Consider the following 72,089-nt stretch of genomic DNA (forward strand, 5'->3'; position numbering starts at 1 on the left):
TGTCCAGTGGCGCCATCCCAGGTTATGGCGGTAGGTGTCCTGTGGCACCATCCCAGGTTATGGCGCAAGGTGTCCTGTGGCGCCATCCCAGGTTATGGCACTAGGTGTCCTGTGGCGCCATTCCAGGTCATGGCGCTAGGTGTCCTGTGGCGCCATCCTAGGTTATGGCGGTAGGTGTCGTGTGGCGCCATCCCAGGTTTTACTGTCAAACCCTTTACAGATGGAAACGTACCTGTCGGTCATCCTGTAGTTGTTATGGTGCTTAGAGTATGCCTTTAATATTCAATCCCTCCTGCAACAAACAGAAGCAATCTCTGGCAGGTTTGTCATATTTCTGCAATATTTTGGTTTTACCAGAAAATGAATCAGTCCAACCAGTAAGTATTGTATCTCCACGTTATCCTATAAATGATCACATTATCATACTCGTGCCTGGTCATTGGGTTATTTGCTAAACCGTAAATTCTCCATGGAATTGACCATTTTAGGCCAATATTACCAAACTGCGCACAGACCTAAAAAGTGGCCTGAAATGTGGAATAAATCGCTTTGCAGGTGGCTGGAGTACATTTACTAGTGACCAAGAGATGGCAGTGTGGTTCTTCCCTGGGACATTCTATCTCACAGGTCCATCCAGTCTCTGATATTCACCAGCTTCTTACTGTTTGCCCTAAACAAAGATGGCGGCGCTCTGAATAAAGGCGCTCCAGTGTCCTCTCAATCCCTATGATAAACCATGGCTGCTTCCTCTGAGCAAGGACACCGCGCTGTCTTTGTGACCAAGTAAGGTTTGTAATGAGTTGCCCATAACAAAGATGTCCGCCGCGCCTCTTCCTATTACCTTCTATGCCTGCATCCTGGTATCTCTATCATCCTACCGCTCTCTGTTCCCGCCCTTTCCGTTGTCACCCTATTGGCTTGTTAATGTCCCGCCTACTCCCCTCCTGTCTCGCTTTTGGCTCCCTGGGCAGCACATGCTAGCCTCCTATTGGCTGCTGCAGATGTCCCTCCCATAATAGCGGGATCGGATTGGCCAGCGGGTCCCAGCTCCCTTTCCTGCGCGGTTGCTGGGCTGCCGGAGCCGGACACGCTGTGCTGGGACTGTCCTGGGAGCTGACAGCCAGAGCAGCCGGTAACTGGCCTGTCCTTCACTCACAGCGAACACGGGGAGCGCCTCGGCTGTGGCAGAACTACAACTCCCGGCAGGCCGTACCAGCCCCAGCACCGAGAGAGCATCAAGGGAGTTGTAGTTCTAACCCAGAGTGGATGGAGGAGGGGGGTATGCAGCCTCACAGAGGGACTCCCACACCCAGCACTCCCTGCTGAGCATGCTGAGAGTTGGAGTCCAGGGTGGCAGCATGCCTGTGTACATGGTCTCTGTGGGGGCACACAGGCTGTGCCATTGGACAATGCAGGGAGAGAAATAATAATAATTATAGTTACATTATCCACCTAATGTCAGTCTCTGCAGGAAAGTTTCTGCCCAGGAGAATCCACTTCCAGTCAGTTTGCTAAAAGCAATGTTTGATGACCCCTGGTTAGATCTACACCTGGTTACAGTCACGCAGAAATCACGTTCAAATTCTCATATACATAGATAGGTGTGTGTGTGTGTATATATATATATATATATAAAGTGTGTTTGTAGGTACATTGTTTCCTGTTCTCCCTAGCACATTTCATCAACTGCCCACCATCATAAAGATGTAATTCATGGCCCAGAAAACACGGCGAAGGTGGCAGTGTTGCGTGCGCAAAGTCGCCTTGTCCTAGCGCTACCTGAAATTAAACTGGAAATTTAAATTTGTCTGAAATGACTTTAAATCTTTAATTATGTATTACAAAATATTCTTATTAGTTAATTGGCCTTTTGAGTCTTTTAAAGTACCCTGTTCATCCCCCAGATCCTGCTGCCATTTTTTTCCCCTTCACATGTTGAATTTGAATAGTGCGTTTTACAGGCCTTGTCCGCATACAGCAGCAGTGAATGTTTACCTTTGGGAAAACTTCAAATTGGAGGCACGCCCTCATATTGCCATCCCTCGTTGCTTGCTCCCAGAGACCATATTTGGTGTCACAATGCTGATGAGTATCAAACTTTGACGCTAATTAGTTTTTAGTTAACTCTAATAACTCGCCCCCAGGGCTGAGCAACAACTGACAGCTAAAGCATATAGATCCTGTAATTGTTTCCAGCCAGTATGGAAGCTGTATTGCTGAACTGCAACCTAGTGAAGCATTATCCCAGCACGTGACGGCCACGGTGTGTACTGGGCACAGATTACCTGTAGCATGGGATGAAAACAATCAGAACACTGAGACCGTGCGCTGCCACCAATTCCATCAGTGACAGCGACGTATAGGGTCTGCCACTCGTCACCAAGGGTTCACTGCCTGTCTGCCTCCTCGGTTAAATTCATTGAACATGTCCGCTAGTCTTTAGGCCAGTAACACCAAATAGTTTATTCATTGAACTGGAAGAGGAAAGATGCACATTTCATGGCAAAATAACTAAACTGGAAAATAATCTTAATTTCTGCAATTTGGGCTAAAAATGAGCTATCACCTTATTTGTTCCCCATTGTTCGCAGATTAGTACATAAACACATCAGATACTTACATATATAATATGTAGTACACATCCTCATTGGTGTTTGAATGTTAATTAATTTGTAATATCATTTTTTTTTGTTTTACAGGTGACGTAGCTTGGTCCTACGGACTTTTAGGGTATGCTGGCATTATAAACAAAGGACAATACAGGATGGAAGGATCTGAAGACGTTTGTATGGATGCAGGGGAAATGAAGGATATGGAAAGGGTAGACGATGATCTGATGGAGCAGAGCAGATCTAATGAATCCGATGACAGATGCAGTGGTCACATTGAGGATTTGAATGTAGTCGGGAATACAGGAAACCAAAATACGGCTCCTGGGGATGTACATGTTGATATGGGAGCAGAGGTCCACGATCCCATGAAAGACCGTGACAAAGAACTGTTGGAAGCGGAACATTTAATCTCATCTGCTAATGAAGTTGAGAGTTGTGTGCAGGGGATGGAAAGCAGTGTTTATAGAACAGAGGATGAAATAGTGTTTCATGAAGGACAATCAGTTAATGTGGATGCGGACAGTAATGGAATGGAAACCGTAGCTGGACAGGAGAGTAAAGTCTGCACAACTAGTAATGAAGTCTTGAATGATGATTTGTTGTCCTTGAAGGAACAGGTTCAAGAAGTGAGGGAAGAGGAAGGTGAAGAGAAAGAACTCAGTCTTCAGGACCCATCAATAAATATATTGTCTCCTGACAAGCAGGTCCCTGTGTGTGATATCTGTACAGAAGAGACCACTGGAAACGCCACCAGTGCTGCGGATGAGGACGTGGAGGTGACACCTTTGGAATCTGTAGATTCACAGATGGCAGAGGAACAATATGTGTATGAACAATATCATTTATAAATGTTTCATTATTGGATGGGGAAATCAGCCAGATCTGAGTATTCTGGGCTATTATTCTTCAATGGTAGATGTTATGATGCCTGAAATTACCTGTTCCATCGATGAAGTGTTGTTTAAGTCTCAACTAATTCACTAAAGTATCAACTCTTTAAAACCATGTTGATATCTAATTTAGTATGATGGTATCAGCGGTTTGGTCAAATTATTAGTTTAATTATTTTTTCCCCCCTTGACTGACCTATATTTTGTGTCCCTCTGTCAATTCGACACCACCCTCTGGTAATCCCCCAGTGATTATTTTGGTTCTATTTCACCTAAAATCTATTTAGAATTAGAATCAACTCACAAATTGAATTCTAAAAGTCAATGTGCCAACTTGGGCATCTGGTGAAGCAACTTTTAGAAACTTTAAAATTCCTGGAGCTGATTATATTTTTAGGGAAAGATGCAGGTCCAGTCCCCTAAGATTAAATACTTTTCTAATTGTTCTCTCTCTCTCTCTCAGTTCGGCTTCCTATGACTTCTCTCACCAGCCATGGCAACTAACTGGCGCCTGGAAGGAATATTCGGCTCTGCCTGAGAATTTTCTTAAAGGGTGTAAATGGTGAGTAAACCCAATAGCTTTGACAATCGTGATTTACCTTTCTCGGTATTCTCTGTATAATTGTGCATACACTAAAGGAGGCTTTTGAAAGTAATTTTTTTAATGAACTTTGTAGTGGACCCCCTGGTAACCCGACTGGTTACCTCCGCTTAACCATTCCTTCAGCCATTCAGGAACCCTTACAACAAGCAGGCATCCATCTCCCCCCCCCCCCCCCCCCCCCCAGTAACGGAACGCCACACAGTTTTGGAGGTAAAGAAACTGACAATCCTTTATTGGTACACACAGCTATTGAGCACAGAACCCCGCAGGGGATCTCTATTCAGTTCAACACAATCCTTTATCCCAGGCAGGAGAAGGGGGATGGGTGGCAGATAACCATCTCCCGCTCTGGGAGATACCAACAGGACACAGTTCCATACATTAAAATATGGGTCCTCAAACTCCGGCCCCCCAGATGTTGCTGAACTACAACTCCCTTGATTATTTGAGTTACATAGATATCCAGAGAATCATGGGAGTTGTAGTTCAGCAACATCTGGGGGGCCGGAGTTTGAGGACCCATGCGTTAAAACATATTGCAAACAGTAAAACACATTACATATATGAGGGAACACTTAGGGGCTCCGCGCCCTTGGAAGGGAATGGGGTACATACATACATCCCTGGATAGCCCTGGTCGCCTCTAGGATGCCTGCAAATAGCGAGGCTATCGGATGTACAGAGCCCGAGAAATCATCGTATAAAGTCTGGGGCTTGAGGTTCTGTACATCCCCAAAATCAGTTCCACAGCGTTGCTTGGTTTAGGCCGGTGAATTCATACTTCACGCCTAAACCATGCAACGGCCAATTAGCTGAAAGGCTCAAAATCAATCAGCGCTCAGGGAAGAAAGGGGTTTTCTCCAATCAGGAGAAAAGGCGCGAAACCCCATTTGAATGGGCGCTCCTTCTCTGGTTGTTCGCCTGCGCCCCTCGGCGACCAATCGGCGCTTGCTCGTGCCGACCCATGAGGAGAATGGCGCAAACCCAGATTAAATGTGGGCTCCTGACTGGTCGGCACGGACTTTCAGGTGGCTAGCGGGACTCTGCGACTGTGAAGCCGGCTCACAGCCCCTTGGGCTTGTGCCTCTCTCCGGTGGCTGCCTCCACTCAGGGGGGGGAAGCAGTGATTATAGCTCCGTTAGGAGCAGGGGGGGCGATCCGAACCACCAGTACCCCAACATTGTCCCCACCAACCTCAGGGAACAGTTCGTGGAGTCCCAGGGTGAAGACCCCGCAAGGGAAGCGTCTCCTTTCGGTATACAAATGCTCCACCTGGCTGGCGTTCACCCATATGAAATGGCGGCCACACAGGGGAGCACTCATTAATTACGTCCCTTGCGATTTCACACTTATGTTGCCGGTGCGAACATTCTCATTGATTGGTGCGAACATTCTAATGGTTTGCATTCGGGAGACGAACAGGTGTAGTTCGCATGGGTGCTCCCGATTGGTCGACAGGGCATATTACACGAAATACATAGGAATAGATGGGGAAATGTACACCACACAGGGGAAAACACCCGAATGAGCAGTGGGCATCTTACTTAGCGACGGTGGTCAGCCACAAACTTTGTATCTGGTTAATAGATTTATATTTACTTTTTAGTGTAGGTAATCCTTTTTTTTTTTTTGGCACCACTCCACTGATCAGTGTTCCTGTTTTTGAAATGTTTAAACATAAAAAATAGTCTCTCGGCACCTGCAGTCTGGCCCCTCTCTGCTGCTCGTTGAAGTGATTATGGTGCCTAGAGTTTCCCTTTATTTCCTTACTTGTGGGAATGTTAAAATGAATGCATTACTATGTCAAAGTTAAACATTTAACCAGCTTAGTATGCTGTAAATCTAATGTTGTTCATACTATCCACAACCACTCTGCAAATGTAGACATCATAGAGCAACCTAGATCATTAATATGTGGGGTATTTTGATTCTTTTCATGTGTCCATTTATCTCCCCATTTGCTGCCAGAAATGGTTATTTTTAATGATAATACATATTTTCCCTTCGTATAGTGGCAGTACTTACAAGTGGGATGTTCCTTATGGTTCTGGACAAGAAGCTCCCCCTTCTTAGGATTTAATTGCTGTGCGCCGCCTGCTGCCTCCATATAATCTGTAAGCCAGAGTCACATACCAGTTCTTCTTGTCCCGGCAACGGGGCGGACAGGTTCCCCCACAGTGCAGGTGGAGAATTGGTGCGGTCAGCACAGGTTGCTGACCGGGAGGTGAGTGCCCGATCGCTTCCCGGGCGGGAACTGAGCGGCAATAGTACTTCCAGGTCCGCGTTACGGAACGCAACCGGGTACTGGCTTTTGTGGCACGCCCGGGAGGCGTTGCGTTCCACCTAACACAGAATCGCGCTACTGAGCATGCGCGAAACGGTGTTTGGCGACAAATTAAAAATTTGGACTTATGAAGCTGTGCAGGACCTTCCTGACCCCAAGGGTGGGTGTACAGTCCTGGTTCTCCGTGTCACCAGCCCTCCTACACGGATATTAGGTGATTTGAGGTGAGATTTAACTATTTAAACTCTCCTTTTTTCACCTTTCATTATGCATGCTCCTAGAATTATTTTATTCTGGTGTTTTTCCCACAGATATGTCCAGTCCTATATCTCCAGATAAGACAGATAAAGACAAGATGTCAGCATCTGTTCCGAAAAAAGCCACAAGCAAATCTAAGCACTTATGTTGTCTGGAATGTGCGGTACCTCTACCTGACGGATGTCGCAAAAAGACATGCAATCAGTGCTCAACGGAATTTCTAGAAAAAGCCAAGCAGACTGATATGGCATCCTTCCTGGGCTGGTTTCAGGAAAATTTGTCCCAGACATTTGAATCTTTTAAAGATGCTGTGAAAAAAGAACCGGCTATTCAAGAGAAACTGCCTACAAAACGTAGGAGGAATAGATCTCTTTCTGTGTCTGACGTCTCTTCAGGAGAATGCTCTTTTTCGTCACCTTCGGATATTTCCAGCCTGGCTTCAAGTGTGGAGGAGGGTTTTCCACCAGAAGAGCTGAAGAAATGTATTAAAGAAGTGACGACGGCTGTACAAGAAACTGAACCTACCTAGGGTAAGGTTAAAGGTTTCCCAATGTCTCCTAAAATCTTGGATCTCCTTCATAGAGAATGGAAGAATCCTGAAAGACGTGCGTTTATTTCAAAGCATTTTAAACTGCTGTTCAAGCTACAGTCTGAAGAAAAATGGGAAGATCTTCCTAAAGTGGATGTTCAGATTGCCCAGCTGTCAAAGAAAACCACTATACCCATTTGCGAAGTCTCAGGACTTAAAGACCCAATGGACAAACGAGCCGAAACTTCATGTAGAAGAATATTCCAGGCCGCAGGATATCAGTGCAGAGCTGAAATTGCAGGTTCAGCGGTTCTCAGAGCTCAGAGCGTTTGGCTACAAGCCCTGGAAGATTCCCTTATGGGAAAATCAGATACAGATCCTTCCCATCTCATGTTCCTACTTAAACTATCCAATGAATTCCTTTCGGATGCCTCTGATGAGTTTCTTCGTTTATCAGCAAGAGTTATGGGTTTGTCGTCAGTAGCCAGAAGAGCGCTTTGGCTACGAACATGGACAGCTGATTCTGCGTCTAAAGCAGCCTTATGTGTATTACTCTTTGAGAGGAACAAACTTTTTGGTACTCCTTTGGAAGACATTATTAGACAGATGTCGGAAACAAAGAAAGCCCCAGCTCTGGAATCAAGAACCCAGGGATATAAAAGATTTCAGTACAAGGGTCAGAGGTCCTTTCGTTACCAAGGGCGGTTCGCAGGTTTCAGAAACATGGTGGAAACAACAGCCAGTGGTCTAGACAGGAATCCAACAGGCAAGACAAAAAGAGGAAGTTTTGACGCCAAAAGAGTGGGAGGACGCCTTCGGTTCTTCGCCCACAAATGGAAAAAGAGTACTTCAAATGGGCGGATTACAAGAACCGTTTCAGAAGGTTACAGAATAAAGTTTTCGTTAAGACCACGTCCATCCTTCCTACTGACCAGCTATCCTTCAAGGGTAAAAACTGAGGCACTCCTAACAGAAGCCCTTCTTTTAAGAAAAGATGTGGTAGATGGATCCTTTCAGCCGATCCGAGACCTGAAACAAGTAAACACCTGCATACCGTACCAGAAGTTCCGTATGGAAAGTGTTCTGTCTGTGACACACATTTTACAAAAGGGAGATTACATGGCAAAGTTAGATTTAAAAGATGCTTATCTCCATGTACCGGTTTCAGAATCTTCCCGGAAGTTTCTCAGGTTTGCAGTTCTAACAAGAAAGCGAAGGATTTTCCATTTACAATTCAAGGCTCTTCCCTTTGGCCTGTCCTCAGTTCCTCAAGTTTTTACAAAGATCCTGGCACCCATAGCAGCAGTTTTACTATGGGTATCTCGATTGTTCCATACCTGGACGATTGGTTCCTGAAAGCCCAATCAAGACAACTGCTAAAACTTCATCTCAAGATTGCAATGAAGGTTTTGAAAGATCACGGTTGGATCCTGAACCTGGAAAAATCCAAGTTGACTCCGTCACGGAGTCTAGAATTCTTGGGTCTTCGGGTAGAATCACAGTCCCTCACTCTTTTTCTACCAATAGAGAAACAAATGAGGTTTTTAAAAGCCGTATCAAAGCTGCAAAAAAAACTAAGCTCAATCAGGGATGCTATGAGGTTACTAGTCCTCCTCACTTCTGCAATCCCGGCTGTAGCCTGGGCAAAGGCAGAATCAAAACCATTACAATGGGACATTCTTTCCCAATGGACACGAAAACAGGAACACCTAGACTTTCCCTTCCACCTATCCGAAGGGGTGAAAAGACAACTGAACTGGTGGAAAGACAGAAGCAACATCTCAAAGGGCCTATCGTTTGCACAGAAACAGTGGATTACGATAACCACAGATGCCTCCCAGACGGGTTGGGGCGCCCATCTAGGTTCTCAGTTCCATCAAGGTCTTTGGAACAGAGTGGCGGCAGGCACTTCCTCAAATTTCAGGGAATTAAAAGCGGTTTGGAAGGCACTGGTTTCCTTCAGTCCAGCCAGAGTAGGCGATAAGGAATTCTAAATAAAAAAAATAAAAAAAACTGTGTAATAAAGGAACTTTAAATATTAGACCTTTCTGTACAGGAAGTGTTTAGGGAGACTTGTGTAAGTCACATGCAGGGAGGAGTGACTAGAGTTGTATAAACAAATCAATTTAAATTCTAGATGGCAGTGAATTGAGTGGTTATGATCTATATACCAAATCCACTACATTAAAGTTGTTTTGGTGCTTCTAGTGTCCTTTTAATTCAGCTATGTATAAAAGTTCAGCAGTACATGCAGTGTATGGCTACTCCAGGCTTTTTGCAAGTTACATGGTCAAATCATGCACCTGTCCGTTTCAGCTTTCATATTGTTGACAGTTTGATTCATTATCTAGATCTATAGAAATATGTTCAGCTCCTACATCAGGATAACCATTATAGTGAACACTCGCTGCAGCTCTTGCCCAGGCAGGTAGCCACTGAATAAATGTGTAATAAGAAGGCAAGTTGCGCTGATATAAACTAAAATCTTGCAAGTCAAGAAATACACCCATTGGAATACTATGATTAAATACCCCAAACCAAGACTTTACTATTGCACAATATCCGAATACACAAATGCATACAGCTCTAAAAATAGGGAATACTGTGTATATCACTGAAATAAAGAAATGTCTATGATTCAGTCCTGCGTCTCAGTAGAGAAGACAGCCCCACAATGTGGATAGTGAGCTCCGAGCTCGAATGTCTGATAAAAGCCTGCAATAATATATCCTCTAGTGGAATAACTGTTACAGGCATGTAGCAAAAATAAGAGCAGCGTAAACTTGCCTGTCCTATCATTAGGTCTCCCTCCATAATACTCCCCTGCTGAGGATGTGCTGCCCGTCTGTTCTCGCAGTGCCGGATCTTGTACGTCCACTGTTGGTTGTAAACTGCTTTCTCTATGCCGAGGTTTATATTTCCAGCAGTGATTGATTGCACATTGCCGATCACATTTACTGATTTATTGTCTCCTTTTGTAGGTTAGCTGCCCTCACATCAGATTACCAGCACCATGACATACCGTTTGCAAAATTATAGACTCATAGCTCTTTTACATGGGTTACTTCTTTCATTTTTCTTTTTCTCACCAATTTCTGGAAAATCTAGGGGTAATATTTAACGGTTATATAATGTGTTATTACATTTGTTTTTGCAGCCTGATCTGTCATTATACTGTAAAACTACCCCCATTACTATTCTGCTTCCTCCTTTGAGTACAGCGAGACATTTTAGGCTAAGGTTAGACGCACCGTAAGTTTGGCATTTTTCTTTGCTTCCCAATGACCTGTTGATGTGATACTTTGTGTCACTGAACTGACCACCCTCAAGCTTCGATTAAGAAAACAAAATACAAGTTCTGCCAATAGTATGCAAGCTGTCGGCTTATTTTGGATAAACATTCCACCTACATCTTTTATCAGAGAAGCCATATACCGTTTGATGGAGATGTGCTTCATTCAGGAGCTTTTTGACCCCTGTCTTTTGGCCTCTTTATTGATCCTTGCTGGTGACAATGTAGACAGCTATAAATTCTCAGGTGTAATGCTCTTACCTGTCACTGCTACATCGGTGATACTGCCATAGCTTAATACATACCCTTTACAACAGGCTGGGTGAGGTTAATGGTAAAATATGGACAAATCCCCTGTGCGCCTTTTATTCCCTTTTCTAGTACTTTTTCTCGTTTTGTCTGCTATATTTTCTAAAACCTGTTATTAATGTTTTTTTTTAGAATGTGCCAGTCCATTTGGAGACTTTTTATATGTTCTCTGTTATTATTTATAGTGCTGTATTAGTCTGACATTGTGCATTGTACCTTTACAGTCACTGAACTGAAAGAAAAGTAATTTTCTAAACTTTCCCCCAAGTTACTAAAGATTAATGTGACACTGTCCCTCCCCCCCCCCCCACCACCAAAAAATAATTTCTTAAAAACAGAATCTTCATGAAATAGTCAATTTGACTGTGTTGGAATATTCCGACCCAGTCAAGAGATACACTGAGACAGAGTAGGGACTATTTTGTCTATGTATATTTCCTCTGCATGACAAATTTTGACAATGGGCAGAGCTACCACCATCTAGCATTGTCAATCCCCCAGCTGTCATCAGTGACGGTTGTAGTGAATTGGCTCAGTCTACGGAGGGTCTCACAGGATCGTCCATAGACATCAGTGCTGTAATCTCATGCATGTTGAAGACCACCCACCTGGAAGAAGTAGAACTCCCCTTTATCGGCTCCTCCCAGGCACCAGACCCCCAGCGGGGAGGCCACCATCTGGGCTTTGCGGATTCTGCTTTAAACCGACCTCCCCATTTTCCCTGATTACAACAAACACTATTTTATATCTTCAAAAAGATATGGAACTCATCTGTGAGGACAGGGGGGCATTGTTTGTAAGTTTTGTCATCATTTCTGCCTGTTAGCTGAGTATTCTTGGGTTGCCTCGGTCACAGCAGCCCAGGTACCCTGACCCTGCTACATGCTGTTTTATGTTTGCTCCATCTACCTAACTTTACTAGACGGTGAAAGGATAAAAAGAAGGGGTGTTTTCAACGCTCCACAAGACCGCCAACCTGGGGGGTAACCATCCTTAAAAGTGAGCAGGCACAGCAACAAACCTGAACTCTAGATAAGGAAGATATCTCTTCTATAACTGATATGGATAATAGACAGTAACTGGGAGTTTGAGAATAATTCTATTCTGATATCCGTCGTAAAGGAAGCACAGGGGGAAGCTGGTCTGTTTTCTGATAATGATGGGTGTTGTGTTCTATGGAGGTCATGTGACAAGGTCTTAAAAGTCCGACCTAACTGCTGGACCAGTAACAGAAAGGGTTTTAAGTTCTATTGAATTCCTTTGTTTCCTAAATTGATATACGGAGAGGGACCTGTTTGGGAGTTGAAATGCTGATGGAGTCCCGGTTGTTTTTTGGTGGAATAGCAATAAGAAAAATGTGTAAATAATGTGGTAGCTCCATGTAAATAAAACTCGAATGTAAAGATGTTTGTATGTTACAGCAGATAACACCAAATATCTACAATATACCGAGGGGCCCTTATTTTCATATCAGACTGAAACAAATTGCCTGCCGCCCTCTCTCTTCACCAGGGAGAACTCAGCTTGGTGGAGCCAATTCCCCTCCAGGCACAGTGAGGGGCCAATAAGTGCTTATTGTTATTTACACAGCATGTCACGGCTAATTTAGAGACATTCGTCTTTCACATGAGGATGGCCTGTTACACACGTACTGTGCAATGTCCTATTCATCTCTACCGAGAACATATTTAGTAAACTCACACTAACCAAGTGTTTTACATGGAAATACGAGACTCTAAGATGAAAACTGTGACGATCTTTGTTTTAACAAAATAGACTGTTAGCTGGCAGAAGAAAATTGCAGTTTTATTCGTTTTGTGTGATTTAGTTGTTTTTTTTATTTTTTACTAGTCTTCTGCGTATTCCTGTAGGCCGCATTAAGCCTTTATATATATGAATAAAAGATCGCCTAAAGAATACGCAGGATTCCTGTGGATAACTTATCAAATCTCTGTATGAATCAGAGTATCTTACAGGAATCCCACAGAGACTTGCAGAATGCAGTGTTAACCCTCCCACTGCCAGGATCTGAGTAAATTAAACAGCATTAACCCTTCCACTGCCAGGATCAGTGTAAATTATACAGCATTAACCCGTCCACTGCCAGGATCTGAGTAACTTATACAGCGTTAACCCTCCCACTGCCAGGATCGGAGTAAATTATACAGCATTAACCCTTCCACTGCCAGGAAATGATACAGCATTAACCCTCCCACTGCCAGGATCTGAGGAAATTATACAATACAGCATTAACCATTTTACTGCCAGGATCCGAGGAAATTATACAATGAAACCGCATTAACCCTTCCACTGCCGTGATCAGTGTAAATTATACAGCATTAACCCTTCCACTGCCAGGATCTGAGGAAATTATACAGCATTAACCCTTCCACTGCCAGGAAATGAAACAGCATTAACCATCCCACTGCCAGGATCTGAGGAAATTATACAATACAGCATTAACCATTTTACTGCCAGGATCCGAGGAAATTATACAATGAAACCGCATTAACCCTTCCACATCAGTGTAAATTATACAGCATTAACCCTTCCACTGCCAGGATCTGAGGAAATTATACAGCATTAACCCTTCCACTGCCAAGATCCGAGGAAATGATACAATGCAGCATTAACCCTTCCACTGCCAGGATCTGAGGAAATTGTACAGCATTAACCCTTCCACTGCCAAGATCCGAGGAAATGATACAATGCAGCATTAACCCTCCCACTGCCAGGATCCAAGGAAATTATACAATGAAACCGCATTAACCTTTCCACTGCCAGGATCGGAGTAAATTATACAATACAGCATTAACCCTCCCACTGCCAGGATCCAAGGAAATTATACAATGAAACCGCATTAACCCTTCCACTGCCAGGATCGGAGTAAATTATACAGAATTAACCCTCCCACTGCCAGGATCTGAGGAAATTATACAATACAGCATTAACCCTTCCACTGCCAGGATCCGAGGAAATGATACAATACAGCGTTAACCCTCCCACTGCCAGGATCTGAGTAAATTATACAGCATTAACCCTTCCACTGCCAGGATTCGAGGAAATTATGCGACACCGAATTAACCCTTCCACTGCCATGATCAGTGTAAATTATACAGCATTAACCCTTCCACTGCCAGGATCGGAGTAAATTATACAGCATTAATCCTTCCACTGCCTGGATCCGAGGAAATTATACAGCATTAACCCTTCCACTGCCGGGATCAGAGTAAATTGTACAGCATTAATCCTTCCACTACCTGGATCCGAGGAAATTATACAGCATTAACCCTTCCACTGCCATGATCAGTGTAAATTATACAGCATTATCACTCCCACTGCCAGGATCTGAGGAAATTATACAGCATTAACCCTCCCACTGCCAGGATCCGAGGAAATGATACAGCATTAACCCTTCCACTGCCAGGATCGGAGTAAATTATACAGCATTAACCCCTTCCACTGCCAGGACCCGAGTAAATGATACAATACAGCATTAACCCCTTCCACTGCCAGGATCCGAGGAAATTATACAGCATTAACCCTTCCACTGCCAGGATCCGAGGAAATTATACAGCATTAACCCTTCCACTGCCAGGATCCGAGGAAATTATACAGCATTAACCCTACCACTGCCAGGATCTGAGTAAATTATACAGCATTAACCCTTCCACTGCCAGGATCCGAGGAAATTATACAGCATTAACCCTTCCACTGCCGGGATCAGAGTAAATTATACCGCATTAACCCTTCCACTGCCAGGATCCGAGGAAATTATACAGCATTAACCCTTCCACTGCCTGGATCCGAGGAAATTATACAGCATTAACCCTTCCACTGCCGGGATCCGAGTAAATTATACAGCATTAACCCTTCCACTGCCGGGATCAGAGGAAATTATACAGCATTAACCCTTCCACTGCCAGGGTAGGCGTATATTATACAACAATACAGCATTAATCCTTTCACTGTCAGGACAAGATATTATACTCTAGTTCAATATTAAGTAACCACAGTAAGTCACACCATAAGAAAAACACTAACCTTTTCACAGTCAGGATAAGATTATATTATACAACTATTCGGTATTAACCCCTTAATTGACTATACTGTGTCATACAATAATACAGCATTAACCCTTTCATTGTCAGAATGAGAATATATTTTCTAATACCATTAACCCTTTTGCTGTCAGAGTATGTAACAGAATAAAGTTTAACTCTTTCCTCAATATGGTATCATGCATTCGTACTAAGCCTTTCACTGTCAGGCTCAGAATATTTGTCTAATTTTCACCTTTTCGCTGGCATACTATATCATATAATATTAAGCCTTTCACTGTCATAGCTGTCATAGGATATCATAATATAATGCAGTATTAACCCTTTTATTCTCGTATATCATACAATAACACCATATTAACACTTTCATTGTGAGGAAAAGTATATATCAATCGTACAAGATTAATCCTTTCATTTTTCATTTGAGGAAAAAGTGCAGATTTTGAGAGAAATTGGCACTTAATAAATCAGACAACCCTGTTACTTCCTGGTTTGTTTAGCTCGATGGAGCTAAACTCAAGAGGCAGCAATTACTCAGAGCATCTGCCTTGCAAAGACTTCTTTGGGCTGCATTGGGAAGTCTGTGATTGGACAGCCACAGAATGTCTGGGCGGGGATAGAAGGGGAGGGCTTCCAAAGGCTGCAGACAAGAAAACGGTTTGTACACATACCCCCAACTAAAATGCATAATTTATTACATGCATGTTTTCATTTGGGTATATCTACTAAACAGGGATTTATTTTGCTTTTAATTTGGCCAGTACATTTCAGTAAGTGTTGTGTCCTTTTATTGTAATTTGTTAGAGCTGGATAAAGCCCTGGCAGCATCTATGTATACTACAAATGTATTAACATTTTAACTTCTAAAGCACATGGTCCAGGTTCGTTAAATTTATCATTCAGTGACCTCATCTAGCATGCAGAATGAGATCCGTGTTGGAATCAACATGGTTTAATTATATATATTATTTGCGTATTGTCTCCCATTGGTCGATTTCACTAAATCCCTCCCCATCTTTTGCTCCATCCCCTCAAATATCTCCAATCCTTCCCACCACTCCCCCATGAATGATTAAAGAAGTCCACAGAGTGTCAGCTATGATAGCACTCATAGCGGTAAATAACCATTGTACAGCGCTACGGAGTTTGCTGGCACTATATAAATAATAAATACCAAAATAAATGAATCGGTTACACTGATGTGCAAAAAGGCTGTGGGACATGGGGGTGAGCTACAAATTAGACCCTTCTCCGTGGCACGTTGGAAAACTATACAGATCGTCACTTCCCTTTTCCCCTCACATTTGAGAGTTTGAAAGGCGTTGTCCTATGCTGATTTCATGTTAAACAGAGTGATCCAAAACTGTGCACTATGAACTTCCCCGTGTGCCGCCCAGCTTGCATAGATCACCAAACTGCACCTAGACAGTAACTGCGGACACTGGAAGGAACACGTGTACACATGTGCAGCATACAGAGATTACGATGTTCATGGCACTAGCGTCAACGTTTTTCCTTTTTATCCGATCCTTTCATTTCCTTGCAGCTTTACCAGCACGGTGTATAAATTGCCTGTTCGTGCTCCCTATTTATCCTGTGAGCACTCTTCTAGAGCCAGCCATTTTAAATGAAATGGCACCCCACCACTCTGTCACACGGCGCCGTGCATCTGGCCCGGCTGATAAATGTGCGGCACGTTTAGAAAGCTCACGGCCAGCGCTCGAAATATAAATCGCAGTTATCTTTCCATTCAGCGCTCCTTTAAATCAGCATGCCTGTTAGAGGAAAGAGAGCTAGCACAAGCTATTTTAGACACACACAAAAAAAACGCTTTGAACACTACTTTGCCTTAATTGCGTTCGCCTGTGCAGAATCAGAGAGCAGGGAATGAAAATGTACGACTGGAGGCTTTTCTACATTAGCACCTTTGTGGGATAATGAAAGGCTTTGAGCATTTGGCAGTAGATTCAGATAGGGGGAGCCGTGAATCGAAAGGGGATTACAACAATTTCTCCCTATGTAATATGAAAGCAGGGTGCTTAAATCTATCAGCCATTGTGTGGCCAATCTGAACTCCCACATTCTAATGTTTTGTTTTTTTTCGAGATATTGACGTGCTTTTAAGACGCCAAATAAAAATCCATACAACGTCCATTCTGACTCTGCCTGTACATGGCAAGCTGTGATCGGGGAGATGCCAAAGTCAAACGACAGGATCCCTGAGGTGTTTCTTCCTCAAAAACATGAACACGATCAACACTCTGAACCTCAGCTTATTTTATTTATTGGATTGTCTATTGTGAGAAAGGTGTTTGGTGCAGCTTGTTAAAGGGATATTCTAGTCACTCAGACCTTTTCATCTCAATAAAGTGATCTAGGTACAGTGACCCTGTCTCTTGAAAACTGCAATGTAATACATTGCAGGGTTAAGTCCACCTCTAGTGCCTGTCATACTTACAGCCACCGCTAGAGGTGCCACTGCAGCACAGACCAAGAAAAGCTCAGTCATGTGACATGGGAGTCCATAGGAAAGCATTGAGTACAATGCTTTCCTATGGGGAAGATTGAATGCGGCGTGGCACGAGCTGTGCATACACCATCAGTTTCCCAGTTCTCCTTTTCAAAAGGAGCTCTTTGCCCAATAAATGGTGACAAATACATTAATGCTTCTTAAACACAGACGCACACTCTCAATGACAGACGAACACTTTCAATGACACAATCTCACTGCTTTGAAACACTGACAGAAACTCACACATTTACACATTCTCGGGCACACACAAACACTAATTGCTTTTATTTTTTTTAAGACCTTTTGTCTCCCTGGTGTCCAGTGGGAAATGGATCTTCTATTTCCTCTCTGCTCCCTCGCGCACCCTCTGAAGTGATGCTGGGGCCGGAGTAATATCAAATTCCGGCTTTTGGTATCACTACAGAGGGCGTGCGAGCAGAGAGAACTGCAAACACGTTATCGGAACTTCTCGTTTCCCCTGATCGATGCCTCCTCTCTTTCTCCTGCTTTGGGGTGCCTTAAGGTGGCTAGCTGGGCCCCTTGTGATGGCCATTGACCCGATGCTCTCGCTGTCCCCACCTTCTGGCGAAACCCTCTGTGTGCTCTCTCTAAATGGGTGCGCATGCACACCTTAGAGGGAACAGTATTTATAAGCCATTATCAAATACTTGGTGGTTCCGTGTGCATGACACGTGCCTTACATTAGGTAATTAAATTAATTAATGCAATATCGAGCCTGGAATTATTTTATGTATAGATAGTGATGCAAAAATTGGCACAGCTTTAACCCCTTAAGGACCAAACTTCTGGAATAAAAGGGAATCATGACATGTCACACATGTCATGTGTCCTTAAGGGGTTAAGCAGCGCTGGTTTCCTGGCTACAAATCATAAAATATGTCATATGCAGGGAGGTGTGGCTAGGACTATATAAATAAAGTGATTTACCTGCTAAACGGCAGAGAATTGAGCAGTGAGACTGCAGGGGCCATAATCTACTCACCAAAAGAGCTTCATTAAGCTAAAGTTGTTTTGGCGCCTATAGTGTCCCTTTAATGTTACGGTGGGAATATAGGAGACACTGCATAAATAGACATAATGTTAGAATCTTCTGTTACATACTAATGAAGTTTTAGCAAAGTTGCTGTGGCTTTCTGTGTGTTTAGCTCTATGGAAGATTTCCACGTTTGCAGCCATTTGAGACGGTTGGCTTTTTCACTAAATGCTGAATTGCATGAATGGCAAAATTGGGGCTAAAGTATTTTATCTAGAATTTCTCTCTCTATCTAAAACTCTGCTTTACCATTCAGATTTTAATTTGCTGCAGTGCAAAGTTTAGTGAGCAAGCTGGCTATACAATGTGTCACAGTTGTGTTAAAAAAAACAAAACACTTTTTTTTTTTTTATGTCCATCTCTCCGTGACGGAGCCCGCTCTCAGAAAATCATTTTGCGTCCATGCTGTGTAATCAGGCTTTCAACTCTCCTTGCCTCTCTCCATCCTAGTTTGTACACACCGGGATAAATATAGCTGTCGAAGGCTGAACTATTTCCATATAAATTGCGCAGAAAAATATTTGTGAGCCTTAATAACTCACTTTATATGTACAAACAGTAAGGTATCCATTTTTACTGCTGAATAAAATCAACTGAAATGAGGTGAACTCTTGCGCTGAAACTGATTGCCTGATTTCATTTAACCTGATTTCTCGCAAGCATTTTTAACTATTGTGGTACCGGAGGGCAGAATCGAGATCTTTGTGATATTCCTCAGCCACTTGCAGGGTTCCAATCTTGAGCCTTCTTTACTCAATAGAACAACACAAGTCTGCCTTTTTATTTAGAGAATACCATGTTTGCTATCCCTTCACACTGGGATGGTAGTTACATTGTTTACTGATCGTCTGCCAATGAATACGGCTTCCAATTCTCAGTATGAGGATCAAGAAATTATTGACTTTGTAAGTGTGTAAAAAGACTTTTTGCGTTAATCCATTTATTGGCAATACATGGACCCGTAGCACGCATTGTGGTCATAGAACCATTTCCCTTCTCCTTTTGTGTCCCTACATTTTCCAGAATTTTTTTCTATAGTCTATAGTATTATAACAGCTGGAACTATAAACACCCTCTTTTATCTTCTAAATGTGTTTAGATTTCTAAAGATAAAAGCTGTTAAAGCACCCTCCCCCACCCCGTTTTTACTTATTTTTTTCAGTGCCAAGACTCCCTCGGCACTGCTCGCCGTTCCATCTCCTGCATTGTCATTAAAGAGACGCCCAATCCAATGCTTCTCATGGTGTACATGCGCGGCGAGTGCTATGCACACATCCAGTGTAGGAAAACACTGAATCATCACATAGCTGAGTTTTAATTGGTCGTTGCAGCAGAAGCGCCACTAGAGGCATGTTTACCCTTTAAGTTAAACATTGTCTTTTCTGAAAACCGGCAATGTTTTACATTGAAAGCTTTAAGTGACAGGACTACAGCACCCTGATCACTTCATGGAAATTAAATGGACTCGTTAACTATAGTGTTCCTGTAATAGACCATTTAAAATAAAGGTTACAGTTCATTTTTAAAAAGAGAGCTGTCCCTATTAGTCAGAAGCCACCTATTGCCCCTCTATTAGATGGAAGCCCCCTGCTGCCCCTCTATTAGATGGGAGCCCCCTGCTGCCCCTCTATTAGATGGGAGCCCCCTGCTGCCCCTCTATTAGATGGGAGCCCCCTGCTGCCCCTGTATTAGATGGGAGCCCCCTGCTGCCCCTGTATTAGATGGGAGCCCCCTGCTGCCCCTGTATTAGGTGGGAGCCCCCTGCTTCCCCTGTATTAGATGGGAGCCCCCTGCTGCCCCTGTATTAGGTGGCAGCCCTCTGCTGCCCCTGTATTAGATGGGAGCCCCCTGCTGCCCCTGTATTAGATGGGAGCCCCCTGCTGCCCCTGTATTAGATGGGAGCCCCCTGCTGCCCCTGTATTAGATGGGAGCCCCCTGCTGCCCCTGTATTAGATGGGAGCCCCCTGCTGCCCCTCTATTAGATGGGAGTCCCCTGCTGCCCCTGTATTAGATGGGAGCCCCCTACTGCCCCTGTATTAGATGGGAGCCCCCTGCTGCCCCTGTATTAGATGGGAGCCCCCTGCTGCCCCTGTATTAGATGGGAGCCCCCTGCTGCCCCTGTATTAGATGGGAGCCCCCTGCTGCCCCTGTATTAGATGGGAGCCCCCTGCTGCCCCTGTATTAGATGGGAGCCCCCTGCTGCCCCTGTATTAGGTGGCAGCCCCCTGCTGCCCCTGTATTAGGTGGGAGCCCCCTGCTGCCCCTGTATTAGATGGGAGCCCCCTGCTGCCCCTGTATTAGATGGGAGCCCCCTGCTGCCCCTGTATTAGATGGGAGCCCCCTGCTGCCCCTGTATTAGATGGGAGCCCCCTGCTGCCCCTCTATTAGATGGGAGTCCCCTGCTGCCCCTGTATTAGATGGGAGCCCCCTACTGCCCCTGTATTAGATGGGAGCCCCCTGCTGCCCCTGTATTAGATGGGAGCCCCCTGCTGCCCCTGTATTAGATGGGAGCCCCCTGCTGCCCCTGTATTAGATGGGAGCCCCCTGCTGCCCCTGTATTAGATGGGAGCCCCCTGCTGCCCCTGTATTAGATGGGAGCCCCCTGCTGCCCCTGTATTAGATGGGAGCCCCCTGCTGCCCCTGTATTAGGTGGGAGCCCCCTGCTGCCCCTGTATTAGGTGGGAGCCCCCTGCTGCCCCTGTATTAGATGGGAGCCCCCTGCTGCCCCTCTATTTGATGGGAGCCCCCTGCTGCCCCTCTATTGGATGGGAGCCCCCTGCTGCCCCTCTATTAGATGGGAGCCCCCTGTATTAGATGGGAGCCCCCTGCTGCCCCTGTATTAGATGGGAGCCCCCTGCTGCCCCTGTATTAGATGGGAGCCCCCTGCTGCCCCTGTATTAGATGGGAGCCCCCTGCTGCCCCTGTATTAGATGGGAGCCCCCTGCTCCCCCTGTATTAGGTGGCAGCCCCCTGCTGCCCCTGTATTAGGTGGGAGCCCCCTGCTGCCCCTGTATTAGGTGGCAGCCCCCTGCTGCCCCTGTATTAGGTGGCAGCCCCCTGCTGCCCCTCTATTAGATGGGAGCCCCCTGCTGCCCCTGTATTAGATGGGAGCCCCCTGCTGCCCCTGTATTAGATGGGAGCCCCCTGCTGCCCCTGTATTAGATGGGAGCCCCCTGCTGCCCCTGTATTAGGTGGGAGCCCCCTGCTGCCCCTGTATTAGGTGGGAGCCCCCTGCTGCCCCTGTATTAGGTGGGAGCCCCCCGGTGAGAGCCTTGCTGGTATTTTGCTCCCCCTGGTATTATTGGATGTGAGTCTCCTTCTCCCCCTGGTATTATTGGATGTGAGTCTCTTGCTCCCATATTCCTCACTGTGGTAGTGGCTCCTTCTCTGTCTGAGCCCAGACTATTTGCACCATGCAAAGGTTACATCACGTTCCTTACACACAATGCATACTGTGTTTATTTATGGGGGACAGTCACTCTTTTGGCGCCCAGATTGCCCTGTTCCACTTTTAGACGTGTCTGGGTGTGTAATAGGGCTTCACAGCAATGCGACTCACCGTAATGTGTCTTTAAAGTAAACCTGTTAGAATGTCCCATTAATTAATATTTTATAAATGTAGTAAAAACATCCAGCCCTGCTTGCATGCTCCCCCCCCCCCCCCCCAATGTGATTGGCACGTCCCAGACCGTTCACAGCATTCTACATTGCCAACACTTTGACATCCGAACAGAGTGATATCAGTCACTCATTTCTTATATTCCTCCATCAAAAGGTGACAGACACTCACTGGTGGAATATACACAGCTGTCATAGTGTCTCCGCCTGTGGGAAGTCTCTCCTTTTTATCCCCTGTCACTGCAACTTCAGCGTGGTTGCCATGCCAGCATCTTTGCTGAAGGTTGATGGACAAGTCTGGGGAGGGACTTCATTTGGAAAATATACAGCAATTCTGCTACTACAACTTATAGATGGAATGTTGTGCTCTTCAAAACGAGTTTACGTTCTGTGTACTAGAACAGATGCACTTTAAAGTAAAATAAATATGTTTAGAAACTGTCAATAACATACTTTGATTTTCTAAATTACAGCGATATACCTGTGTGGAGAAATCCCTCTTTTATGTTCAATATTTCTTCCCTATTCATTCGGTAGATGTAACTACCGAACAGAGACCATCCCCCTGGCTCGTTAAACTTAAAGAATGCCTCAATTGAACCCTCTACCTGTTCGGACGGCGTTCGTACTACCAAACGCCACGTGGCTGAGAAAACGGCAGCCATCTTTTTTCATGCGAACAAAGGCAGCAGGACTTGGTCGTCGAGTGTCTGGAACTAAAATCGGACACTCGACTTCCCGAATACCGGTATCAACAAGCGAACACTGGATCTTTATTTCCCGTACAGCTAGAAGAGCGCTGTTCAGTACTTTTGTGCATTCGAATGAGGGGAACAATCGCTGCTAAGAGCCAGGGGAATCCATTAGTGGAATTATTCGGTTTTTGCCACTTATCGAAATAGACCGGCAAAACTACCCAAACTCATGGGACTATTTTGGGCAACCACCTCGCGGTTAGCCGGTCACAAAAGACTTCCATATTTTTTGAGAACCCCTGATCCATTCTGGGTGAAATTTGAATATGTTGGTCACCCAGATTGGGGCTATCAGGGGACATATTGTTTGTGTTGATACCATATGCCTAAAGGGGTGTTCTGAATATTAAGGAAAATTAAAATTTTTCTGCCTGGAGATAATCAAGTTATTACTTTATCAGACTTGATTATCTCCAGGACTAGGGGAGGGAATTGTATGTTTGTGCCTGGTGTGTTTTACGTTTTTACTGTAACTGATTGGTTATACTGTGTCCCTCCCTGTGGGATGTCCCCTTGCATGGGGACTTGCATAAAAGCCAGTGTGTGGTCATTAAAAGCCAGTTCTGTTGCACACTTCTTCTAGAAGGCTGCAACAGAAGGCTGATGTTTGGGGATTCGTATGCTTTATTAAGGGATTCATCTTGTAAAGCTATTGTATTCGTATGGATTTTGTTTATTTCATCTACCGAACGGAGAGCTATAATCACTGAGGCTCTGGCGGTTCGGGAGGAAACTAGGTTTCCTTACAACCTGGTCATCAATAGGTCATGAAGTCACCAAAACAGCCCAACCCATTTTTCATTTCCAGCCATACCCCCTAAAATGAGTGTCCTTCTCTGGGCGTAGAGTACTTAGTAGGAGCCACTACAAGTCACGGATTTTTGTTTTTTTTTTAATTTAGACTCCGAGTTAATCTGTGTAAACAAAACAAAGATCCCCCTTTAACGCAGACTCTAAATCCCCAAAGCCTGTTGGTTGTGAAAATCCAGACCAATCCCAATTTTTAAAGGAACGATCTAAGGGAAAAATGTATGTGTGTGTGTATATATATAAATATTTTAGCAATTTAATAGATAAATATAATTATGCATGTATTTCATTGAGGTTCTATCTAAAAGCAGCTTGTAAAAGCTGTAGACTTTTTGTGTGCATTCGTTGCAAGCCCTCCCCTTCTAACCCCGCCCAGACTTTTTGTGGCTGTCCAATCACAGTCTTCCCAATGCAGCTCAATGAGAAGTCTTTGTAAGTCAGGTGCTCTGGACAGTTGCTGTCTATTGAGTTTTGCTTCAGTAAGCTAAACAGGAAGTAACGAAACCAGTTGTCTCACAGACAGCCAGGAGGGTGTAACGAGCTTCATTAATAAACATTCCAATTTCTATCGAAATCTTAAAAAAAAAAAAAAAAAAATTAAATGAAGAATGACACACTCTTCACACATAAAGCACTTCAGCAAGCTAAAGTTCTTTAAGTATTTGGAGTGTCCCTTTAAGTCTAAATTCATTTATTGTAAACACTTTTCGAAAGCTGTTGTTGTTGTTGTTTTACTTTTTTTATTTTACACCTGTATTTTATTGCATGCGCTTTCCCCAGTGGGCTGTAATGCTGCCAGATTTTAAGGATTTCTCTAATTAACCTGTCTTTAAATAATTAATGTTGTTTATCAAAAAGTATTGTGCTAAATTCAAATCTGGAACCCTCCAGAGCTGTAGTTTGGCAGTCCTGCTCTAGTGTGGGAGACAGCAGCCAGCGATGTACGTCAGTGTATGGCTTTGTGTTAAAACTCTATAAACGTTTTGTTTTTAATATTAAAAATGTCACTGCTCTCTGTATAGGGCTCCCGATGGTTCCTGTCTAATGACCAACAGCGAAGATAACATCCTGAGGGTATATAACCTTCCTCCGGAGTTGTATATGGGCAACTGGGATATACTCGAGGAAATGGTATGTCTCTCCCTATCGCATTATACAGAGCTTGAGCTAATTTTGTTAGATGACTTTCTGATGGAGAATGAAATATTTTATCTATGCAATGCTTAGTGAATATGTCCCTGGACATACAGAGCTATAAATATATACAGTAACCTATGGATGTATTGCATACTGAGACGTGGATTTAAAATCTCATATTATTCTGTAGCAACAGATATGTGGGCAAGCATCCCTTGATGGCTCTTTTGGTGAGAAATGGCGAGGAAATCGAGGTGAAGAATTAATAAAAGGCCTACAGGTGTAATTAGTACATCTGGAGATACCTTGCCTAACTCTCACCTGCAGTACCAGAGAGAAGGGGACTTGTCATAGATACAGGTAAATAAAGGGTTAAACAAAGCCCTTTTGCCCTAGTTAGGTCTTTCCACGTCTGCAGGGGTTAAGACATAATTTTCTCTCTTGGCTGCAATCGATACTCCCTTCCATTTCACAGAGCAAGCTGAGAAGATAACCTTCGTATAGTTTAGAGAAGACGTGCTAGACATGCGCAGTAGATTTCCTGTAATACGTAATGTTATATGAGAAATTATAAATTCTGCACTGAACATCTATGTTTGGTTGATTGTGTCTTCTGTTGGACACACCCCTATGAAAACTGTGTTTGTTTCATATATACGCTGTACCCACATTAAAAAGCCATTATTTGTACACAAAGATTAAGGAAAGTAGGATGTGTTACGGCACAAGACCCAGTAAAGTTCTTAGAGCCTAACATTTGCCCATCTCTGCCTGTGGTGATATCATCGACTTTCCCCTTTGTTCTATGTAACATTTCCTCTTTCTTTGGTTCCATACTTATCTCTTTTTAAAAATGCATTGTCACATGAGACCTTTTTGCACAAACTGATGGCTAACTAACAAAAAAAATAGCAAAACGCTGCACATACAGACTCCAGGCACCATGACCACTTCAAATCCATGTGCTTGGAGTAATTCTTTGACTCTTGTACCACCTAGATGGAAGTGGAAGTTTCTTTAATTAGTCTGCTTGTTTCCCTTTTTTGACTTCCAAACGTTTTCATCTTTGTAGAGCGCAGTCCTACGAATGGCTGAGGGGGACACGATTTATGACTACTGCTGGTACCCGTGCATGAACTCCACTGACCCCGAAACCTGCTTGTAAGTATTCTAACCTTACCCAGTGTGCCCTGCTACTCAATGAATGCACTCATATTGTGCTCAAATGGGGCGTTCCAATCTTTATATATGGCTCTATTTGAATTCAGGATATTGATTTTTTTTTTTTAACAATTTCTTTGTAAATATACAACCTATTGTGCCAATGAGCGAAGGTAGCAATATTTTAAACTAAGTTTCAACCTATCAGTGGTGGCACTCACAATCTGACATTGTAAATTCTGACTGTTTATGATTCATGTGGCTGGGATCAGCTTAGCATGTTGAACTTAACATGATCCTAACGTCCTTAGCGCGTTTGTCCTAACGTCCTTAGCGCGTTTGTCCTAACGTCCTTAGCGCGTTTGTCCTAACGTCCTTAGCGCGTTTGTCCTAACGTCCTTAGCGCGTTTGTCCTAACGTCCTTAGCGCGTTTGTCCTAACGTCCTTAGCGCGTTTGTCCTAACGTCCTTAGCGCGTTTGTCCTAACGTCCTTAGCGCGTTTGTCCTAACGTCCTTAGCGCGTTTGTCCTAACGTCCTTAGCGCGTTTGTCCTAACGTCCTTAGCGCGTTTGTCCTAACGTCCTTAGCGCGTTTGTCCTAACGTCCTTAGCGCGTTTGTCCTAACGTCCTTAGCGCGTTTGTCCTAACGTCCTTAGCGCGTTTGTCCTAACGTCCTTAGCGCGTTTGTCCTAACGTCCTTAGCGCGTTTGTCCTAACGTCCTTAGCGCGTTTGTCCTAACGTCCTTAGCGCGTTTGTCCTAACGTCCTTAGCGCGTTTGTCCTAACGTCCTTAGCGCGTTTGTCCTAACGGTGGCACTGGTTATAGATTAATTTTATAGATGCTTACTTAGTGAAAAGACCTTTAATGCACTAGTTGACAAAACATTCCCATACGTCCATGAGATGATGGACATATCATGGAAACGCGTTTCCGCAGAGCTTCTCCTTTCTTGGTGGAGATTGTGATACACAATATTAAGTCGTTTCAGTCCTTTGATAAAAATCTCATATTCCCCCAGATTCATGTTGTAAAAGGCTAGATTTTCTGACCTTGTATTTCTGATGTCTTTTTAAGTGTTGCCAGCAGCAGCCGTGACAATCCGATTCACGTGTGGGACGCGTTCCACGGGAACCTAAAGGCATCTTACAGACCCTACAATCATCTGGTAAGGAAAACACTTATTGTTCTTCACTCTCTAAACCCCTGAGTGGAGGGGAACACTTGTTAGCACTGCGGAGCTTACAGGGTGAAGAGACAGTCACGTGCCACATTCTATAAAGAGCGGGCAGGTATGTTTGTTACCTCGCCAGGAAAGGAACAAACTCAATCTATGTTACTGTGCAGGTGGATGAAGCTTTCTGGAACCCTGACCTGGTGAATCTATTTACCGTGTGATTCTATCTTGCAGGACGAGCTCACAGCAGCACATTCTCTCTGTTACACCCCTGATGGCGCTCAGCTGTTTTCTGGGTTTGATAAGATGGTCAGAGTATTTGAAACGTCTCGGCCAGGAAGAGACTGTCAATGTCGGCCCACCTTCCGTGAGTATTCCTGTATATTTTAGAGTAACATTGAATCGTGTGCTTGGTACGGGCTCACAGCATTGTGTTGGTGTATGTCCTCTATCCAGGCTAAGTATCAAATCCATGTGGGAGAACCCGCTCCTGTGCTGCCTGTTTTATCCTAACTAGCTAACGGAAACAAACTAGGAGATATAGAAATAAATGTGAATGACAGCCAAGTGAAAATGTAAATATATATGTAACGAATGCTGGTATTGCAGATACCCGTTTGCCTATTTCCTTCGGGTGTTGATTTGAACGTTTCTCCAGACGAAGTACAGCATCCAAGTATATTCTCTCAGCAAAGTAGACAGGTACCCAAACATCAGTCTAAACTAGATGAAGGGTATAACAGGAATGCTTTATTCAGGCTAACCACCTGGTTTATATGCAGTTGACAATGTACAGGGATTACGTTGACATTCCAGGGGCATTCCCCACTGGACCTGAGAGGGGACAGTGACAAAATACATTATGTAAGTATTTTTGGTCTCAGGTCCAGGAAATGTATGTTTTTGTGTTGGGAGATAATGGTGTTTAGTAAATTGCTTGACTCAATTATCCGTCCCCTGTACTGGGGAGATAATTGAGTCAAGCAATTTACTAAACACCATTATCTCCCAACACAAAAACATACATTTCCATAAAACTCAAAGTGCCAAAAACTCCATGGGAACCACACAAAAGTCATATCCCCTGATAGCCCCGATCTGGGGACCAACATATTCAAAAATCACCCATCTCTGTTCAGGGGTTCAAGAGTTACATAGAAGTCTTAATTTGACCGACCACACACGATGCTCCTGCCCAGAAATAGTTCAATAAAAATGGGCTGTGCGGTCGGTCTATTTCCCAAAGTACAAAAAACGAATAAATGCACGAACGGTACCCCTGGCTCATAGCTAGCGTTTGTTCCCCTAGTTCGTGGGAACAAATCTGCCGAATAGCGCTCTCCTGGCTGGTCAGTGAAAGGAAGCAGGCGTTCGTGTAGTTTGAGCGGCGTTTGGGGGGTTGAGTGTCCGACTTTGGCTCCAGACACTTGACGACCAAGTACCGCTGCCTCCCTTCGTGTGAACAAGATTTGCGCCGTTTTCTCTTACACTTGGCGTTCGACTATACGAACAGTGGCCACACAGAGAGAGCACTTAATTGGCGGTTTTCTTTGAAGTGAATGAGCCAGGGGGGTGGTCTGTCATTTTCCAGAACATTTAACCCCTTAAGGACCAAACTTCTGGAATAAAAGGGAATCATGACATGTCACACATGTCGTGTGTCCTTAAGGGGTTAAAGAACACTATAGGGTCAGGAACACAAACATGTATTCCTGACCTCATTGTGTTACAACCCCCATCTAGCCTCTTGGTTCTCCATTGCCTTCATAAATATAGTGAAATCTTAATTGCAGTTAAGTCTGCAGGTGCTGCCTCTGCCCTTGATCTACCTGCTTACAGCTGACCTCATCAGACGTGATTCTTTGAGCCAATCACAATGCTTTCCCATAGTATTGGCTGAGACTGACAAGGAGGCAGATCAGGGGCAGAGCCAGCACAAGCCAAACACAGCCCTGGCTAATCAGCATCTCCACATAGAGGTGAATTGAATAAATGAATCTCTATGAGGAAAGTTCAGTGTCTGCATGCAGAGGGTGGAGACACTGAATGGCAGTCACACTGTGCAGCAATGCCCCAGGAAGCACCTCTAGCAGCCATCAGAAAAAAAGAAATTGTGTAAATTGACATACTTTTATTTATTTTCAAGGTTGTCTGCAAAGCAATCTTTAAACAAAATTGCTGTGTGTAAAAGCATATGCTTATAGTTTAGCTATGCATTCCTTCCAAAATAAATGTTACGCTGATTTACTTCAATCAAAAAATGCTCGGTAGTGAATACAACTGTTTTTAGAGATCTCTAGTTTTCATCTTTAAAAAAATAAAAATAAAAAAGTAGGTGTATTGGTTTTTCTTTTTAATCCGGTTCATGTTTTTTTTCCAGAGAAGAAACAAGGACAGTCTGGAATTATTTCTTGCATTGCATTCAGCCCGTGTCAAGATATTTATGCCTGTGGATCCTACTCTAAATCCCTGGGGTTATACTCTCGCCATGAGGGGGTCACTCTTGCTGTTCTGCAGGGGCATCATGGAGGTGTCACCCACCTGGTTTTCTCTTCTGATGGCCACTGCGTTTACTCCGGTGGGAGAAAAGTACGACTATAACAGGGTGACAGAAATCTGCGTTCTGACTGTCCTATTTATAACAAGTAGACCGATATCACAGAACTCTGACTTTCTCACTTACAGCAGGCCAATAGACACCCCAGGGCTCTGACTGTCCTATTTATAACAAGCAGACCGATATCACAGAACTCAGACTGTCCCACTTACAGCAGGCCAATAGACACCCCAGGGCTCTGACTGTCCTATTTATTAGAAGCAGACCAATATCACAGAACTCTGACTTTCTCACTTACAGCAGGCCAATAGACACCCCAGGGCTCTGACTGTCCTATTTATAACAAGCAGACCGATATCACAGAACTCAGACTGTCCCACTTACAGCAGGCCAATAGACACCCCAGGGCTCTGACTGTCCTATTTATAACAAGCAGACCAATATCACAGAACTCTGACTTTCTCACTTACAGCAGGCCAATAGACACCCCAGGGCTCTGACTGTCCTATTTATAACAAGCAGACCGATATCACAGAATTGTGATTGCTTACATTAGGACCATAGACAGTCTATGGCTCTGGCTGTACTGATTACAACATAGTGAGAGTCATCCCAGGGCTTTAACCGTTCTGATTACAACAGAGGGACAACCACAACAAGGTGTTAGATGTCACAGAAATATGTCTCCTGTTATAAGTGGGTCTGTAAACCTTCCCATTGGGATCACATACTCTTGAGGATACAGACTGTTCAATAGGCTTTAGTTCACCTCGAAGTGGTAGACAAGGTAATCTAGTGAATGTTCTTTATCCTTCAGGACCCTGAGATCTTGTGTTGGGATATCCGCTACCCTGGGAAGGTCTTATCCTCGTTGAGACGAAACGTCTCCACCAATCAAAGGATGTACTTTGACATGGAGATGTAAGTGTTGTGATCTCTCTAGTTCCATTCTTGTTTCTGTTTTTTCCACTCCCTAGTCACTGTGACTTTTTCCCCAGATCTGGACGGTACCTCCTGAGTGGTGATACACAGGGCCTGGTGTCAGTCTGGGACACGATATCACCATCTGAAGACTCCTCCATCCTTCCTCTGTTACAGTTCCAGGCCCAGAATGACTGTGTCAATGGAATCAGGTGAGGCTGAATATTCGGGGGGTATAGCAAAATCTAATTGCTAAATTTAACAGGGATATTTTTTTCTTACTTTTTATTATCTAATCCAAATATGTACAGCATAACAATAAAATAAAATGTGACATACACATCTAAAATAATGGGAAAGCAGAAAATTAAAGTGCTAGGAAACAAAATGGTAGCAACAGAGAGAATGAAAGGGACAAAGAGCAGGTGATGCTAGCTACTTGGGGGGAAATGGGGTCTACCGCATCCAAGTCCATTTTGGAGCCAGTTATATGGGAGTCACCCTTCAACTATAATGTGAAAAGACTTAATGAAAGTGATTTGAGTTCTACAATATCAACCGCTTGCTTCCTGCAGCTTTTATAAGGTTTTCGTCAAGGCTTCATTATGAGACCAAAACGTTGCTTGTCCCAATAAATGCTGCAGTAAACAAGACGTGTGCAAAACTCTGGTTTGAGTGAGCACCAACCAGGGCTGGTGAGAACTCCCGAGTGTGGTCCCTATTCTTCTAATTTCAGTGTTCTAGACTTTTATTATTATTATTTTTAACATGAGCTATTACAATGTGTTTCGGTTTGATCCCTAGACCACATCCTTGTATTTTACTCCTTGTCATTGTTACATTTTATTCTAGAGGGAACTGAGATCATGATAAATTCTGTAAAGGTCAATGGTTGCCCTACTGGATGGGTTAAGATGTTGCAGCTGGTCTAATAGCTCATGTTGTTTTACCAGTTATGTTAGAATCTCAGATTCCTGTTTTGATAAAATGTAGATTCATGTAGGTGGTTATTCTTGAAAACTAGAAATATCTACATGGATTCTTCCTGATAATATACATGTGATTTATTATTAATCCTTTATGGTAACTAGAATCTTGTTTGTTGCTGTAGCTTGCACCCATCTTACCCACTTTTGGCGACCGCGTCGGGCCAAAGAAAGTTTCCGGAATTAAATGACAGCGGCGACGAATCCCGGGAGGAAGAGAGGTCTCCACAAGGCATCTCGGGAGAAAATTCTCTGCAGCTGTGGTGGTGTGGGAGTGAAGCACAATAAAACTGAGCTAAAAATTGGGGACATTTAAAACGCCCTCACAATTTCACAAAGTGCCTCCCTCTTGTACATGTGTATATATTCTGCCTAAAATATTGCTTTTGTTTTTTGACTTATAATTTTGAACATGTTCATAACGTGTAGATATTTTGTACATTTTTGCTGAATTTGATATTTGAGTACATTCAGGTCTATGAATATTGTATAGAATAATAAAAGATCGAGAGAGGTGTGTTTGATATCCAGAGTGCAGTTGTTAAAATGTCAATCTTATGCTTCAGTGCTAAAGACATTTTTAAGCCCCTGAAAAAATGTTAAAAGCACACCACGGGCTACAGTTATATTTTAATGTCTTATGGAGATAATTACAGTGCAAGAGTCTTTTCCTCGGGCTCTCGTTATTTTCTGCTCAGTTTTAACACTAGGTGGCAGCACTAGCATTTCCACTGTGTCGCTGATGGGCAGAGAACTGGCATCTTTTTAGGAGAGATGTCTGTACCTGTATATGTCACTACTGGCAAAGACAGCGTGATCACCCATTCACCACTGGCAGATTACACATGCATTAAAGTAAATAATTTACAGTCTACTAATAGGCAAACCTTAACCCTGTCATATAAAACTTGGAATATCAGGGAGACATTTATTTTAGCCCCCATGGGTCATATCTCATAGTCGGTGACTATTTAAACTCACATGGATTTGCATCAAAACCTTTTGGGAAATGGAGTGGATTTAAAAGAAAACACGCCTGTGTTCTAAATAAGTCTATTCATAAAAATGGATTGTTGCAAAATATTTTCGGTATAGACGTTCGCTGAACTCTAGGGACAAGAGGGTCGCCTCACCACTTGTGCTTTTCTCCCAAACAATATGAATAGAGAATGATTTGTCAACAGGGTCAATGCACAGCAGTGATTCTCATAGAGAAGCACTGACTTTAGTGTTTGGTGAGTAAGGCATTTGCTTGGCCCAGCGGGAAATTTCCTTGTGGGTTGCTCCTGTCTGGGCCTGGAGTGCTAGTCGAGCAGCTCCATAGCCACCTGTTAGTGCAGCCATTTCCTCTGCTTGACTCCCCCTGACTCAATGTTGCAACCGATTATCTGCCTCGGGAAACGGGGTCTACTGTAACCAAAGCTCCCAAGCGGAATTTTCTGCAGGCAAGAGAAGTCAAGATCTGATTTTGTACATGACATTCCTGTAAACACCGAAAACATTATGAAGGAAGCAAGAACCAGCCTGTGTTCAAAGTACCCGGCTCTCCTGCTCCGCTATTAGAAACAAAGGACACTTTCTACAAGCTAGTCCACCTTCTCCTAAAGTCATGGCACACCTGGAGCATAATGGAGTTATTTTGTGCATAGTTGTAATTTGGTGTGTTTGTGTGCATGAATATAGTGTGACTATGTAAACTGGTGCCTTTTCCCCCTGTTGTGATTATAGCTCGGGTAAATATAGCTCAGAGATTGTAGCCAATATCACTGTTCCACCCAAACATTACCGAGATTCTGTAAAGGGTGAAGAAGAGCTGGTTTATTGGGACAATTGCTACTCCTTTACACAGGGGGCCACCAGGGAAACAATTTTTATAACAAAAACAGGGTTCCCATGCCCACATCCCCAAACAAATGACATTACCGAAAGATCTCTCCTGTGTGTGGCCCAAGTTACAGTGCCTTGCAAAAGTATTAACCCCCTCTTGGCATTTTTCGTGTTTTGTTGCCTCACAACCTGGAATTAACAATGGATTGTTTGAGGATTTGCATCATTTAATTTACAGAACATGCCCACAACCTTGAAGATGTTTTTTTTATTTTTTTTTTATTGTGAAGCAAACAACAAATAGGACAAAATAACAGAAAAGGTCAATGTGCATAACTATTCACCCCCCCTAAAGTCAATACTTTGTAGAGCCACCTTTTGTGGCAATCACAGCTCCAAGTCACTTTGGATAAGTCTCTATGAGCTTGCCACATCTTACCACTGGAATTTTTGCCCATTCCTCCTTGCAAAACTGCTCCAGCAAGTTGGAAGGTTTGCGCTTGTGAACAGCAATCTTTAAATCTGACCACAGATTTTCTATTGGATTGTGGTCTGGGCTTTGACTAGGCCATTGTAACACATTTACATGTTTCCCCTTAAACCACTCAAGTGTTGTTTGGGGTCATTGTCATGCTGGAAGGTGAACCTCCGTCCTAGCCCCAAATCACGCACAGAGTGGTACAGGTTTTGCTCAAGAATATCCCTGTATTTAGCACCATCCATCTTTCCCTCAACTCTGACCAGTTTCCCAGTCCTGGCTGCTGAAAAACATCCCCACAGCATAATGCTGCCACCACCATGTTTCACTGTGGGGATAGTGTTCTTTTGGTGATGTGATGTGTTGGGTTTGCGCCAGACATAGCGTTTTCTTTGATGGACGAAAAGTTTAATTTTAGTCTCATCAGACCAGAGCACCTTCCTCCATTCATTTTGGGAGTCTCCTACGTGCCTTTTTGCAAACTCAAAACGTGCCATTTTGTTTTTTTGCTGAAAGTAATGGCTTTCTGCTGGCCACTTTGCCATAAAGCCCAACTCCATGGAGCGTACGGCTTATTGTCATCCTATGTACAGATACTCCAGTCTCTGCTGTGGAACTCTGCAGCTCCTCCAGTGTTACCTGCCGCTCTGATTAATGCCCTCCTTGCCCGGTCCATGAGTTTTGGTGGGCAGCCGGCCGTCTCAGGTTTGCTGTTGTGCCATGTTCTATCCATTTGGTTATGATAGATTTGATGGTGCTCCTGGGGATCATCAAAGATTTGGATATTTTTTATAACCTAACCCTGACTTGTACTTCTTAACAACATTGTCCCTTACTTGTTTGGAGAATTCCTTGGTCTTCATGGCAGTTTTTGGTTAGTGGGGCCTCTTGCTTAGGTGTTGCAGCCTCTGGGGCCTTTCAAAAAAGGTTATATGTAATGACAGATCATGTGACACTTAGATTGCACACAGGTGGACATCATTTCACTAATTATGTGACTTCTGAAGTTAATAGGTTGCACCAGAGCTTTTTATGGGCTTCATAACAAAGGGGGTGAATACATACGCACATACCAGTTTTCTATTTTTAAAAATTAGTTTTATCTATATATTTTTCTCATTTCACTTCACCAACTTAGACTATTGTGTTCTGATCCATCACATAAAATTCAGATTAATAAAACATTGAACTTAAGGCTGTCATGTAACAAAATAGGTAAAAAGTCAAGGGGGGTGAATACTTTTGCAAGGCACTGTAGCTGATGTAAAGTTCTGACTGGGCTGTGACCGCCCTCCGATCTGGCGCAGAGTTCCACAGCGCTGTGAAGTCTGTCACCTAAAACAATGTCGCTTTTGGTCGCCGCCTCACCACCTACTCTCCAACACCTTTCTTTCTCCTTTCAAATTCACTCAATTCGCTTATTCAAACCCATGTCTGTAAACATTGCAGTTCTTTATCGGCCCCCAGGTTCTACCTCGTCTCTTCCTTGACAATTTTGCTGCCTGGCTTCCTTATTTCCTCTCAAGCAATATCCCATCCACAATTCTAGGGGATATCAACATTCCCATTAACCCACCCTTGTGTTATTTCAATCACTTCCTGCTTTGGGCTATCGCAATGGGCTAATTCTCCCACACATGTAGCTGGCAATACCCTAGATCGTATTTTTTCAAATGCATGCTCTCCAATATATCTGTAATGCTCCGTTTCCTCTATCAGACCACCACTTTCTATAGTTTGTTCTTGAGTTCCCCCACACCCAATAACCTCAACCTAACCCCCCCGCAATCTGAATTCTCTTGACCTCCAGTAACTCTCAGCTGATCTCCATTCCAAACTCTCATCCATCCCTACCTTCTCTTGTCCCTCTCTGGCTATCTCCTCATATAATGCTACCTTCACCTCTGCCCTTGATGCTGCAGCCCCACTCCAAGCTCGCTTCTCAAGGAGGGCGCACCCCCAACCATGGCACACCAAGTCAACCCACTACCTGCAGAGATGCTCCCGTTCCGCTGAATGCTGTTGGAGGATGTCTCACACCTTCTCAGACTGTCTACACTATAAATTTGTCTTGCGCTCATACAGTGCAGCCCTCACCCTTGCTAAACAGTCCTACGTTTCTTTTTTCATTAGTTCTTGCTCCCGCAATCCTAGGAATCTCTTTAATACTTTTAACTCTCTTCCTCGCCCAGCTGTGGCCACCCTACAAACTAATCTTTCAATGTTACTTTATTGACAAGATTAAACCGTTAAGGAATGAATTCTCTTCCCTCTCTATCTCAACCTCACTTGGACTATACCTTCCCTACCCTCCAAGACTTCCCTCTAGCTACTGAACAGGAGGCGGATGTGCTTCTCCTCTCGTCCCACCACCTGTCTGCTTGATACAGTACCTTCCCACCTCATCAGAGCTCTCACCCCTTGTCTTGTACCATTCTTAACACACATCCTAAACTGCTCTCTTTCATGTGGTGTTATGCCTGCTCCCCTTAAGCATGCTACTGTCCTATTATTATTATTATTACTGGCAATTATAAAGCGCCAACAGCGCTGTATAATTGGGAAAAAGACAAACACAATAAGAACAGACCGATACAACAGGTAGAGGGTCCTGCCCGTGAGCTTACAGTCTAAAGGTTAAACTGGGGAGATGAGACAAGAGGTAGCAGAGGAATTTGTATGTGATGGCAGAGAGAGTTAATGGTATAATTGCAGCAGCTGATAGCATGTGAAGGTAATAGAGAGGTGATTGGTGTGGTTCCAAACAGCTGGAGGTGCATGCTATATAGTTAGAAGGAACCAGGGTGGGCAGGTAGAGCCGAGTAAAATTAAATGGCCTTCATGTTGCAGGAATGGATGGTTTGGGTCTAAGTGTGCCGATGCGCCTATTCTCTTAATTCCGTTTGTATTGGTTCGAGAATAGTTTGTCTATCCGTTTGTGTGAGCTGCAGCTCTTTATGTTAAATATGGAGGGCAAGCTACATAGAATCCTTTACCTGCCATGAAGCAGCAGATAGCCTAGGTAATTAGGTTGGATAGCTCTAGCCATTTCTCTGGATAGCCTCCTAGTTACGGAGGGTTATTAGCACGGCTGGTTTAGGAGTGGGATTTGGCTGCCATTGGTTTTATTGTGGGGTTATGCCTCCATTCAACGAGATGACGTCTTCTCCCACTACTCCATCTGAGGGGTCTTATACATAGAACCCCACTGGCTATTGCCTATCTCTGACTATCCTTTCACCTACTGTCCTACACAGGCTACACGTTCTGAATGCTGTCCACTGTGTGACTGATATCCTGAGCACCTCGGACGTTTTACCCTTCTCAGGCTATACTATACATATTGTATTGTGCATGTAGCACACTTCGGTTTTATATAGGGATTTTTTATACCTTGATAGGGATTTTTTAATACCCCTTATACTTGTTGATTATTACAACGAGACACTTTCTCCTGCTCTCCTTTTTTTTCACTTTATCGTATTTTAACTGTAACGGACCGTTTCACTTACAAGAGGATAAAACCCAGTTTAGGCGATAATCCCCTTTCCAGATGCACAGCCAGCTACTGCAAACACCACTCTCCCGACTGGAGACACACGAACACTGAATCCGAGAAACCTTTTAAATTCTCCCAAGCATATGAATGCTGTAGACCATTGAATAGGAACCATACGAATAGGCTTGTACTCCTAGCAGTCAACTGGAACAGCATGCAATAAATCCTTCCCCCCAATAATGAGACGACACATCACTTTGATGGTAAAACAGGAACTCTGGACTGGGACACCCAGCCTGGCTTTTATTACAAACAGGTACATACAGGACACTCCCAGGGGGAGGATGAAATTAACCAATCACATGAATGTACCTCCCACACATTTCCTCCCCTTAGATTAACACTTAACATAATTATACCGTACACCCTTTTTCCCAATTCCTGGATGTACCCCAAATACATATGCTACACCTCCAAAACAGGTATCCCTTGATAGCCCTTTTTCAGGGGGACAACATATTCAAAAATCAGGTCATTCGGATGAACGGTTCGGGAGATATGGTGTTCCAAAGATTTGACCGACCGCATGGGTAAAGTGTCCGAAAACAGTTCCATGCATTTTGGCCCTGTGGTCGGTCACAGAAAAGGGAATAGAAACCGGCGAATTACTTAGGTTATAGAGGCTAAGGGGGATTCGCATGAATCCCCTAGTTCGTGCGGTTCTTTCTACCGAACGGCGGGCCGTTCGGTAGTTTCCCCACGAAATCCTGGAGGTCTCAGCGGTGCTTGCCTAGTCGAGTGTCCGATTTCAGTTCCAGACACTCGACGGCAAAACACCGCTGTTCGGTAGTTTAAGATGGCCGCCGCCACGTGTTCGGCTCCCGAATGGCGGCCACCCAGAGGACACAGAATACATTACATAGATTGCCAATTACCTGTTTGCAACATTGTTGCAAACGGTAATTGGAGGCACACTTATTCCTGGGTGGTCTGGTTGTTCGGTAGTTTCACTCAATATACTGAATGGAGTGATTCTACCGAACAATCAGATGAATACTGCATATCTATACCCCAGGTTAACTCAACACAGCAATACATACAGGATATTAAAGGCAGGGTTAAAGTACCATGTTCCACAGTCTTAAAGGTACAGTACCACAAAAGTCCCAATAAGTTCAGATAAGTTAAGATGGCCCTTAAAGGCCCAGTAGCAGTAATATAAATTATTACATGCCCAAATATAGTTTTTATAGAGCAATATGTCCAGGGGCCGTAGTTGCAGGGCAGGAGGCTAGCAACCAGGCCTCTCCAGTTCACAGTGGCGAAGCTGGTTTCGCCACATTAACTTTAAAGGGAAACTCCAGTGCCAAAAAAACGATCCGTTTTTCTGGCACTTGAGGGTCCCTCTCCCTCCCACCCCCCAATCCCCGGTTACTGAAGGGGTGAAAACCCCTTCAGTGACTTACCTGGGACAGCGGCAATGTCCCTCGCCGCTGTCTCCGCCTCCACGACGCTCCTCCTTGTGATTACGTCGGCCGGTGGACAAGACTAATCTCGCCCACCGGCCGAGGAGACCTAATGCGCATGCGCGGAAATGCAGCGCATGCGCATTACGTCTCCCCATAGGAAAGCATTGAAAAATCATTTCAATGCTTTCTTATGGGGTTTAGAGCGACGCTGGAGGTCCTCACACAGCGTGAGGACGTCCAGCGACGCTCTAGCACAGGAAACCTGTGCTAGAAACTAGGAAGTGACCTCTAGTGGCTGTCTAATAGACAGCCACTAGAGGTGGAGTTAACCCTGCAATGTAATTATTGCAGTTTATGAAAAACTGCAATAATTACAGTTGCAGGGTTAAGTGTAGTGGGAGTTGGCACCCAGACCACTCCAATGAGCAGAAGTGGTCTGGGTGCCTGGAGTGTCCCTTTAACTAACTTTAATTAACTAACTAAAGTTTATTATAATTTTTTGTCGTTTTGCCATTTCCTTTGAATGTTTCTACTGAAGACAACAACTCACTATTTAACGAATAGACAGGGAAGAGACCAGCGACACCAGCAGGGTTATAAAGTGAGAATTGTGGATTCAAAATGATTTTCAAAGTTAATTTCAAATGTAACTATATCTGGAGAATGTTTTCAGGTTTTATTTTGGTCTTAAATTAGAAACTCACTTTAAATTTCCAACAGTTTTCACTTGAGTAAATAACCCTATCAGAATACAGAGGGACAGGCTGGAGAGAATCCGTGGCATAGAGTGAGCCGAGAAATCAGGAACCAAGAGACTGCAAGGGAAAAGAAACAGACGGGAAAGCTGGGGCTAAAAGCTGACGAGAGAGAATACACAGATTGTTAAGAGAGAGGAATTAGCGCTGTGCAGGAAAGGGTCAGCTGATCAAACCTAATTGGAAACCAAATGGCAAAAGCTCTGCCAAATTCGCTGATTTAGAAGAATTCTCCAACCCAGCTACAGTCACAGCTCAGCTGTTTTTGCTTAAACTTTGCAATTCAGTTTTCAATTCACTGCAATTCAGCGTTCAGTGAATGGATCTTTGCCTAGGGTGGCAAGAATCTGTGCCATGGCCCTGACTAAATCCGATGCATGCTCACAAATACACAAAAATAAGTCCTGCGCTCTGACTCCCACTACTCCTGGGCGGCAGCAATGACCATAGTACACATTAACCCCCAATGCATACAATAAAAACTAAATAAATGCGCTACTTGTTCGCAATCCCTAAACCCTGCACATATTTATAAAAATGGAGATTTGTAGTATCACTCCAGTGGCCATTAGACGTAAGCCCACCTGCCACGTCAAGGCAAACCTCACAAGCCATCTGACGGACAGCCGGCAGGATGCAACCTAGGAGATTTCTAAAATGAATATTTTAACAAAAATAAAATTTGCGTGTGCAAAAAAGCCTTTCAGGAGAGGTGGTAGAGAGTGGTAAAGTGGAGGTATAATGATAAAGAAATAAGAGTTTGAGATAAAACACCGCAAAACTGCGGATGAAACAAAATGGAGACTAAAGTATGGTTTCGAGAGAGTGAACGGGAAGACGTCAGGATCTGTCTCCAATGTTTTTTTTTGTTTGTTTTTTCTTTCCTATAATGATGGCAGACGTGGTGGTGGTGGCATGGTGCAAGGCCTACGATACCAACCTATGGAACGGGTTGATGTGCACGCACTGACCAAGCCATGAGCAGAGCAAGCGAGGGGCTGTGATTCATTTGCAAACTGCACATTACACTGAGGATTGCTGGCCTTTTGTTTAAATGTCCTACACTGCCCCTCCCTCCCGTCTTTCATCAAACACATACTCAGTTGCTCGGCAACATACCTTGTTTGTATTTCTCTGTATAGAGTTTGACTTAGTGTCTGGTTTCTGCTCTCCAGGGATGTCTTGTACCTTCTCCTCTACGTCCTCAGAACGGATGTCACTTAGATCCTTCCCAAAGCGCACAGGCCAGGGTAAAGTCTGTTCATCTTCCAGCGATTGGTATCTGCATGTATAGATTAATTTATTCATAGTAATTAACTACTGATTGATCTATACATTATCCTATGTTCTCCTACAAACTCTCCCTCAGATTTTGTTACCTAGAACTGACATGTTACTAACAAGAATGGACGTCCTGTATCTTTAATCTAGAACTGACATGTTACTAACAAGAAAGGACATCCTGTATCTTTAATCTAGAACTGACATGTTACTGACAAGAATGGACGTCCGGTATCTATTACCTAGAACTGACATGTTACTAACAAGAATGGACGTCCTGTATCTTTAATCTAGAACTGACATGTTACTAACAAGAAAGGACATCCTGTATCTTTAATCTAGAACTGACATGTTACTGACAAGAATGGACGTCCGGTATCTATTACCTAGAACTGACATGTTACTAACAAGAATGGACATTCTGTACCTATTACCTAGAACTGACATGTTACTAACAAGAATGGACGTCCTGTATCTTTAATCTAGAACTGACATGTTACTGACAAGAATGGACATCCGGTATCTTTAATCTAGAACTGACATGTTACTGACAAGAATGGACGTCCGGTATCTTTAATCTAGAACTGACATGTTACTAACAAGAATGGACATCCTGTATCTTTAATCTAGAACTGACATGTTACTGACAAGAATGGACGTCCGGTATCTATTACCTAGAACTGACATGTTACTAACAAGAATGGACGTCCTGTATCTTTAATCTAGAACTGACATGTTACTGACAAGAATGGACGTCCGGTATCTTTAATCTAGAACTGACATGTTACTGACAAGAATGGACGTCCGGTATCTATTACCTAGAACTGACATGTTACTAACAAGAATGGACGTCGTCCTGTATCTTTTATCTAGAACTGACATGTTACTAACAAGAATGGACATCCTGTATCTTTAATCTAGAACTGACATGTTACTGACAAGAATGGACGTCCGGTATCTATTACCTAGAACTGACATGTTACTAACAAGAATGGACGTCGTCCTGTATCTTTTATCTAGAACTGACATGTTACTAACAAGAATGGACATTCTGTACCTATTACCTAGAACTGACATGTTACTAACAAGATAGGCCGTCCTGTACCTATTACCTAGAATTCACTGCTGGCAGCCTTCATTGGTGCACGAACATTCCGTAACGCTTAACTTCGCCACATGCTAAGAATTGTGGGATATATCCACTGTCCTCTTTGGTGTGGAGGGGCTGTGGACATCATCTTGATGGAGAATAAAATTTGTCATTTGGTGGAGATTTCTCCAGCACGATGTATAGTTGACCAGCAGGTCAACCTGATGCCCACATGCTGCCATATTAACTGATCCCATTTAACTACTGACCTATTTACTAAATCAGGAATTGGGAATAACCGGCAAGAGAATTGTACATTTTAGACCAAGGTAAGTGAAATCGAAAAATTCCCCAACTTGGTTTTTGGGCCCGTACTGTGCAATGCTGCCAATTCATCCAATTCTCAGATAAGTGGATAAAATAATCCGCCTCATAATGTAAGTCGCAGAATTAAAACTGATCAGAGTAGATGCAGAATCATCATTGTAAAGCGCCAACATAGTCTACAGCGTTGTTCAATCAGTAAACAGAACTCTGACGCTCAAACAGTCTTTATCTGTATGCAGAAAAGCTCATCTGACATGGGGTTTAGAACTATATTGGCTGAAAGCTGGGGGGAGTTTGATTTTATATTTTTTAAAAAATATATATATTTTCAAAGAGTTTATTGTCCTCTTTCCATTTCTTTTGAATGAAAATACAACGCGGCAATATTTCTCTTTCTTAATCCAAAAATTGCTATTACAGACTAGACAACTGAATAAGCTCTCACAGAGAATGTTAAATCGGACTTTTCTCTCTCTAGCTTTCCAAGAGGACATTTCAGGACGTCATTCGCCCCAGGAGAGCTGCAGAGAATGTGTCGCTCTAAGAGAAGAAATTCAACAAGTCCATCTGGAGAAGGAAAAGGCTCTACGAGACCAGAAACAGGTATGATAGGTGTCCACCTCTGGTACCAGGATAGGCCTACAATGTGAGCCTAGAATTAGAGCTTTGATTTGGGCGGAACTGAATTACGGACCAACTGAAACGAACAATGACCAATCATGTTTCAGGTCATGATTCTGGATTCCGCCGGTGGCAGACATAATTAATGGGAGAAAAGATGACTGATGGTCAGGGGACTGTCATTAAACGGTGACTTTATTCACAGTGAGAAAAATATATATAGGATATAAGAAAGAACAATAAAAAAATAAAATAAAGATTTATATATTATATATTTAATAAATACATAATATATATAGATATAGATTTTTTTAATTGCTCCTCCTGTTTTCCCATCTCTTTCTTACTTTTCTTCTTGGTCTGTGAATTGAATGGTGGGAAAATGCATGTATTATATTATTTATATATTTAGCAGTACATTGAATGGCCCATTTTAGCTCCTTTTTGGGTCGTTTCATTTGGTTACACAACTGGGTTTTAGTTAATGAACTTCTGCAGAGCCGAAGCGGCAGATGTCCTCAAACATTTCAGTGAAAAATGGTTCAAAGAAGGCACAATTCCTGTCCTGCAAGTTCTTGAATCTTTAAAACCAACATTTGCCATTCCATGTTTTTCCTGGTTCCACACGGAACAGAGATGTCACAGAGATGTCTCAGTATTCTTGTCACGGTGGCACAGAAACATAGCGTTCACGCTGACAGAAATAACAAATATTTATCTTACCCGCAGTAGATCAAAGCCCGACCTCCTTCCATCTCAGTCCCCAGCGGGTGCGGCGTTAATAGGGACGCCGGCTGCTGTGGTTCCGTTTTTAATAGGGAAATAGCCTTTGCCCATGTCAAAGATGGAGCTTACATGCGTGCAACGTCACGTCATAGACATGCGCACGCGTTTTGGGGTCAGAGGTCACATACAGCTTTAGGATGGTTATTTAAACCCAAATTACCTTTTAATCAGTGCCCTGTCGTGGTTTCCCTTTGCTGGTTATCCGAGAGAGCGTTCCTGATCGTATTATTTCTGGTATTTGACTTTGGCTTCGTTTGACTTCCCTGATTTCTAGTACCCTTGACTTTTGGCTTTCCTTCATTGTTGTGTCTCTGTATCCCTGACCTCGGCAAGTATTCTGACTGTTCTTGGATACGTTAAGTCCGGACATTCTAAGGTCCGGTTATACGTTATCCTTAGTCCTAGGTGTGATATTATTCTGTGTGCTGGATCAGCTAGTTATCCTGACAATTTTGTTTTGTGACAGCTAGTGCCTCTCTCTGGGACAGTCTGACAATCAGTATCGTTATCTGTCTCTGTCTATCTGTTAATGTCCATTAATGTGTTGAACGAATGTCACAGTGTTGCCATATTCTGGGCTCTAGATGTTCCAGGACCAGCTCGTTGAAATAGCCAAGAACAGGAAGCATTTAGAGGAGGAGCGCATGGCCATGTTTCGTCGAAAACTAGAACAGGAGATGGAAGAGAAGATGCAAGTCCTGTGCCGGAGCTGGAAAGCGGAATCTGTGGATGCCATTGAGGAGGCCTGTGAGGAGACCCGTAGGGAGGCCGAGAGAGCGCAAGCGCAAGAAATTCAGAGAGTGCTGGAGGAGGCCAGGGTGAGAAAAATTCCCATCCCAGACAAATCCAGTCTACACCATGACATGTACACACAGCACAGGAACGCACACAGCAACAATACCAGCTTCACTCAAACACACTACTACACCATGACATGTACACTGTCAGGATATTTTTATCGGCAGACATTTTGTGCTATGATAGAAATTAAAGTGTATATTGCCTAAATCATTGAGAACAGAGCAGACTCCATTTTGTTATTTTCAAGTTAACAAAAGACACAAGATTTCTATCCTTTCTGTAAAACTAACCACTTTGCCAGAAGCTAAAGGAATGCTTAGTATATACAAACCTGTTGATAAGAGATGAGAACGGGGAATGGACAGACTGTTTAAATGCTAATGGAATATAATCAATTCTAAACCCAGACATTTGTGACAGAGAAGATTAAATAATTTAATTTTACTTTCTATATTGTATAACGTCCCATTGTAAGTTTAGGGGTCATATTTAGTTATAACTGTCATATTAGAAATTATAGCAGAATTTGCCAGACACATAGTCTGAAGAAAGCCCAAAGAAACTCTTGAACTGACATAAAACTTAAGTTATAGACAACTATAAAGATAAGGTAAATGACGTCAAAATAGCCACCAGGAAAAGTTAACTCTTTCCTGGATAGGTATGTTTAGTGGGACGAGACTGCCCTCTATAGACCAAATACTTAAATTGTTATCTGGAAGGAAACCACACCTCCAGTGTTTCTATTGGTCTATCACCTAGTGAATTTTTCCTTTAAAAGTTAAGACAAAGGAAAGAGAGAGGTATGCAGAGAAAGCAAAAGGTATGCAGAGGAAGCAAAGGAGTGAGCAGTCGGGGGAAAAAGTCAAAGAGTCGGAAGCAGGCTAAGTCAGGAGACAGAGAAAGAGACCCATGACATTCAGTTCCTGAGACTACCTACTAATCTGATGAAAATATCTACTCAACTGGTAATTATACTGGTTTCATTTAATTAATCTAAATTAATTACAATTTTCTAATAGCATGATATATGACTGGATAAATCACGATTAGATTTCGATATTTAGAAATCTTAGTTACTAAAGAAATATATTATTAAACTTTCTATTCTGCAGATAGAAATAAATAATTATGTATTTATGTGACATATCACATGTTAGCATATCGTGATATTTATCCAGGTGTATTGATTTGCTCTAAAATAAGATAACATATCTGTTTAGTCAAGTTAAGATTCTGCTTATAGGACATAGTAGATTACTCTTATTGGATGGTTCCAGGAAATGACTAATGAACTGGTTTAAATTTTATTTTATTTAAAATCACATGAGAATTACTTAGGAGGTCTAACCAGCATTGAAAGGGTTATTTTAACTGTCAGCTAAAGTTTTATGGCTTTATGCTGCAAACTGTGTGAAACTTTTTCTTTGTCTCTGTGAAAGACAGTCATAAATCTTGTCTTGACAATTAAGGTTGTTAGCCATTGGAAGATGTTTTTACATTACCATATTGTATTGCATCCTATGTTATACTGAATATTCATTGATTATTATCACGCATGTTACATATTATTATTATTTAAATTGTCACAATAAATTGTATCTATTTTTATAACAAATTGTGATTTTATTTATATGGAATACATTTCACTTACACAATAACGATCTTTGGGATCTGAGAATTGAAATAGTGGGCAATTCTCAACTGTTTACTATTATTATCCCATAAATATCCCCACAACACACAGTACAGCAACAACGCAAACAGCACCAATACCAGCTTCACTCACACACTATTACACCATAACATGTACACACAGCACAGGAACGCACACAGCAACAATACCAGCTTCACTCACACACACTACTACACCATGGCATGTACACACAGTACAGCAACAACGCAAACAGCACCAATACCAGCTTCACTCACACACTACCACACCATAACATGTACACACAGCACAGGAACGCACACAGCAACAATACCAGCTTCACTCACACACACTAATACACCATGACATGTACACACAGCACAGGAACGCACACAGCAACAATACCAGCTTCACTCACACACACTACTACACCATGACCTGTACACACAATACCATGACATGTACACACAGTACAGCAACAACGCAAACAGCACCAATACCAGCTTCACTCACACACTACCACACCATAACATGTACACACAGCACAGGAACGCACACAGCAACAATACCAGCTTCACTCACACACACTAATACACCATGACATGTACACACAGCACAGGAACGCACACAGCAACAATACCAGCTTCACTCACACACACTACTACACCATGACCTGTACACACAATACCATGACATGTACACACAGTACAGCAACAACGCAAACAGCACCAATACCAGCTTCACTCACACACTACTACACCATAACATGTACACACAGCACAGGAACGCACACAGCAACAATACCAGCTACACTCACACACACTACTACACCATGACATACATACACAGCACAAACAGCGAGAGTTTACGTTTCTCATGCAATTCTTTACAGATACGTTATGAAGAACATGAGAAAGAAGCCGTATCACAGGCTGTACAAATGGAAAGTAGAAACTCACAATTACAGATAGCTGACCTGGAGAACAAACACAGAGAGGACCTGGAAGTTGTCCATGAAAAGTGAGAAAACCTCACAGCTCCGGGACTAATACCAGATCTACACACACACAGCATCCTGTACTAATCCCAGCTCTACACACACACACACAGTATCCTGTACTAATCCCAGCTCTACACACGCACAGCATCCTGTACTAATCCCAGCTCTACACACACACAGCATCCTGTACTAATCCCAGCTCTACACACACAGCATCTTGTTCTAATCCCAGCTCTACACACACAGCATCCTGTAATAATCCCAGCTCTACACACACAGCATCCTGTACTAATCCCAGCTCTACACACACAGCATCCTGTACTAATCCCAGCTCTACACACACAGCATCCTGTACTAATCCCAGCTCTACACACACAGCATCCTGTACTAATCCCAGCTCTACACACACACAGCATCCTGTACTAATCCCAGCTCCACACACAGCATCCTGTACTAATCCCAGCTCTACACACACACACAGCATTCTGTACTAATCCCAGCCCTACACACACAGCATCCTGTACTAATCTAAGCTCTACACACACACAGCATCCTGTACTAATCCCAGCTCTACACACACACAGCATCCTGTACTAATCCCAGCTCTACACACACACAGCATCCTGTACTAATCCCAGCTCTACACACACACACACACACAGCATCCTGTACTAATCCCAGCTCTACACACACACACACAGCATCCTGTACTAATCCCAGCTCTACACACACAGCATTCTGTACTAATCCCAGCTCTACACACACACAGCATCCTGTACTAATCCCAGCTCTACACACACAGCATCCTGTACTAATCCCAGCTCTACACACACACAGCATCCTGTACTAATCCCAGCTCCACACACAGCATCCTGTACTAACCCCAGCTCTACACACACACACAGCATCCTGTACTAATCCCAGCCCTACACACACAGCATCCTGCACTAATCCCAGCTCTACAAACACACAGCATCCTGTACTAATCCCAGCTCTACACACACAGCATCCTGTACTAATCCCAGCTCTACACACACACACAGCATCCTGTACTAATCCCAGCTCTACACACACACAGTATCCTGTACTAATCCCAGCTCTACACACACAGCATCCTGTACTAATCCCAGCTCTACACACACAGCATCCTGTACTAATTCCAGCTCTACACACACACAGCATCCTGTACTAATCCCAGCTCTACACACACACAGCATCCTGTACTAATCCCAGCTCTACACACACAGCATCCTGTACTAATCCCAGCTCTACACACACACAGCATCCTGTACTAATCCCAGCTCTACACACACACAGCATCCTGTACTAATCCCAGCTCTACACACACACAGCATCCTGTACTAATCCCAGCTCTACACACACACAGCATCCGGTACTAATCCCAGCTCTACACACACACAACATCCTGTACTAATCCCAGCTCTACACACACAGCATCCTGTACTAATCCCAACTCTACACACCCAGCATACTGTACTAATCCCAGCTCTACACACACAGCATCCTGTACTAATCCCAGCTCTACACACACACACAGCATCCTGTACTAATCCCAGCTCTACACACACACACGGCATCCTTTACTAATCCCAGCTCTACACACTCACAGCATCCTGTACTAATCCCAGCTCTACACACACAGCATCCTGTACTAATCCCAGCTCTACACACACAGCATCCTGTACTAATCCCAGCTCTAAACACACAGCATCCTGTACTAATCCCAGCTCTACACACACAGCATCCTGTACTAATCCCAGCTCTACACACACACAGCATCCTGTACTAATCCCAGCTCTACACACACAGCATCCTGTACTAATCCCAGCTCTACACACACAGCATCCTGTACTAATCCCAGCTCTACACACACAGCATCCTGTACTAATCCCAGCTCTACACACACAGCATCCTGTACTAATCCCAGCTCTACACACACACACAGCATCCTGTACTAATCCCAACTCTACACACACAGCATCCTGTACTAATCCCAGCTCTACACACACAGCATCCTGTACTAATCCCAGCTCTACACACACAGCATCCTGTACTAATCCCAGCTCTACACACACAGCATCCTGTACTAATCCCAACTCTACACACACAGTATCCTGTACTAATCCCAGCTCTACACACACAGCATCCTGTACTAATCCCAGCTCTACACACACAGCATCCTGTACTAATCCCAGCTCTACACACACAGCATCCTGTACTAATCCCAGCTCTACACACACAGCATCCTGTACTAATCCCAACTCTACACACACAGCATCCTGTACTAATCCCAGCTCTACACACACAGCATCCTGTACTAATCCCAGCTCTACACACACAGCATCCTGTACTAATCCCAGCTCTACACACACAGCATCCTGTACTAATCCCATCTCTGCACACACAGCATCCTGTACTAATCCCAACTCTACACACACAGCATCCTGTACTAATCCCAGCTCTACACACAGCATCCTGTACTAATCCCAGCTCTACACACAGCATCCTGTACTAATCCCAGCTCTACACACACAGCATCCTGTACTAATCCCAGCTCTACACACACAGCATCCTGTACTAATCCCAGCTCTACACACACAGCATCCTGTACTAATCCCAGCTCTACACACACACAGCATCCTGTACTAATCCCATCTCTGCACACACAGCATCCTGTACTAATCCCAGCTCTACACACACACAGCATCCTGTACTAATCCCAGCTCTACACACACAGCATCCTGTACTAATCCCAGCTCTACACACACACAGCATCCTGTACTAATCCCATCTCTGCACACACAGCATCCTGTACTAATCCCAGCTCTACACACACACAGCATCCTGTACTAATCCCAGCTCTACACACACACAGCATCCTGTACTAATCCCAGCTCTACACACACACAGCATCCTTTACTAATCCCAGCTCTACACACACAGTATCCTGTACTAATCCCAGCTCTACACACACAGCATCCTGTACTAATCCCAGGTCTACACACACAGCATCCTGTACTAATCCCAGCTCTACACACACACAGCATCCTGTACTAATCCCAGCTCTACACACACAGCATCCTGTACTAATCCCAGCTCTACACACACACACAGCATCCGGTACTAATCCCAGCTCTACACACACACAGCATCCTGTACTAATCCCAGCTCTACACACACAGCATCCTGTACTAATCCCAGCTCTACACACAGCATCCTGTACTAATCCCAGCTCTACACACACAGCATCCTGTACTAAACCCAGCTCTACACACACACACAGCATCCTGTACTAATCCCAGCTCTACACACACACAGCATCCTGTACTAATCCCAGCTCTACACACACACAGCATCCTGTACTAATCCCAGCTCTACACACACACAGCATCCTGTACTAATCCCAGCTCTACACACACAGCATCCTGTACTAATCCCAGCTCTACACACACAGCATCCTGTACTAATCCCAACTCTACACACACAGCATCCTGTACTAATCCCAACTCTACACACACAGCATCCTGTACTAATCCCAGCTCTACACACACAGCATCCTGTACTAATCCCAGCTCTACACACACAGCATCCTGTACTAATCCCAGCTCTACACACACAGCATCCTGTACTAATCCCAACTCTACACACACAGTATCCTGTACTAATCCCAGCTCTACACACACAGCATCCTGTACTAATCCCAGCTCTACACACACAGCATCCTGTACTAATGCCAGCTCTACACACACAGCATCCTGTACTAATCCCAACTCTACACACACAGCATCCTGTACTAATCCCAGCTCTACACACACAGCATCCTGTACTAATCCCAGCTCTACACACAAAGCATCCTGTACTAATCCCAGCTCTACACACACAGCATCCTGTACTAATCCCATCTCTGCACACACAGCATCTTGTACTAATCCCAACTCTACACACACAGCATCCTGTACTAATCCCAGCTCTACACACAGCATCCTGTACTAATCCCAGCTCTACACACACAGCATCCTGTACTAATCCCAGCTCTACACACACAGCATCCTGTACTAATCCCAGCTCTACACACACAGCATCCTGTACTAATCCCAGCTCTACACACACAGCATCCTGTACTAATCCCAGCTCTACACACACACAGCATCCTGTACTAATCCCATCTCTGCACACACAGCATCCTGTACTAATCCCAGCTCTACACACACACAGCATCCTGTACTAATCCCAGCTCTACACACACACAGCATCCTGTACTAATCCCAGCTCTACACACACACAGCATCCTTTACTAATCCCAGCTCTACACACACAGTATCCTGTACTAATCCCAGCTCTACACACACAGCATCCTGTACTAATTCCAGGTCTACACACACAGCATCCTGTACTAATCCCAGCTCTACACACACACAGCATCCTGTACTAATCCCAGCTCTACACACACAGCATCCTGTACTAATCCCAGCTCTACACACACACACACAGCATCCTGTACTAATCCCAGCTCTACACACACACAGCATCCTGTACTAATCCCAGCTCTACACACACAGCATCCTGTACTAATCCCAGCTCTACACACACAGCATCCTGTACTAATCCCAGCTCCACACACACACACAGTATCCTGTACTAATCCCAGCTCTACACCCACAGCATACTGTACTAATCCCAGCTCTACACACACAGCATACTGTACTAATCCCAGCTCTACACACACAGCATCCTGTACTAATCCCAGCTCTACACACACAGCATCCTGTACTAATCTCAGCTCTACACACACAGCATTCTGTACTAATCCCAGCTCTACACACAGCATCCTGTACTAATCCCAGCTCTACACACACAGCATCCTGTACTAATCCCAGCTCTACACACACACACAGCATCCTGTACTAATCCCAGCTCTACACACACACAGCATCCTGTACTAATCCCAGCTCTACACACACAGCATCCTGTACTAATCCCAGCTCTACACACACAGCATCCTGTACTAATCCCAGCACTACACACACACAGCATCCTGTACTAATCCCAGCTCTACACACACAGCATCCTGTACTAATCTCAGCTCTACACACACAGCATCCTGTACTAATCCCAGCTCTACACACACACAGCATCCTGTACTAATCCCAGCTCTATACACACAGCATCCTGTACTAATCCCAGCTCTACACACACACAGCATCCTGTACTAATCCCAGCTCTACACACACAGCATCCTGTACTAATCCCAGCTCTATACACACAGCATCCTGTACTAATCCCAGCTCTACACACACAGCATCCTGTACTAATCCCAGCTCTACACACACAGCATCCTGTACTAATCCCAGCTCTACACACACAGCATCCTGTACTAATCCCAGCTCTACACACACAGCATCCTGTACTAATCCCAGCTCTACACACCCACATCCTGTACTAATCCCAGCTCTACACACACACAGCATCCTGTACTAATCCCAGCTCTACACACACACAGCATCCTGTACTAATCCCAGCTCTACACACACAGTATCCTGTACTAATCCCAGCTCTACACACACAGCATCCTGTACTAATCCCAGCTCTACACACACACAGCATCCTGTACTAATCCCAGCTCTATACACACAGCATCCTGTACTAATCCCAGCTCTACACACACACAGCATCCTGTACTAATCCCAGCTCTACACACACAGCATCCTGTACTAATCCCAGCTCTATACACACAGCATCCTGTACTAATCCCAGCTCTACACACACAGCATCCTGTACTAATCCCAGCTCTACACACACAGCATCCTGTACTAATCCCAGCTCTACACACACAGCATCCTGTACTAATCCCAGCTCTACACACACAGCATCCTGTACTAATCCCAGCTCTACACACACACAGCATCCTGTACTAATCCCAGCTCTACACACACAGCAGTATCCTGTACTAATCCCAGCTCTACACACACAGCATCCTGTACTAATCCCAGCTCTACACACACTGTATCCTGTACTAATCCAAGCTCTGGACCCAGAATTTTATGTAAATGTATTCCTTCTAATTTTAGAGTCTATACTGTACAGGAGCAGTTGAATGGCGTGATACGTGAGAAGATGGATTTTGAGTCTAAATTTAAGGTACCTATTTTGTAAGGGATCGTCTGGCACCCCGACTGGGTACCTCCGTTAAAGGATGCTCCATCGTTTCCTGAGGCCTCCAAGCACTCTAGCCGACACCACAATCACCGAATCAGAGAGGCATATAAATCCTATCAAGCATATGAATGCTGTAAACAGTTGAATAGGAACTATACGAATAGGTTTTCAATCCTAGCAGTCAAACTGGAACAGCATACAATAAATCCTCCCGCAATAATGAGACGACACTTCACTTTGAGGGTTAAGCAGGAACTCCAGATTTATTCACACACTGTCTTATAAAGGATTCTCCCATGCAAGGGAGGGATTTACAATACACCAATCACACAATGGTTACATCCCACAGATTCCCTCCCCTTATCCTGAGAGGAAACTCAATTATACATACAGTTAAAACATACTTTCTACCCAACTTTCATAACTCTAAAACCATACATCATATTTACATAAAAATACATATCCACAATCAATCCATTCAGGGGAACAACATATAAAAACATGGCATGAATCAGACCAGGGGTTCAAAAGTTAGTAAAGTATCTTTTAAAAAACCCTGCCAGCATGGCTTTCCGGCTCAGACCGGTTTTACAGAGCCCTCTCTCATGGAGACAATGGAGAAGTAATCCAATTACCTCCCAGGACAGGGACAAGACTCCATTATGCACATGGTGACACAAAGACAGTAAAACACTTTAAAATACATAAAGTCACCTTTTACACATAACACACAGACATTTCACATATCCCCAGATAGCTGGGATCTGAGCGCACAAAACTACCGAATAGCGCGCAGATCCTATTCACACAGTTCAATTGCCATGGAGCTAAAGTCTTTCCCATAGTCTTTCATTATATGAATATCTCCATGGCATAGCTATCTGGGGTATCACCGCTCACACAGGGCAAGTACCGAATGACCCCACTGTATTTAAAGGGCCAGAATGAGTGACATGCACTCTGTTAGGGCCGAATACTGTTTTTAACCCCTTAAGGACCAAACTTCTGGAATAAAAGGGAATCATGACATGTCACACATGTCATGTATCCTTAAGGGGTTAAAGGGCCCAATCTCCCAGGGCCATAGTCCAAAGGCAAGAGGCGGGCAAGCAGCCCCCTCCAAGGACATGTGGCGAGGTCGGTTTCACCACATATTTAATCTCCAGAATGCTAGCTCCTCCTATTATACATTTTCACTCTGCTTTATATAACTTTATGGAAATAATCTTTTAATTTAAATTCGCCCCTCCTACTTTCAGTAAGCCCCACCCATTTTATCCAATTAAGTACATTTCAGATAGCTTTACCTTTTTACTTTAATTTGTCCTCATTCTTTTTAGAGAGCTCTCACACTTCCCTTCAATATCGCCCCTCCCCTTTTAGATAGCTGTATCACTTCTCTCTGATTTAGCCCCTCCCATTTCATAGTTACATAGCTGAAAAGAGACTTGCGTCCATCAAGTTCAGACTTCCTCACATTTGTTATGCTGTTGATCCAAAAGAAGGCAAAAAATCCAGTTTGAAACGGTTTCCAATTTTACACAAAGTTGGAAAAAAATCCTTCTCTACCCCGGAATGAGAAGTCAGATCTCTTCTCGGATCAAACACTATTACTCCACATATTAGAAATTATATCCCTGTGTGTTATGTTTTTGCAAGTATTTATCCAATTGCTGTTTAAACATCTTTACGGAATTCCACATCCTTATTGTTCTTTAAAAACCTTTTCCTTTCCCTTAGATTAAATCTCCTTTCTTCCAGTCTAAATGCATGACCTCGTGTCCTATGTAAAGTCCGATTTATGAATAGATTTCCACACAATGATTTATATTGCCCCCGAATATATTTGTATAATGTTATCATATCCCCTCTGAGGCGTTGTTTATCTAAACTAAAGAGGTTTAAATTTGTTAAACTCTCTTCATAACTAAAATCTTCCTTTTTCATTAATACTTTTTAGCCCGTCTCTGCAGTTTTACTAGTGCCATGATATCCTTCTTTAGAACAGGTGCCCAAAATTGCACAGCATATTCACGGTGTGGTCTTACCAGTGATTTATAAAGAGGCAAAATTATATATTCATCCGAGACTTGATTAAACTTTTTATTATACATGACAAAACCATACTGGCCTTAGCAACTGCAGATTGGCATTGCATATCGCTGCCTAATTTGTTGTCTATAACAATTCCCAAATCCTTCTCGTGTGTGGTTACCCCTAATTCACTACCATTTAGGGTGTAAATTGCTTGTGCATTCTTGACCCCGAAGTGCATAACTTTGCATTTCTCTATGTTAAATTTCATCTGCCATTTTAGTGCCCTGTCCCCTAATCTATCCAAATCCCTCTGCAGCAAAGCAATATCCTGCTCACATTTTGTTACTTTACAAAGTTTTGTGTCATCTGCAAACACTGAAACATGACTTTCAATGCCCATTTCAAGATAATTTATAAATATGTTAAATAGAAGCGGTCCCAAAACAGAACCCTGAGGGACACCACTTACCACTGTTGTCCAGCTTGAAAATTTACGGTTAATGATGACACTGTACACTGTAGGCACCCAGACTACTCCATCTCATTGAAGTGGTATGGGTGCAGAGTCCCTGCCCCCCCATAGTCTTGTAATGTAAAACATTGCCGTTTTAGAGAAATTGTTATGTTTACATTGCAGTACTAAGACTGCCTCTAGTGGCTGTCTATCAGAGAGTTTGAGCGTGTGAAATCAGAGAAAACCCCACAGAAAAACACGTAGGCAATGCTTTCCTATGGGCAAGGCTTAATGCATGCACAGCACTTGCCGTGTATGTGCACCAGTTCCCCCCCATATCGAAAGACATTGGAGGAGGCAGACTAGGACAAAGCGCAAAGGAACATAGTGTTAGGAGTACAGCTTTGTATTCCTAGCACTATAGAGGGAAACTGTAGTGCCAGAAATACAAAGCTGTATTCCTGGCACTACGGTTCCCCCTGCCTCCGCCCTTCCTTCTGCCCCACCCTCCTCCCCAGTAAATAAAGGGTTAAAACACTTTTATTGACTTACCTTTTCCCAGCACGATATCCCTCGGCGCTGGGTAGACGCTCCGCCCCCTCCTCGGTCCCGCAACGAGCGGAGTCTAATGCGCATGCACGGCAAATGCCACTCGCACATTAGACCTCCCGATAGGAAAGCATTGATTCAATGCACTCTTATGGGGGGAAACCATGCAGAGCGCGAGGACGTCCAGCGTCAGACACCAGACCCAAAAAACTATTTCAATCCAGGAAGACTTAGAGCTGCAATGTAAACATTGCAGCACTAGGTGTTTAACATTGCAGCACTAGGTGCAAAAGGGAGATTGCACCCAGATTACTTCAATTTTCTGCTCCTCCTCTGATTGTATGTCATTTCCCCCTTTGCTTTCTCTCTGCTTCCTGTATTTCAGCCAGACTATCCACCAATGGCCATGCTCCAGTGATTCTCTATGAGAATTGTATCTAGAATTTCTTCCTGACAGCGCACCCCCTCCTTCCCATTAACCATACCCCCTTTCTTAATAACTTACCCCAGGGTCCTCTAGTCTTTATGTCTGCCTCCTTTTTCCTCAGGAGCTTCAGCTGAATTACAAGAGGTTTATTGACCTAACGGACTCGGCCCTCCACTCAGATTACCTCCTGCGCCTGATCCGACTTGGAAAGCCACCCGGCTTTGCTCATTGTGCCGTGCAGACAGAGGACATCATCACCAACACTAACGTAAAATAACAATGACAATACAGAAATAACGTAATACAGCTTAATACAGCAACAATACAGAAATAACTTAAAACAGCGAAATACAACGACAAAACAGAAATAACGTTATACAATGACAATACAGAAATAACGTAATAAAACGTGATACAACAACAATACAGAAATAATGTAATAAAACGTGATACAATGACAATACATAAATAATGTAATACAACGTGATACAATGACAATACAGAAATAACGTAATAAAACGTGATACAACAACAATACAGAAATAATGTAATAAAACGTGATACAATGACAATACATAAATAATGTAATACAACGTGATACAATGACAATACAGAAATAACGTAATAAAACGTGATACAATGACAATACATAAATAATGTAATACAACGTGATACAATGACAATACAGAAATAACGTAATAAAACGTGATACAACAACAATACAGAAATAATGTAATAAAACGTGATACAATGACAATACATAAATAATGTAATACAACATGATACAATGACAATACAGAAATAACGTAATAAAACGTGATACAATGACAATACATAAATAATGTAATACAACGTGATACAATGACAATACAGAAATAACGTAATAAAACGTGATACAACAACAATACAGAAATAATGTAATAAAACGTGATACAATGACAATACATAAATAATGTAATACAACGTGATACAATGACAATACAGAAATAACGTAATAAAACGTGATACAATGACAATACATAAATAATGTAATACAACGTGATACAATGACAATACAGAAATAACGTAATAAAACGTGATACAACAACAATACAGAAAGAATGTAATACAACGTAATACGACAATACAGAAATAACGTAATAAAACGTGATACAATGACAATACAGAAATAACGTAATAAAACGTGATACAACAACAATACAGAAATAATGTAATACAATGACGATACAGAAATAATATAATATAACGTAATACAATATACAACGTGATACAATGACAATACATAAATAATGTAATACAACGTGATACAATGACAATACAGAAAGAATGCAATACAGCGTGATACAATGACAATACAGAAATAATGTAATACAACGTGATACAATGACAATACAGAAATAATGTAATACAATGTAATACAGCAACAATACAGAAATAACTTAATACAACATGATACAATGACAATACAAAAATAATGTAATAGAACGTGATACAATGACAATACAGAAATAATGTAATACAATGACAATACAGAAATAATGTAATAAAACGTGATACAATGACAATACAGAAATAATGTAATAAAACGTGATACAATGACAATACAGAAATAATGTAATACAACGTGATACAATGACAATACAGAAATAATGTAATACAACGTGATACAATGACAATACATAAATAATGTAATACAACGTGATACAATGACAATACAGAAATAATGTAATACAACGTGATACAATGACAATACATAAATAATGTAATACAACGTGATACAATGACAATACAGAAATAATGTAATACAACGTAATACAATGACAATATAGAAATAATGTAATACAACGTGATACAATGACAATACAGAAAGAATGTAATACAATGACAATACAGAAAGATTCTCCTAGTTCAGAATGACAGCAAGCCACAGTGTAAAAGTCTCTATATTGCGCTAACAGCTTAGCATTTTCAATATATTTTATATATTGTGCTTAGGACAATATATTTCTGATGACACACATGGCATATTCCTAATCTTGGTTCACAGTTGAAAATTCCAGGCCACAGTACACCTACAACATACAATAGCTGCTAAACACACCTGGTAGGGGAACTGGTCTTGTCAAACTATGAGCACTTATTTTAAAAAAAGACTGAATAAAAGTGACATTCTAAACACCAAAACAGCTTTAGCTTAATTAAGCAGTTTTGGTGTGTAGACCATGCCCCTGCATTTTCACTCATTTTGCTACTTTCTCTGCCATTTAGGAGTTAAATCACTTTGGTTTCTGTTTATGCATCCCTAGTCACACCTCCCCTGACTGTGACTTCAAGAGCAACCATGACAAAATTGTTTATTTTCAATAAAATGTGACAGCACAGTGTGTTTACTTTAGGAGCATGAGATAAGAATTCTTATTTAGAAGCATGAGATAAGAAATTCTAAATTAAACAGACTGTGCAATAAAGTTTAAACATTAGATCTCTATTTACAGGAAGTGTGAAGTGACACTGTGCAGATCACATTCACGGTGTGAGTAGGGTTGTATTAAAAAAGTTATTTAACTCCTAAATGGCAGAGAATTAAAGGAACTCAATCATACAAAATTAACTTTACATTTGTCATTGTATTTGTTAAAGTGGATCTCTGTCATACCTCTTTAAGTGACAGTTCCTTGTCCCTCACCCCAGCAAGTGCTATTGAAGCTCTCACTGGGTGAGCAGAGTAGCAGAGGTAAATAAAAATCACACTGATATGGCAACGTCATCACCCCATGAGAGTCCCGAAGTGATCAGATACAGTATGGCATTTTCAGAGAAATGGTGTATTCCTTCCGTACTGCTGTACATGTGGCAAGGAGATGGTTAAATTAGTTTGCATGTCATGCCCTGGATGTGCCAGGACAGCCAGGAATATAATGTACATTAAACAAATTAAATAAGTAAACAAATGTGGCCACAGGCTCGGTTACCTCTCGGGGCCGGGTCTTTCCCTTTGTGGGCGCTGTGGAAGGTCCTGGTGGTAGTCCACAGCCGGCGGTGGGTGACCTTCCCGCGGTGTGGTTGGCGTTTTGGAGGTAGTCTCCTAGCGACCCCCAGTCCGGATAGGCGTACTGCCCTTCGTGGTAAGGCGGTTTTGCCCGGGATCCGCTCCGTCCGCCTCGGGACTTTAGTCCATACCTCCTCCTTGTGTCGAGTGGGGTTTTGTTGGGCCTCTCTGTGCTCCAATTTTGCCCAGAGTTGTCGGAGCAGGGTCTCCAGGCGCTCATGGAGGGGCCGGGAGGGTGCAGGGTCGGTCGCATGGCCCGCAGCCGCCATTTTGCCGGCGGCAGTTTGCTCGTTAGATGCTCGGTTCAGGCTGTTGCCGTCGTTTGTAATCCAGGTTGGTTTGTGAGACATGCTGATTGGGACCAGGATAACCCCCACCGGTCCAAGGGGGGGGAAAGTCCGATACTGCGGGTGCCGCTTGTTTAGGTGGGCCGGGAGAGCGTCCGTCTCTCCCCTGCCCTGTGCATAGTAGGCCCCAAGTCTTTGTGCCGGGAGTTCCGCCATCCTTCTGGCTTGCGAGGTGTCCCCCAGTTCCCTAGACTCTGTAGTGTATGGTGAGGCAGGTAGGGGTTCTGGATCGGGTCTTGTACCCCCGATATTTGGCAAGAATCTGGTCCAGGCTCGGGAGCTCACAGAAAACATGTCTGCTCAGCTCCCCGGTCAGGCTCCGCCCCCCCCCCCCCCGCACAATGTCTTTGTGCACCAAATACCGGCGAGATGGCACCGTGTAGAAAAGTCACAACAGTGTCTGTGAGTTAAAATGGCCGCCATCCATTGTTCTCACCATGTGCTTCATCCATTGTTCTCACCATGTGCCTCTGATACATGAAATGGTGGCCACCCAGTAACTCCACAGTATGTCCCCAGATGGTTCTTAAAGGGCCAGTAGCAGCATAATCCAATAAAACAAGCCCAAATCAGTTCCTAGAAGGGCAATACATCCCAGGGCCATAGTCGCAGGGCAAGAGGCTGGCAAGCAGTCCTCTCCAGGCACAAGTGGCGGGGCTGGTTCCGCCACAAATAGCATAACTAAAAAAGTCCACTTTGTGTAAGTGTGTGTGTCAGTGTCCTCTGTGTGTGTCAGTGTCAGTATACTCTGTGAGTACCTGTGTGTGTCAGTGTCCTTTATGTGTAAATGTGTGTCAGTATACTCTGTGAGAAATTGTGTGTCAGTGTCCTCTGTGTGCAAATGTGTGACTGTGCCAGTATATTCTGTTAGAAACTGTGTGTGTCAGTTTCCTCTGTGTAAATGTGTGTGTCAGTATACTCTGTGAGTAATTGTGTGTCAGTATCCTCTGTGTAAATGTGTGTGTGTCAGTATACTCTGTGAGTAATTGTGTGTTAGTATCCTCTGTGTAAATGTGTCACTATACCAGTAAATTATGTTAGAAACTGTGTGTCAGCGTCCTGTGTAATTGTGTGTCAGTGTCATCTGTCTGTAACTATTATGTGTGTATTATATTTTCAGTTTGTGACTTTTATACTTCAGATTAATAGTTCATACACTTCTTCTTACATACACAATGTTCACATTATGTCATATTTATTTCAAAAAATATTCTTTACTACTTTAATTAGGCTTGTTCTCCAACATGGGATTAATTAGAATATGAATTTCTACACATTTCATGTGGAATTTAAATCAATAGAAATCACTTTCTCAAGGCAGGAGTACTTAGGATTTATTTTCTAGACCTGCGAGGGTACTTCTCCAGAAAGAGTTGATAAAAACTGTACTAGGGGTGCATATCCAGACTAGAAGCATTTTTTTAGAATGTTTTTTTGTTTTCATAGAATTTTTCATGATATGTTTCACTGTTTAAGAAAGATAAGTAAAACAAATAATCATATGTTAAAAGACGTGGTTATTCCATTCTAGTAATAGACTCTCTGGTGACAATATATTGTTTTGTCTGTAGAAGACGTACGACAGAAACCTGTATGTTCCCTAATTGAGGCTGGGATTACTAAGGGCTGTCTACTCAGATTGTCTTTGGTTCCTAGCGAATGGGTAGGGTCACCTGAGCCTACCTTATCTGTATGTGAGCCTACAGGCACCTGAGATGTAAATTAGACCCTGTTCCCCCCAGGACAGATGTTAGAATGGAAAAGTGAAATGAGATGTGACCTTATTTGGGCAGGGCCCCCATCACCGACTGCTCCTGTACGTCTATCGTATTTTGGTAGAATTAAATATTTGTCTTGTTTCTGTTTGTACAGCACTGCAGAATATGTGGGCGCTATATAAATAATTGCTTGTGTACACGGGGTCCTCCAGCACATTAATCTACTTGATCTGGAAGATCATCCATCCACCTTAATTTCCTTTTTTTTTTCCGTTGTAACTGGGTGCAGGTGACAGGTCCGTTTAACGTCTCTGCTTATCAAAAAAATTAGGAACACATCAAAAGTCATTAAGGAGAAATGGAAAAGGTGAATGAACACGGGCTCTCTCACAGCTTACCGAGGCAGATCATGGACAGAAATACAAAACGGAGACAAAGACTATTCTGAGATGGAGATAATCAGCTGCGAGCACAACATTTTATAACCTCGTTTAGGTGTATATTTAGTTTGCGTGTTCGGAAAAAAACAACAACTAATATTTGCAATCAACTTCTTTTCAACTCCTTATTGTATCTTCTCTTTTTCCATTTGAATTTAAAATCATACTGAACCTCCTTACAGAAATCTATATTTATATTACTGAATACACCCCGAAACGCATTTGTATTTTAAGCTCTGAGCACACTGCAGTTCTCTAATTTACCACTTGGTGTCCTCAGTTCTCTTCCTGTTGCTGCATATTATTCCCGGTCCTGTCAATCCCCCCCCCCCCCCCCCAATTCAATTTATCTATTCCTCACCATCCTTTGCTTATTTTCCATTATTTTCTTTTGCCCTTATTTCCCCCGCCCCGTACTTTTCTTTTCTGTCTCCATGAATATATTTTCATACCTGCCTATTTAACACTTCTATCTTCAAAACTGTCCTCACTCACCCACCCACCCCCCTAATTTTTTTACACTTTGCCTTTCACACCTTGATTCCTCCCCCTCACTTCATACCTCACTTCTCTCCGCGCTCGCTATTTCACATTGTGAATCTATTTTTCTCTGACATTGAATTACCAGCCAAGCGGGTTAATGTAACATATTCCTTCTCAAATATCATTAATCTAATTAGTAACAATAAGCACAGTATTGCTTGTAAACGTACAATAAATAAATACACATTTTATGAAAGGCAAACAATCCGAGAGCCCCCCCCCCCCACCCCCCCACACCGGTACGTAGCTAGAGAAGACGGCAATTTTCTATTTAAAGCCATTTCTTCCATGTAACATGGTTGCTGCTAATAGCACACCTGCCTGGTCTCTGTGGCCGTGCGTTGGTGGATAGAATCAGAACAGGGGCTATTTTGTTACGAGCTTGCGCCACTTGAAACGGGCTCCTCGGAACGACTTGTTGAAAATGACTGGTAAAATATTCGAACTATGACTCGTTTCGACAGAGATTGAGACATAGAGGAAGACTTATCAAATATCGGAAAAGTGTCCCTTATTTTTGCTTTCTTATCTGTGTAATTTTTCTAAAATTGATCTAAAAAGTGTCAACTTTCCTCTGCCTAAATTCATCCAATTGTTCGCAAGACTGCCTGCTCCAAATTAGGCGACCGAATATAAAAAGTGACAGAAAGCTTGATAATTCCTTTTTGTTGCTGAAAAAAAGGTGTGTATTCAGAGATGATTGTTACGGCACAAAAGAGGCATCAGATGAAAAAAATCCAACAGATTTCATGAACTGGGCTGAAAAAAGGCAGAAAACTGTAGCTGACATTTTGATAAATCTCTCCTTTTACAGGAAGGATCCTTCGATTTGATGAAGATTCCATTGCGAAAATTTTTTTTTTTTAAATGTATTGTATTGACTAGTCAAAGATTTTTTTAGGAAACTAGATTTTTAATAGGCAATATAACTATGTTCCGTATCATAAACACAATCCACACAATGTTTTTTCCCCATTCCACACAGCTCCCAATCAGAATTCTGTTACTCTACGGTATTCGCATGCTGTATTCGGTATGCCGCCTATATGAGACACTGTCGGAATTCAATAATTAAAGATAAAGTAAAACCAACCTCCCAATACACAAACCCTATTTAGTATAACAGTGCTATTCACAATCTGTAACGAGTACCCTCGTAAATTGGTACCCCAATAATATACACACTCTGAATTCAGTTCCTTTATAACACTGGCAAGCTGTATCACCCAGCACACAATCTGAATCCAATGCCCCAATACACCCCCCACAAACTGCACCCAGGAGCGCGACACAGCCTATATATTGAATCTAGTCACGGCCACGGAGACCAGGCAGGTGTGCTATTAGTAACAAGTATGTTACATGGAAGAAATGGCTTTAAATAAGAAAACTGCCTTTTATAAAATGTGTATTTATTGTACGTTTACAGGAAATCCGGTGCTTCTTGTATGCTGAATCCAGTACCCTAAAACAACCCAGGATCTGAATCCAGAACCCTAAAACAACCCAGGATCTGAATCCAGTAACCCAAAACAACCCAGAATCTGAATCCAGTAACCCAAAACAACCCAGAATCTGAATCCAGAACCCTAAAACAACCCAGGATCTGAATCCAGTAACCCAAAACAACCCAGAATCTGAATCCAGAACCCTAAAACAACCCAGGATCTGAAACAAGTAACCCAAAACAACCCAGGATCTGAATCAAGTAACCCAAAACAGCCCAGGATCTGAATTCAGAACCCTAAAACAACCCACTATCGGAATCCAGAACCCTAAAACAACCCAGAATCTGAATCCAGTAACCCAAAACAACCCAGAATCTGAATCCAGAACCCTAAAACAACCCAGGATCTGAAACAAGTAACCCAAAACAACCCAGGATCTGAATCAAGTAACCCAAAACAGCCCAGGATCTGAATTCAGAACCCTAAAACAACCCACTATCGGAATCCAGAACCCTAAAACAACCCAGGATCTGAATCCAGAACCCTAAAACAACCCACATTCGGAATCCAGAACCCTAAAACAACCCAGGATCTGACTCCAGTACCCTAAAACAACCCACAATCTGATTCCAGAACCCTGAAACAACCCGGGATCTGCATCCAGAACCCTAAAACAACCCACAATCGGAATCCAGAACCCTAAAACAACCCAGGATCTGACTCCAGTAACCCAAAACAACCCAGGATCTGACTCCAGTACCCTAAAACAAACCACAATCTGAATCCAGTAACCCTAAACAACCCATTAATTGAATTCAGTAATCCGACATATCCCACATTCTGAATTCAGTAATCCGACACAACTGACAAAGTGAACTGATTGCATACAATAATACTTACAGATACCCAGAGACAATGAGCGAAACACACAGCGATAGAGCCACACAGACAGACATTGACAGTAACATACAATAACACGGAGATGCATTCACAGGAAGATCAGACAATAGCAGGTTTAACAGAATCCCTTTTACTTGGCTGAATAGCTGTCATGTCTGCGGGAGTCTGTGACAATCTATTAATAAGCACCAAGCAGGGTCTGTCGAGGTTGATCTAATTGTCGTGTTCCTGGAGACACCGTTTCCAGAGAAAGAGAAATATCAAGCCAAAAATCTATTTCAGTTTAATTGTCTTCTAAACAAGAACACCTATTGCTCTTTTTGCTACTGTTTGCCATTGTTACTTTTGAGAGCAGAGTAGGGTTTGTTTCGAGGATGGATTGGGTTATATGTTAAAAGTGGCCTTTGAAGATAGATGTGAAGGCTTTTTTAGATTTTGGGGGTTTCTACAAAAGCGTTCATAAAGAATGTCAGCTCCTGGGAGGCAAGGAGTTTGCGTGAGATTGGGTGGGAATTCACTCAATGTCTACACAGAAGCAGAAAAACATTTGCAACATTGTAAATTGAAGGACCACCGCAGCCTGCTGAATGAAGACTTGTTAAAGCTCTGACCAAAGCTATTACCATCACTCATCACAGTGGCGGAACTAATGTAGAGAAGGCCCGGGTACAAGAATGTTTTGGGGCCTATTCTAGCACAATGGTGGCCAAAAGGTAGATCCCCATCTGTCGTACAACTCACACAATGCTTTGTCAGCTGTGGACCTACCGTGTACCCATCCTTGCAGAGCAGTGTTTGTGTTTGAATGTATATATTTGTGTGTAGTGTTGGCATTTGAATGCCGTTGTATTTTTGCATGTACTGTTGCTATTTGAAAGAAGTTGTGTAGTGTTTGTGTTTGTATGTAGAGTTGTTGTATGATTGCTGGGATGTATGCATTCACTGCCCCACACATACACACTGAAACATACCCAAAGATACAAATTGACTCATATATACAGATGCACACATATACATACACATACATGTACACACAGACACTATAGTGGCTAAACTGGATTTAGCCTCTCTGAATGCTAAGACACCTAACAAAGCTATGCCATGTGTGCAACAATATTATCGGCCAATATTCCAGATTTTGGCAAATACCGGTATCGACCACTATTGATACTCATATTGACGATAATGTGAGAAGCGGCAGTGGGCCAGAGCACGCAGGGCCGGCGAGTCCAACACACGGCCACATTAGGGCGCACCAGCTCTGGGGGTGCAAGAATTGAGTGACCAACAGGAAGGAAGCGCACAGCGCTACTCCTACCAGTCACTTGGAGGGGAGGGGAACACTAAGGGACAGGTAGGGGAGAGAAACACTAACTATTCTTGAAAACATAAATAAACTCTGACTGGCATGTATATTTTGTGCATTTACCACTTAATAAAAAAAAAATATTAAAAAAAATAAATAAATAATATCAAACATGTTCAATTAACAGTAGTTTTGTGTAGAAATTGTTTCTTTTTTCGAAATGGTAAATGTACATAGTATCAGCATCGGTAAGTTATCGGCTATCGGCCTGAAAGTTCACAGACTATCGGTATCGGCTCTAAAAAAAATCAATATCGGTTGATCCCTTGTACGTGATTCATCTCAAATCCTATGTTCTTTTATACACACATTTATACACACAAATAACATACACACACACAGACATATACACACAAAGATCACAATTTACATATGTTTAGCCACCCCCCTGTTTCCATACCTTTTTGGCACAGGTGGGAGGCTTCCCTGGAGTCCAGTGGCATCTGGCTGTGTCTGATGGGAGTCTGGTCCAGGCTCTTCTTCCTCTCTGGTCCTCCCCTTCTCTTCTTCTCCCCCGCTTTTGTTGATAAGCTTGGATGAAGTGACTTATACTCTCTTTCTTCCAGCACCTTGGCTTCACAGAGAGCAGGAAGCCCGGTCACTCTGTTAAAGGGACGAGGTGCCTGACTGGGCAACTGATCAAAGATGGCCATTGAGTGGTCCTAAGTGCATGTAGATGAGTGTGGCGAAACCAACCTCGCCACTGGGCCCTGGAGAAGCCTGTTTGCTAGCCTCCTACCTGCTGACTATGGCCCCTGGGTTATTTGGGGCATGTTGTACTTTATATTGCTGCTGCTGGCCCTTTTAAAAGCATCAGTGGACATATTGGGACTTTTGGGACTACTGTCCCTTTAAGACTGTGGAAGCATATTACAATATACTGCCTTTAATATTACATATGTTATAATGTGTTCAGTTAACCTGGGTTATATGTATGCAGCATTCACCTGATTGTTCGGTAGAATCACTCCATTCATTATACTGAGTGAAACTACCGAACAACCAGACCACCCAGGAATAAGTATGCCTCCAATTACCGTTTGCAACAATGTTGCAAACGGGTAATTGGCAATCAGTGTAATGTATTCTTTGTCCTCTGGGTGGCCGCCATTCGGGAAACGAACACGTGGCGGCGGCCATCTTAAACTACCGAACAGCTGTGTTTTGCCGTCGAGTGTCTGGAACTAAAATCGGACACTCAACTAGGCAAACACCGCTGAGACCTCCATACTTCCAGAAATTCGTATAGAAACTACCGAATGACCCGTCGTTCGGTAGAAAGAACCCCACAAACAAGGGAATTCATTCAAACCCTCTCCAGGCTCTATAACACAGGCAATTCGCCTGTTTTCATTCCCTTGTCTGTGACCGACCGCAGGGCCAAAATGCATGGAACTGTTTTCGGATACTTTACCCATGCGGTCGGTCAAATCTTTGGAACCCCATATCTCCCGAACCGTTTATCCGAATGAACTGATTTTTGGATATGTTGTCCCCCTGAATAAGGGCTATCCAGCGATGCTGGATTTAAAGGTATACCCCCTGTTTTGGGGGTACATCCAGAACCTGGCTAAAAATGTGTGCCGTATAATTGGGTTTACTGTTATCTGAGGGGAGGGGATGTGTGGGTGGAACCATGTATGTGATTGGTTATTTTATGCCTCCCCCTGGGTGTGGCCTGTAAGTGTACAAGTGTAATAAAAGCCAGGCTGGATGAGCCAGTCCAGAGTTCCTGTTTACCCTCAAAGTGATGTGTCGTCTCATTATTGGGGGAAGGATTTATTGTATGCTGTTCCAGTTGACTGCTAGGAGTACAAGCCTATTCGTATGATTCCTATTCAATGGTCTACAGCATTCATATGCTTGGGAGAATTTAAAAGGTTTCTCGGATTCGGTGATTGTGGTGTCTGCCAGAGTGCTTGGAGTCCTCAGGAAGCACTAGGAGCATCCATTAACGGAGGTACCAAGTCGGGGTGCCAGGCGATCCGTTACAATGAGTTTACTGACAAACTCCACTATTTCAATCAAATGGTCTCATAGAGATCATCTGACTGGCGCAGCTCTGGGTTTTACTGCACATGCGCACTCCCCTCCCAATAGTTTCCAATCTACAATAAGGTTTTTTCGTATTCCATTTGGTGAAAAATCTGTAACTGGATGAAAGCCACTAGAACAAACCACTTAATTTAATCTGTAATTCAAAGTTGTTTAACTTGTGTGATTTGAGGAGCCTTCTCAATGCACCCTAAACCCTTTGAGTGCAAGACCTGTAATTCTTAACTGGAATGGAACCTATAGCTAGAGTTGTACCACAACTGAATATAACTTCCTTCCCGACATTATTTGCACAAACTGTTCTTCATCCACAGTGCAAGATATAGTAAGTTAGTAAAGTTAGTAGACGAACTGGTGTAACATGTCTTCAAAGGGTCTTCCCACAAGTCTAAACTCAATAATTCAGGGTACCATTCGATGATGCCGGATCAGTAAGGAAGAGAGGGTAAGTGGAATTCTGAATAAATTGAAGTGTTAATTTTACCATATGATTTCCACCATGCAACATTGTCTAGTTACTATGTATGACTTTAGATATGCATTTTAATTTATTTTATCTCTCAGAATGATTCTCTTTATGTGGCTATAATCTTAGCACACATCTAAGGTTATTTAAGTGAGTACTCTTGCAGCTCTGTGGGGTTTATTAATAATTTCTACGTGAATATAAAACATGACAATACCGGTGGAGTATATTTTCTATATAGGCGATTTACACAATTAGTATATACACCATTGTATCGGAGCAACTTTACAACAAGTGCTTTTTATATTAAACACACAATGAATTTTGCAATTCACACGCTCGTTCTACACAGTGTCGAAAAGTGTTATAAAGTAAATATTTGGTGTATGTTTCGTTGTATTGATTTGTTAGAGAGATGATTGGCTAATTACTGGGTGGGTGGTGTGGATCACCTATGACAGTACAGCCAATCAAAGGAACGTGAACAGGATTTAAACTTTGTGGGGGGGTTAAGGCACTTACATTGCTTTGAAAAATTCACATGAAGACAAAACCAGTCGGCACTCGGCACTCTTTATTCTGACAAGGAACTCATTCCATGGAGCACTCTACATTTGTGCGGTTCAACATCAATCTCAACTGAGGACCCAGAAGCAGTAGTTTATATGGAGGGCGTTTCTTACCACTTAAAGCTCTTACAACTTGAAGAACCCAAGCCATCACAGTGCGGCCATCTATAGCCATACAGGCAATCTGCGCTAATCCATAGCACAATTTATTCTTATAAGAGCGTTGACCAGCAGTTTACGATTTTATTGTATAGAATGTTACACTACGATATGTTTAATTCTTCTTTTCACATGTAATAAATTGTAACCATTCGAGATTTGAAAACTGGAATCCGGATCTATATCACTGGTATCAAAAAGAGTGATTATCCATATTTATATATTCTATAATTTCCTATTCACATACTGTGCATGTGCCCACCTATGTATGAATGTAAAACGTGATGGGGCAGATTTAGCCTCTCTGATTGTTAAGACACCTAACAGAACCATTTCATGAGTGCAATGTCTATGGTAAGTGGTACATCTCAAACCCTATGTTCTTTGATGGCGAGGGACTCCGGCATTTGTGGGATTGTGAATTGTGTGAATGGTGATAAGACACAGCACCAGGAGCTTTGATAAAATTAGCAGAATTCTGATAAAGAATAATATAGAGTGATTGCGAATAGAAGATGATGATTGAGAATGGATGGTTATTACCGTTAGTTATCTTGCTAAGTACTTTGTATAAAATTGCCGTATTAGCCAAATTGTAAAATCACGGCAGGGTCTTCTCTTCCTTTTTCTATCGGTACTTGTTCATTATTTGTCTGTATTCCCTCTGTTGTACACTGCTGCAGAAGACGTTGGCACTATTTAAAGGGACACAATAGTCACCAAAACAAATTTAGCTTAATGAAGCAGTCTTAGTATATAGATCACGCTCTTGCAGTCTAACTGCTCAATTCTCTTCTATTTAGGAGTTAAACCACTTGTGTTTCTGTTTATACAGCCCTAGTCACAGTTCCCCTGTCTGTGACTCACACAGCCTACATGAAAACAAAATGGTTTCATTTTTAATCAGATGGTAATTTACATTAAAAGTTTGTATCTCATTCTCTGTAGATTGAGCTTTAATTACATACGTGAGGTTCCTGCGGGGTCTTGCAGGCTATAAACAGAGCAGGAGATATGAAATTCTAAATTAAACAGAATTCATAATAAAGGGAGTTTAAATATTAGATCTCTCTTTACAATAAGTGTTTAGGAAGGCTGTGTAAGTCACATGCAGGGAGATATGACTAGGGCTGCATAAACAAAGTGATTTAACATCCCCATTGTGACGGACCACCTGGCACCCCGACCTGGACCGTAGTCTCCACTTCCAGCGCTACAGCTTGGCTGGGGTTTCACCGTCCTCCACCCACCCTGGACCCAAGACCAGGATCCAGCTTCCAGTGAGCAGACCTCTCCTACTCCAGAGAGTGTAGCAGGCTGCTCTTCCAAGAGCAAGTGATTATAACCCAGAGGAGTATAGTGATATAGCAATCCCCAGAGCAAATACAGCTGTTCCCCCCACACATGAGATGAGACTCTATGTTGAGGGTAGGCAGGAACTCATTTGTAGGTAGCCACAGCTGACCTTATATGCAAGGGGCACTCCCCCCTGAACTGAACCCATGCAAGGGGCACTCCGTGCTGGACCTGAGAGTAGACAGTAAAAACATACACACGATCACATTGGCTCTCAGGTCCAAGACACTCCCACATAAAACAAGATAATCACTCCTCTGTGCCTGGGATATAATTGAGTCAAGGACGGTACAAAACTCAATTATCTCCAGGCACAAAAAAACACACATTTCCCAAACACCCCAAAAGTACCTTAAAAATACATAAAATCCCAAATAGGGCACCCCTCAGATGTTCAAGCGGGGGACACTAGCACCTCACAAAACGTCAGTCTGTTAACCTGCGTCCACACTTCGTTTGCCATACCTTATAACTAACATGTTTGACTTAACTATTGTTGAAACTACGTTAAAATATAAAAAGTGCTATGTTTTCGATAAGCCACACAACTGTTAATAACTGTAAACCTAAAAGCTGGCAATAGCTGTTGTGGCGTTGCTGGTAGCGTTGTATTTATCGTGCACAACAAAATAAAGAATTAAAAAAAAAAAAAATACATAAAATCCCCTAAAAGTTACACCCTCTGATTCTAGGTGACCAACATATCCAAAAATCACCCAGATCCATTCAGGGGTTCAGGGTTTTCCTGGAAGTCATAATTTGACCGACCGCATGCATGGTCCTATGCCTAAAATAGTTCCATAGAATCACGGCTAAGTGCCGCTGGGGACCGACCGGGAACCATAAAGTTTTCATGCCAAAAATAGTTCCAGGGCATTCGTCCCCCTGAAGTCAATTTGTGGTTTTGGTCCATGCG

At 42.9% G+C, this 72,089-nt stretch overlaps 2 protein-coding genes across 2 annotated transcripts; both read left to right on the forward strand.

Annotated features, from left to right (window-relative positions):
- Nucleotides 1–1,000: 1,000 nt before the first annotated feature.
- Nucleotides 1,001–32,054, forward strand: WRAP53 (WD repeat containing antisense to TP53). The gene is made up of 11 exons (XM_063449721.1): nt 1,001–1,132; nt 2,700–3,438; nt 3,966–4,064; nt 24,611–24,719; nt 25,798–25,886; nt 26,962–27,052; nt 27,296–27,428; nt 29,442–29,650; nt 30,436–30,539; nt 30,617–30,751; nt 31,651–32,054. Exons 2-11 carry the CDS (start codon nt 2,765–2,767, stop codon nt 31,811–31,813), a joined length of 1,806 nt encoding a protein of 601 aa, XP_063305791.1. The 5' UTR covers nt 1,001–1,132; nt 2,700–2,764; the 3' UTR covers nt 31,814–32,054.
- An 8,648-nt stretch (nt 32,055–40,702) lies between these two features.
- Nucleotides 40,703–57,214, forward strand: LOC134603598 (putative golgin subfamily A member 6-like protein 3). The gene is made up of 6 exons (XM_063449722.1): nt 40,703–40,803; nt 42,730–42,854; nt 44,243–44,476; nt 47,006–47,133; nt 53,203–53,272; nt 56,879–57,214. The coding sequence occupies exons 1-6, from the start codon at nt 40,731–40,733 to the stop codon at nt 57,032–57,034; spliced, it is 786 nt and encodes a 261-aa protein (XP_063305792.1). The 5' UTR covers nt 40,703–40,730; the 3' UTR covers nt 57,035–57,214.
- Nucleotides 57,215–72,089: the final 14,875 nt, after the last annotated feature.

Source organism: Pelobates fuscus, chromosome 3 (genome assembly GCF_036172605.1).
Source record: "Pelobates fuscus isolate aPelFus1 chromosome 3, aPelFus1.pri, whole genome shotgun sequence".
Classification (NCBI taxonomy): domain Eukaryota; kingdom Metazoa; phylum Chordata; class Amphibia; order Anura; family Pelobatidae; genus Pelobates; species Pelobates fuscus.

Coding starts and splice junctions, on each gene's coding strand:
- WRAP53 (XM_063449721.1), top strand. CDS start 2,765: ATGGAAGGATCTGAAGACGTTTGTATGGATGCAGGGGAAATGAAGGAT. Junction 4,065..24,610: donor TTTCTTAAAGGGTGTAAATG/GTGAGTAAACCC, acceptor CTCTCTGTATAG/GGCTCCCGATGGTTCCTGTC. Junction 27,053..27,295: donor ACAGACCCTACAATCATCTG/GTAAGGAAAACA, acceptor TCTATCTTGCAG/GACGAGCTCACAGCAGCACA.
- LOC134603598 (XM_063449722.1), top strand. CDS start 40,731: ATGTCTTGTACCTTCTCCTCTACGTCCTCAGAACGGATGTCACTTAGA. Junction 44,477..47,005: donor GAGTGCTGGAGGAGGCCAGG/GTGAGAAAAATT, acceptor AATTCTTTACAG/ATACGTTATGAAGAACATGA. Junction 53,273..56,878: donor ATTTTGAGTCTAAATTTAAG/GTACCTATTTTG, acceptor CTTTTTCCTCAG/GAGCTTCAGCTGAATTACAA.